This window comes from Lucilia sericata, unplaced genomic scaffold (assembly GCF_015586225.1).
Source record: "Lucilia sericata isolate MDLA Ls3-8-SP2 unplaced genomic scaffold, ASM1558622v1 Contig001627F_arrow, whole genome shotgun sequence".
Lineage (NCBI taxonomy): Eukaryota > Metazoa > Arthropoda > Insecta > Diptera > Calliphoridae > Lucilia > Lucilia sericata.
Genome location: NW_023995542.1, coordinates 3,381 through 75,469, shown reverse-complemented (window position 1 = coordinate 75,469; position 72,089 = coordinate 3,381). Strand labels below are relative to the sequence as shown.

At 29.5% G+C, this 72,089-nt stretch overlaps 1 protein-coding gene and 1 long non-coding RNA gene across 2 annotated transcripts; both read right to left on the bottom strand.

The window, feature by feature from the left end:
• Positions 1-53,124: 53,124 nt before the first annotated feature.
• LOC119612210 (chitinase-like protein Idgf4) lies at positions 53,125-62,078 on the bottom strand. Its single transcript, XM_037967942.1, has 3 exons — positions 61,788-62,078; positions 53,929-54,489; positions 53,125-53,861 (listed from the first exon to the last, which is right to left on the bottom strand). Exons 1-3 carry the CDS (start codon positions 61,903-61,905, stop codon positions 53,212-53,214), a joined length of 1,329 nt encoding a protein of 442 aa, XP_037823870.1. The 5' UTR covers positions 61,906-62,078; the 3' UTR covers positions 53,125-53,211.
• Positions 56,377-57,124, bottom strand: LOC119612212. The gene is made up of 2 exons (XR_005232115.1): positions 56,637-57,124; positions 56,377-56,572 (listed from the first exon to the last, which is right to left on the bottom strand). It is a non-coding gene; the product is annotated as an uncharacterized LOC119612212 (long non-coding RNA).
• Positions 62,079-72,089: the final 10,011 nt, after the last annotated feature.

Genomic DNA, 72,089 nt, shown 5'->3' with positions numbered 1-72,089 from the left:
TCTAGTCTATAGTCTAGTCTATAGTCTAGTCTATAGTCTAGTCTATAGTCTAGTCTATAGTCTAGTCTATAGTCTAGTCTATAGTCTAGTCTATAGTCTAGTCTATAGTCTAGTCTATAGTCTAGTCTATAGTAGTCTATAGTCTAGTCTATAGTCTAGTCTATAGTCTAGTCTATAGTCTAGTCTATAGTCTAGTCTATAGTCTAGTCTATAGTCTAGTCTATAGTCTAGTCTATAGTCTAGTCTATAGTCTAGTCTATAGTCTAGTCTATAGTCTAGTCTATAGTCTAGTCTATAGTCTAGTCTATAGTCTAGTCTATAGTCTAGTCTATATAGTCTAGTCTAGTCTAGAGTCTATAGTCTAGTCTATAGTCTAGTCTATAGTCTAGTCTATAGTCTAGTCATAGTCTAGTCTATAGTCTAGTCTATAGTCTAGTCTATAGTCTAGTCTATAGTCTAGTCTACTACGTCTAGTCTATAGTCTAGTCATAGTCTAGTCTATAGTCTAGCCTATAGTCTAGTCTATAGTTCTAGTCTATAGTCTAGTCTATTAGCCTATAGTCTAGACTATAGTCTAGTCTATAGTCTAGTCTATAGTCTAGACTATAGTCTAGTCTATAGTCTAGTCTATAGTCTTGTCTATAGTCTAGTCTATAGTCTAGTCTATAGTCTAGTCTATAGTCTAGTCTATAGTCTAGTCTAGTCTATAGTCTAGTCTAGTCTATAGTCTAGTCTAGTCTATAGTCTAGTCTAGTCTATAGTCTAGTCTAGTCTATAGTCTAGTCTAGTCTATAGTCTATAGTCTAGTCTAGTCTATAGTCTAGTCTAGTCTATAGTCTAGTCTATAGTCTAGTCTATAGTCTAGTCTATAGTCTAGTCTATAGACAAGACTATAGTCTAGTCTATAGACAAGACTATAGTCTAGTCTATAGTCTAGTCTATAGTCTAGTCTATAGTCTAGTCTGTAGTCTAGTCTATAGTCTAGTCTATAGTCTTGTCTATAGTCTAGTCTATAGTCTAGTCTATAGTCAAGTCTATAGTCTAGTCTATAGTCTAGTCTATAGTCTAGTCTATAGTCTAGTCTATAGTCTAGTTTATAGTCTAGTCTATAGTCTAGTCTATAGGCTAGTCTATAGTCTAGTCTATAGTCTAGTCTATAGTCTAGTCTATAGTCTAGTCTATAGTCTAGTCTATAGTCTAGTCTATAGTCTAGTCTATAGTCTAGTCTATAGTCTAGTCTATAGTCTAGTCTATAGTCTAGTCTATAGTCTAGTCTATAGTCTAGTCTATAGTCTAGTCTATAGTCTAGTCTATAGTCTAGTCTACAGTCTAGTCTATAGTCTAGTCTATAGTCTAGTCTATAGTCTAGTCTATAGTCTAGTCTATAGTCTAGTCATAGTCTAGTCTATAGTCTAGTCTAGTCTATAGTCTAGTCTATAGTCTAGTCTTAGTCTAGTCTAGTCTTCTATGTCCTAGTCTATAGTCTAGTCTATAGTCTAGTTCTATATTCTAGTCTATAGTCTAGTCTGATAGTCTAGTCTATAGTCTAGTCTATAGTCTAGTCTATAGTCTAGTCCTATAGTCTAGTCTATAGTCCTAGTCTATAGTCTAGTCTATAGTCTAGTCCTATAGTACTAGTCTATAGTCTAGCTAGTCTAGTCTACAGTCCTAGTCTACAGTCTAGTCTATAGTCTAGTCTATACGTCTAGTCTCTAGTCTAGTCTATAGTCTAGTCTATAGTCTAGTCTACAGTCTAGTCTATAGTCTAGTCTATAGTCTAGTCTATTCTATAGTAGTAATGTCTGCAGTCCTAGTCTATAGTCTTGCCCAAGTCTGTAGCCAAATAAAAATTTGGCAAATATTTACACAGAAATATAATTCTCCGAGGTTTGTAAAGTTCAAGGAATTCCCTCATTTACTTACAATAATTTTTATTTTAAATTTTTGATCATTTTAATTATAAATCAAACGCTTTGACACTTAAAAAGTTACAACACTTAAAAAGACTACAATTATTTGCAATTTCTTTTTACATTCGTTTAATAACACTTTCATTTTCATTGAAATAAATTTTTAACAATTTTTATTTTACACCATTCTTAAGTGTTTAACTATTTGTATCGTAGTCGTGCTCAATTTAATCATTATCATTTTATTTCTACCCTCCAGTTCTTTTTTCTTATTGAATTTTATACCACTTATAACAATATTTCTCAACTGACTATTCCTACAACTGTCACTTGATGATTATTACTAAGTATTACGACTACTCACTCCATCCTTCCTCCCTACTTAGAAGGAAGACTTAACAATAAACAATAACAACAAAAACAACGAGCAGAAAAGACAAACAACAGTAGCAATAATAACAACAAGTGTTAACATATAAATGACAAGCATAATATCAACATCCTTTTTTTTTGACACTATAATTTTTGTTGTTGCTGTTTTTTTTCTCTTCTTCAAACTTTTAAAGAAACAATGTGTTGAACATCCTTTGCCCCCCAAAAAATATCTTTAGCCTGCTGTTGCAAAGTATAAAAAATTCCTCACGGTTTGTTTAACAATTTTCGAGAGCTGACTGCCTTGGATGGTTGGTTGGTTGCTTGGTTGGCTTTAAATCTAAATCTTTGAAGTTTAAAGACATTGATGATGGTTGAAGAGAAAAACACACAAATTTTTGTTTAAACGCTATAAAAATGAATGTTTTTCGTTAGTATTATTTCTTTTGTTGTTGGTGTCGTATAATAATCGTTTAGAATTGATGTAAATTATTTTATTGTTATAACCGGATATAGATTATTGTTAATATAATGTTAGTGCTGCTTATAAAAATTCTAAATTTTAAATTGAGGGGGATTTGAAATGAATATAAAATGAATTACAAAATTAGAGATAAGTGGCAAAATTAGAGAAGAAATATTGCAGTCTTCATCACGACTAATAAAATAGCATTGTGTTAGAAAAGGTATTGCACCAGGATAAACAAGTTAATGTAAAACTCGAAAATATGTTAGAAATAATACAAGAAAAGATTGTAAATTCTGCAAAAAATAACTGATAGTATTGAATACTAACCAATATGTTATTTCGAGGAAACCCTTTACTACACAGTCTACAATTTATTCATTTACATTTGATTAATCGTAATCAAAATTTTTGTGTAGAAATATAAAAAAATATTGTTGAATCTGAATATTTGAAAAAAATATTTTCCATTCGTAAATATGTTCCAACTCTATGTTAGGTCTAAATAATATTTGCTTAATTGATAAATATTGTATATATTTGGCTAGACATTCATTACTTTAGACAAAATATAAAAATTCATCTCTATATCCAACTGCTGTATTTTGTATTTTCACTGTCTGTATTTAAACAGGTATTTTTGTAAAAGGGTGTCCAATAAAATCGAGTTGATGTTCACCAGAACTGAACTAGAACTGAACTAGAACTGACAGAACTGAACTAGAACTGAACTAGAACTGAACTAGAACTGAACTAGAACTGAACTAGAACTGAACTAGAACTGAACTAGAACTGAACTAGAACTGAACTAGAACTGAACTAGAACTGAACTAGAACAAACTGAACTAGAACTGAACTAGAACTGAACTAGAACTGAACTAGAACTGAACTAGAACTGAACTAGAACTGAACTAGAACTGAACTAGAACTGAACTAGAACTGAACTAGAACTGAACTAGAACTGAACTAGAACTGAACTAGAACTGAAAGAGAACTGAACTAGAACTGAACTAGAACTGAACTAGAACTGAACTGAACTGAAGAACTGAACTAGAACTGAACTAGAACTGAACTAGAACTGAACTAGAACTGAACTAGAACTGAACTAGAACTGAAAGAGAACTGAAGAGAACTGAACTAGAACTGAACTAGAACTGAACTAGAACTGAACTAGAACTGAACTAGAACTGAACTAGAACTGAACTAGAACTGAACTAGAACTGAACTAGAACTGAACTAGAACTGAACTAGAACTGAACTAGAACTGAACTAGAACTGAACTAGAAGAACTGAACTAGAACTGAACTAGAACTGAACTAGAACTGAACTAGAACTGAACTAGAACTGAACTAGAACTGAACTAGAACTGAACTAGAACTGAACTAGAACTGAACTAGAACTGAACTAGAACTGAACTAGAACTGAACTAGAACTGAACTAGAACTGAACTAGAACTGAACTAGAACTGAACTAGAACTGAACTAGAACTGAACTAGAACTGAACTAGAACTGAACTAGAACTGAACTAGAACTGAACTGGAACTGAACTGGAACTGAACTAGAACTGAACTAGAACTGAACTAGAACTGAACTAGAACTGAACTAGAACTGAACTAGAACTGAACTAGAACTGAACTAGAACTGAACTAGAACTGAACTAGAACTGAACTAGAACTGAACTAGAACTGAACTAGAACTGAACTAGAACTGAACTAGAACTGAACTAGAACTGAACTAGAACTGAACTAGAACTGAACTAGAACTGAAACTAGAACTGAACTAGAACTGAACTAGAACGAACGAGAACTGAACTAGAACTGAACTAGAACTGAACTAAAGACTAGAACTGAACTAGAACTGAACTAGAACTGAACTAGAACTGAACTAGAACTGAACTAGAACTGAACTAGAACTGAACTAGAACTGAACTAGAACTGAACTAGAACTGAACTAGAACTGAACTAGAACTGAACTAGAACTGAACTAGAACTGAACTAGAACTGAACTAGAACTGAACTAGAACTGAACTCGAACTGAACTCGAACTGAACTAGAACTGAACTAGAACTGAACTAGAACTGAACTAGAACTGAACTAGAACTGAACTAGAACTGAACTAGAACTGAACTAGAACTGAACTAGAACTGAACTAGAACTGAACTAGAACTGAACTAGAACTGAACTAGAACTGAACTAGAACTGAACTAGAACTGAACTAGAACTGAACTAGAACTGAACTAGAACTGAACTAGAACTGAACTAGAACTGAACTAGAACTGAACTAGAACTGAACTAGAACTGAACTAGAACTGAACTAGAACTGAACTAGAACTGAACTAGAACTGAACTAGAACTGAACTAGAACTGAACTAGAACTGAACTAGAACTGAACTAGAACTGAACTAGAACTGAACTAGAACTGAACTAGAACTGAACAGAACTAACTAGAACTGAACTAGAACTGAACTAGAACTGAACTAGAACTGAACTAGAACTGAACTAGAACTGAACTAGAACTGAACTAGAACTGAACTAGAACTGAACTAGAACTGAACTAGAACTGAACTAGAACTGAACTAGAACTGAACTAGAACTGAACTAGAACTGAACTAGAACTGAACTAGAACTGAACTAGAACTGAACTAGAACTGAACTAGAAACTAGAACTGAACTAGAACTGAACTAGAACTGAACTAGAACTGAACTAGAACTGAACTAGAACTGAACTAGAACTGAACTAGAACTGAACTAGAACTGAACTAGAACTGAACTAGAACTGAACTAGAACTGAACTAGAACTGAACTAGAACTGAACTAGAACTGAACTAGAACTGAACTAGAACTGAACTAGAACTGAACTAGAACTGAACTAGAACTTAACTAGAACTGAACTAGAACTGAACTAGAACTGAACTAGAACTGAACTAGAACTGAACTAGAACTGAACTAGAACTGAACTAGAACTGAACTAGAACTGAACTAGAACTGAACTAGAACTGAACTAGAACTGAACTAGAACTGAACTAGAACTGAACTAGAACTGAACTAGAACTGAACTAGAACTGAACTAGAACTGAACTAGAACTGAACTAGAACTGAACTAGAACTGAACTAGAACTGAACTAGAACTGAACTAGAACTGAACTAGAACTGAACTAGAACTGAACTAGAACTGAACTAGAACTGAACTAGAACTGAACTAGAACTGAACTAGAACTAGAACTGAACTAGAACTGAACTAGAACTGAACTAAACTGAACTAGAACTGAACTAGAACTGAACTAGAACTGAACTAGAACTGAACTAGAACTGAACTAGAACTGAACTAGAACTGAACTAGAACTGAACTAGAACTGAACTAGAACTGAACTAGAACTGAACTAGAACTGAACTAGAACCGAACTAGAACTGAACTAGAACTGAACTAGAACTGAACTAGAATTAAACTAGAATTGAACTAGAACTGAACTAGAACTGAACTAGAACTGAACTAGAACTGAACTAGAACTGAACTAGAACTGAACTAGAACTGAACTAGAACTGAACTAGAACTGAACTAGAACTGAACTAGAACTGAACTAGAACTGAACTAGAACTGAACTAGAACTGAACTAGAACTGAACTAGAACTGAACTAGAACTGAACTAGAACTGAACTAGAACTGAACTAGAACTGAACTAGAACTGAACTAGAACTTAACTAGAACTGAACTAGAACTGAACTAGAACTGAACTAGAACTGAACTAGAACTGAACTAGAACTGAACTAGAACTGAACTAGAACTGAACTAGAACTGAACTAGAACTGAACTAGAACTGAACTAGAACTGAACTAGAACTGAACTAGAACTGAACTAGAACTGAACTAGAACTGAACTAGAACTGAACTAGAACTGAACTAGAACTGAACTAGAACTGAACTAGAACTGAACTAGAACTGAACTAGAACTGAACTAGAACTGAACTAGAACTGAACTAGAACTGAACTAGAACTGAACTAGAACTGAACTAGAACTGAACTAGAACTGAACTAGAACTGAACTAGAACTGAACTAGAACTGAACTAGAACTGAACTAGAACTGAACTAGAACTGAACTAGAACTGAACTAGAACTGAACTAGAACTTAACTAGAACTGAACTAGAACTGAACTAGAACTGAACTAGAACTGAACTAGAACTGAACTAGAACTGAACTAGAACTGAACTAGAAACACAATCTTATTAAATATCCCTTTATTTACTGCAAGGACTATTGACTGTTATAGCATTTACGTATTCAATACTATTCATTAATTGTATTTTATTGTTATTCAAGTTTTTGATAAATATTTTTCCATTGAAATTGCATTAAAAACTATTTTCATTTAATACCAATTGAGTTGTATTAAAAACGTTTGAATTTATACTCAATTATAAACATATGAATGTATGGCATTTTTATGGAATACTATAATAATAAAACAAATTAATAGCAAATTCTAAAACTTGGAAATATTTGAAATGTAGGTTTGGAAAAATGGCAACCACTATAGACCATAAACATTGTGAAAATGAATTGCAAAAGCAAATACTATATCCCTTTATTTAAAAATATTTATATTTATTTTGGGATTTAAGTGAAAACCACATACTTTAGTACCATTAAAAAATGGTAAGTAGAAAATAGTTTAAGGTGCAGTGGAAACGATTATAGTCACATTAATACATTTAAGAGAAATGTTAAGATTAAATATGGGGAAAAAATTAGTTCTATATGGCCTTTTAGCTCTCGCTAAACAATTGCCCCGAACGTGAAATAATGTAGAAAAGTAAAATCTGAAGCAAAGTTATACTACAAGTCAATAAATATTCAAGAAGTCATTAAGATCTGTAATCACTTCAATTCTCTACTCAATAAACCATTTTTTATGTAAAGAACATAAAATCTAAATCATTAAAGCACGATTCCATACGATATTAGTTATCTAAAATTATATTTGTATATAAAATTGAACTTAAAAGTTTCCTTAAAAAATTAATTTTTATATGAAGTTTGGCCTCCTCAATACCATACTAATGTTCTTCGCGCCGTTCAGTGGTCATTGTGTTCCATTTAATACTATTACAAGTGGCATGCTCTAATAAGTGTATCTTGGGTACTTTACTGAACATACGTGCAAATATGTGCCTTAAGACCCATTATAACCAACCATACAACTTGGCCATTCACTTACACATAGTGAATAGTGTTAAAATGTTGGGTATTTATGTTTGTGTTAAATCAATGGTTGAAAGTTTACAATAACAATGGACCAGTAACCACACAACTTGGACACAAATGTATCTGAAACAAGAATCTATGGAAAAACTACACATCCAAACTAAAAAAAACAAACATTCCCATGAAAACATGGCCGCAATTCAGGCGAATTCATACAAACCACTACAACTCTACCACAAAAAACAAATACTAGTCCTGTGAATTGTACGACCAGTGTACAAATACTTACAAATGAAAACACAAACAAACGAACAAACATGTAACAAATGCTAAAGGATTAAAATAATCATGCCTAAGTTAAGACCAATAACACACACACACAAACAAACATACACTAACTTAAAGTGGAGAATTTACAGAATAAATGAATGAAAAAGAAAACTACAAATATAATAAGGAAAATTGTAAATATTATTATGAAAGAATTAAATTAAATACTGAAAAGGAGCGGAAAATTATAACAAAAACAAATTTACCAGCGCTTTAGGATAAACTGAGAGGAAAAATGTAATTTTCTAGAGATAAGACAACAACAACAATTACAAAAACAAAATGCTGGGGAAAATGAGAAAAAAGTCAAGTTGTACTCATGTTTTTTTCTCAACTCGCACTCAGAAAAAAATTGGCACATAACAGATACAAAAGATATAAGGAATGAATAAAATCTAGAATTAAAAAATTGCAACAGCTACAACAGCGCGGCAAATAAAAAAATTTATACAACTGCAGGACATGATGTTTTGAGAGCAAGGAAAGAAAACAAAAAAGACATACAACAAGTAACACAAGGATTTAACTGAAATATGGAGACATACATAAGTGAAACAGTTGTTACATTTTGTTGTTGTTGTATATCCAACAAATATCGGTACTTAGTAACATTTTGGTAAACTTCATTGCCCCGTTTTTCTTCAGCCGTGTTGAGTACTCCAATGACAATCTGACTGACTGACAAGACAAACTATCAACTGCACTACTATACTCTCGTTTACCATACAAAAGATCTGAGAGTAAAATTAAAAGAAATCTCTCTACCATCATTAATTTCTGTCCATGTTTTTTTTCTGCTGCATCTTCTGTGAGGAAACAGAGAATCAAAAGGAAAAAGAACTCGAATGAATTGTGTTGCACACAAAAAAGAATGATGATTTCAACAGCAGGCAGGTTTCAGAGCTTTAGGATTAAAACGAAAAACTCATTAAAATTTTTGTTACAAAATGTATTTAAATACTCGTTTGTTCATACACGTCAACAGAGCAAACGAACGGCAAAGTCAGCGGAGATATTGCACAATGGGTAGATATTTTAATTATTTATAGATAGATAGATAGATAGATAGATAGATAGATAGATAGATAGATAGATAGATAGATAGATAGATAGATAGATAGATAGATAGATAGATAGATAGATAGATAGATAGATAGATAGATAGATAGATAGATAGATAGATAGATAGATAGATAGATAGATAGATAGATAGATAGATAGATAGATAGATAGATAGATAGATAGATAGATAGATAGATAGATAGATAGATAGATAGATAGATAGATAGATAGATAGATAGATAGATAGATAGATAGCTAGATAAGATAGATAGATAGATAGATAGCTCGATAGATAGATAGAGAGCTAGATAGATAGATAGATAGATAGATAGATAGATAGATAGATAGATAGATAGATAGATAGATAGAATAGATAGATAGATAGATAGATAGATAGATAGATAGAATAGATAGATAGATAGATAGATAGTAGATAGATAGATAGATAGATAGATAGATAGATAGATAGATAGATAGATAGATAGATAGATAGATAGATAGATAGATAGATAGATAGATAGATAGATAGTAGATAGATAGATAGATAGATAGATAGATAGATAGATAGATAGATAGATAGATAGATAGATAGATAGATAGATAGATAGATAGCCTAGATAGATATAGATAGATAGATAGATAGATAGATAGATAGATAGATAGATTAGATAGATAGATCTCTATGAACTCAATTTAAGAAATTTTAAAAGCCCATTGTACCAAACCGCCACCCATGCATTCAGCCAGCGTGTCAACCATTCTTCTTCTTGTTTTTATCCCCATACCACTTCCTACAACTAAGAACTTCATACCGCGCTCTACTCACTCACCCACCATTAAACATTCAACGAATTAAACAAGTGATAATGGTCACAACTCTCCCGCTTATATGTACATCTTTTGTAGAGCAGTCATCCATTCTTCTTACCAACTATTTATACGCTTCTTTTACTTCGTCATAGAGTTGTGGTTTTAAATGGGAAAAAATCATAATAAATGCCCGGTAGCTGCAGTACAATTGTATTCGTTGTACTATTTAAAACTACTAGCCCTTAAGTAACCAAAGAGTATGGCTGCTCAAGTGATGAATTTTGTAGTATTGTTGTTTTTTTCATTCGAAAAATATTGTGTGACGACTTTTTTCTTTTCATCAAAAGATAGCAGCAGAAAAAAAAATGTTGGATTTTTTAATTAATTCATAGTATAAAGGAGAAAATAAAATGTCACGAGAGTTTAAAGAAATTTTTAGCTTTTTGTTAAACTATTACACAAATTTGTATTTTAGAATAAAAGTAAGTAAATGGAGCCAAACAAAAGTTTTTTTTTTTGTTAGTTTTTATTTACAGATTATAAAGATGATGGATATTAAAGATGGTGGATTCCAACAAAACAGAGGAGGACTATGCAAAGAATTTTAGGGATTTTTTTGTCGTAGTTTTTTGAAATATAGTTTTGTTTCATTTTTGGAAAATTAGTAGCTGGATGTCAACAGATGTTCGATGATATGTGTATTCTTTTCATTTAGTCAAGAATATGAAGAAAATTATACTGATTTCAATTGGAATATTTTGATATGGTGTTACTATCATTAGTCGAAAATGATTCACTACCTTCTTGAGTTTCATCAGTAGTGTACTGGAACTTATACATCAGATTACTTAATGTTGGACAAATCCACCTTAGGCTATTTATCAGCTATTTTAGCAATCAAAAGAATAAATCAAATAATGTTCTAAATTTTTAAAATATAATGAGAAGCATAATTAACATTTCATTCATAATATAAACCATTTAAACAATTTCCTTAATTAAATTTTAGATTTCTAAACAAAATATATTTTCTTACCTCCCCCTTCTCTGAATGAAAAAGAGAAACAAATCAAAATTATTTAGCTTCAATAGTCAAGGGTCAAATAGAAATTAAACGTGAAAAAAAACATAAAAAGCATTCATTTGTAAATGTTTTAGCAACTTTGTTAAAAACTCTTTGTGACTTTTATCTTTCTTTATGAATGCGGCGGCATGTATTTAGTAATTGTATTGACTGCGAAAATTAAATCAACACAGTAAAATCCATTCCGCGCTATCTACTTTCCAAATTCGTTAAAAAACCAAAGATATTTAAAAAATTCTTGGCCAAAAAACCCAACAAAATAGGAAGGCAGAGGAAGCAAAAAAGTAATAAACATTTACTTAAACTTGGAAATATTTCAATTAATTTTGCATAACAATTTCATTTTATTGCTAACGAATGCGGGAGCTGCCTGCCACCACTTTTAGTAACACAGCATCGTTGTCTTGATGTTTCTAAGAATCAAAATTAAACAAATTTAATTTCGTGGCCAAAAGGATTGAATGGTTTCTGAGGGCAGTGGGAGAAGGTGGAGTTCTTGCTGTCTTTGCCAAGAAAAACCTTAAAAACAATAGCCAGAGTTAAAAAATATTGAAATCATATTGAAAAGTTACAGCCATCTTCACCAAATACCGCAATCACTAAAACTAATAACTTTTTTTTTTTTGATTTTAATTCTTCTTTTTGTTGGTTGTTTGAAAATTTCTGTTTGTGAGATGCTCAGTGGTTGTGGCCGCCAGTTGTTTGTTTTACCTGTCTATTTGTTTATTCATGAGTTTGATTTTCTTTCTGTTATTCATCAAATTGTTCAACTTTTGTAACCATGAAAATTTTGTACATTTTTGAAGGTAAATTATTTTCATTCAATGTGTTTTTATTTCCTTGAATTTATTTAGTTAGTTTGTTTGTATGAAAATAATCATCTTTCTATCTCTTTTTTCTTAAGTATTTGACTTTTGTGGAAGTAAAATTGTTTTGTTGTTTTTCATCAATTGTTGACTTTGGCTACACGGCCAAAATGTTGTAATAAATGAAAAAAAAATCTTCACCACTTTAAATATTTGAAATTCATTGAAGTATTTTTATTTTGAAAACTTTTTTATTCCCTCGCTCATTATTGTATTTGGTGGTTGTGTGTTGTATAAATTTATGATAATTTTCTTTAGATCCATTTTTTGCAACTTACCACTGAACAATTTAGCTGTAAGCCAACATTTATTTGCCGTTTAAGCGAAATTTCAAAGGATTTCTGTCGTGGTTTTGCACGCCTTCTACAGATGAGCGTTTTTAATAACAGATTGTTAAGGAAAATGTGTTGTGTGGAACACAATTAGGTAAAAAAGAATGGTTATAAACTCTTTAGTTTGACTTCTCCGGTAACACCCACTTAGAGGTCACTTAAGAGTCATAGTATTTTTAAAAGAATTGGAATACTAAGGTAAATAAAGGAACGGAAAATTAAAAATTTCAAATAGGTTTTAACTATTTAAGTTGTAAGTCTACAGTCTGGTCTACAGACTATAGACTAGACTATGGACTAGACTATAGACTAGACTATAGACTAGACTATAGGCTAGACTATAGACTAGACTATAGAATAGACTATAGACTAGACTATAGACTAGACTATAGACTAGACTATAGACTAGACTATAGACTAGACTATAGACTAGACTATAGACTAGACTATAGACTAGACTATAGACTAGACTAGACTAGACTATAGACTAGACTATAGACTAGACTATGACTAGCTAGACTAGACTATAGACTAGACTATAGACTAGACTATAGACTAGACTATAGACTAGACTAAACTAGACTAGACTATAACTAGACTATAGACTAGACTAGACTATAGACTAGACTAGACTAGGACTAGACTATACTAGACTAGACTAGACTAGACTAGACTAGACTAGACTAGACTAGATTAGACTAGACTAGACTATAGACTAGACTATAGACTATAGAATAGACTAGACTAGACTAGACTATAGACTAGACTATAGACTAGACTATAGACTAGACTATAGACTAGACTATAGACTAGACTATAGACTAGACTATAGACTAGACTATAGACTAGACTATAGACTAGACTGTAGACTAGACTATAGACTAGACTATAGACTAGACTATAGACTAGACTATAGACTAGACTATAGACTAGACTATAGACTAGACTATAGACTAGACTATAGACTAGACTATAGACTAGACTATAGACTAGACTATAGACTAGACTATAGACTAGACTATAGACTAGACTATAGACTAGACTATAGACTAGACTATAGACTAGACTATAGACTAGACTATAGACTAGACTAGACTAGACTATAGACTAGACTATAGACTAGACTATAGACTAGACTATAGACTAGACTATAGACTAGACTATAGACTAGACTATAGACTAGACTATAGACTAGACTATAGACTAGACTATAGTCTAGACTATAGACTAGACTATAGACTAGACTATAGACTAGACTACACTATAGACTAGACTATAGACTAGACTATAGACTAGACTATAGACTATAGGCTAGACTATAGGCTAGACTATAGACTAGACTATAGACTAGACTATAGACTAGACTATAGACTAGACTATAGACTAGACTATAGACTAGACTATAGACTAGACTATAGACTAGACTATAGACTAGACTATAGACTAGACTATAGACTAGACTATAGACTAGACTATAGACTAGACTATAGACTAGACTATAGACTAGACTATAGACTAGACTATAGACTAGACTATAGACTAGACTATAGACTAGACTATAGACTAGACTATAGACTAGACTATAGACTAGACTATAGACTAGACTATAGACTAGACTATAGACTAGACTATAGACTAGACTATAGACTAGACTATAGACTAGATTATAGACTAGACTATAGACTAGACTATAGACTAGACTATAGACTAGACTATAGACTAGACTATAGACTAGACTACAGATTATACTATAGACTAGACTATAGACTAGACTATAGACTAGACTATAGTCTAGACTATAGACTAGACTATAGACTAGACTATAGACTAGACTATAGACTAGACTATAGACTAGACTATAGACTAGACTAGACTATAGACTAGACTATAGACTAGACTATAGACTAGACTATAGACTAGACTATAGACTAGACTATAGACTAGACTATAGACTAGACTATAGACTAGACTATAGACTAGACTAGACTATAGACTAGACTATAGACTAGACTATAGACTAGACTATAGACTAGACTATAGACTAGACTATAGACTAGACTATGGACTAGACTATACTAGACTATAAACTAGATCATAGGCCAGACTGCAACCTATTTGTGGCACTTCTTTGTGAAGCACTCCTGGTTCACACCGTACTTTGATCGTTTTGAAATCTTGTATTGAAAATGTGATTCGTTGTATCAGATCATATGAGTTCAAATCTGAATGTATTATACTAAATCTAATTTTGCAAACAGTTCAATATGTGTTTTCGATTTCTTAGATTTCTTATTTTGAAATTCACATAGAATAATTGGGAATTATAAATCATCATTAATGGTTATTGCTTTCAAATTACTCGAAACCTCGCACATTTTACATTTATTTTACACCTTTAAAATTACTACAAATATTTAACATGATTAATCCACAAAAACACTCTCACCAACCGCAAATGTTATTATTCAATATTTAATTATGTACGTGAGGCTATATGTGGTTGTAACAGGATCAAGTTAAAAAAAAAAAAACAAATAAATAAAAAAATTAAAAAAGAGAAAAAAATCAAGCACATAACGAATAAAAATAACTAGCAACTTGCAGAGAAATTGACAAGAGAAGCCAAGTCTATGCTGCAGTGCAACATTTAGTGGCAAATATGTATGAGTGTATCCTTACAGCCACAAATGAACATAATCGATTTTCCGTTGTATGAATGAATAAACGGAAATCAGTCAAACACAATATGGCCTTAATACAAAAAAAGAATTAAAATTGCATGAATTCGTATGAGTGTAAAGTAAATATACAAAAATACATTTACATATAGACAGATCAGTCAGCGAATAGCATTGAGGAGCCGAAATAAAAGAAAGCCTCCACTCAGTAGTTCAGTACATCCTGGCAGATTAATGATGAATATATTTGTATGTGTTTTATATGAATATTTTTTTGTCTTTAATAAAGTTACAACAGAATATTCTTCGTTCTTCTGCCAAAATCTCCTCCATCTTATTCATTTCATGGAATTTCTGTTGCATTCTTGTTGGCACATCGAAACCACTAAAGTATACAAATCGATTTTACCGATTTTTTCTGTTTTCTCATGAGAAACCAATTTTTCTTTTAAGCTCATATGTTTGGTAGTTAAATAGTATTCTTCTTTTCTTCTTGCTTGATGACAATATTTAAGAAATATTTTAAATCCCTACAAGTAAATCAAGGATATTTGATCGGATATATAAAATACTCTACCTTTTTTAATAAGAATTTGTTAATGAAGGATTTTACAATGAGTTGTTGCAGTTTAAGAATGAATGGGAAATATTTGAAAGGAAAACATAAACTGCTGTCTTAATGATCCAACCAACTGAATAGGTCTCGGACCTGTATAGATAAAAGCATAAAAAGGGGTTTGTATTCTAAAGTAGATTATTATATACACGAATGTCGAAGTGCTTTACGTGAACACCTGCCATATTGGCCATATTTCACGGAGCTCTTTTTCAACCTCTAGATGAGCTTCTTTGACGACTCCTTTGTGTATCTTACACGCGGTCCATGTACAAACAGGTTGCATGAGTCAAGCTCAATCAAACCCCGACAAAGGAAATACAATGACTGGTTAGAGCCGATAGTAGGGACAGACCCAACATCAGGTTAAAAAACACCCTATTGATGCCATGTCCCTACGAGCATTCTCATCATCTAAAGACTCACCCCAATACATTCATTGACTTCTTAAAGTCGCCCAACCACACTACTGAGATGGCTCTGTTGTTTCGGCAACAGAACCTAGGGACGTAAGCACGGATCCAATTTTAATTGACAAGAGTTATTTCAGCAACCACAAGGACCCAATAGCTGACTGCAAATCGATCATGAATGTGGTAACTCTCCCCAAATTCTATGAATAGAGACTTTACGGACAACTACATCAGCGAGGAAAATATCGCGAGTAACAGTGTCCATTCTAGTCGATATATTGGAATAGCTTATCGCTAGTCCAATGGAGTAGAATTTAGTATCCGATACTTACGTATCGTTTTCGACAAAACTATAATGAGCAACGAAACCAAACTTCTAGATACTTTGTACAGATTCATTTAAAGAGTTTTGGACTTTGACATTTCTTGAAAAGGAGTGAAATTGGTTTCAGTATTCCTATACAGTCTTAAACGGCAGTCTATTTCATTTTATCAACAACGTTTGTAAATTATTCAATTTTCTCTTAAGGAAACCTTCAACAAAGACGGACAGATAGGTATAAGGATTCAGAATATATAAACCAAAACTGTAACTGTGCACAAGCTGTAGGGTATCAATTGGAAATGAACTGCTGACTTATATACATTGTACCCAGGCTGTATAGTTAAAATACTAAAAGTCAATATTAAAAACAAATTTAAACATTTCTTTTAAACAGCAACAGGCATAACAATTTAAATATGTATGGGTATCAATATTTTTCTATACGTGTGGGCAACTCTATAGAGAAGTCAATATAACAGGATGTGATTTTTGTTATTTTTTTTTTTGTTGTTGAAAATGTCACCTGTGTGTTTAATTCGAATTGTGAAAAAAAATCACATTTGGCATGTCTGCAAGTGTTAATTTTAGTAATTGGATGTCTGTAATTTTAATACAGACGACCAAACATACAAATAGCACCAGCAACCATAGGAATTTATAACAAATTAAACTTTCAATATTGTCCAGTGTGGCCAGTCATTCAACTAAAAATTATAAATGCTGTAGAATATTTTAACATTTAAAACCAAAACATCAAATAAACTCCAAATAAACTGCATGTTGTTGTATGCGATGTAGTAAGGGATTATAATTTTAAATAAGTAACAGCCACATCAGACAATATTTATTTATGGTTTCAACTATAAATACCATTTTTAGACAATCATATTTACTACTGACTGTTAGGACTTCAACTAGAGTTTTTTTTGTCACCCATATATTCATAGATTTTTTTTTGGCAATTTTTGAACAGGCATGTACATTAGGGTGGCCCCGTTTGTATGGTGAAAAAAGAAGTTGTCAATGTTCCCGACTAAAATTAATGTTTAATTGATTACAACATAGTGTTTATCAAAATTTTTGTCCTGGGTTCAATATTTGACGAGCTGGGTCAAAGGATAGAAAGGTCCTTTTTTGAGGTTTTTATGATTTTTTTCATATTTCTTCCAAAGAAAGGATATAAAATTTTGGTATCATAAGAAAGGTCCTTGAGAGACGCTATTAATGACATATCAGAAATTTTCGCGTAACAGCAAAAGTAATCGAAATTTTAAATTTTTTATTTTAAATTTTAACATTGAATTGAATATAATTCGTTGAAATTAATGCATAATAATCCTCAATAAAATCTTCCGAAACCGTTTTTTCCGTTTTTAAAAATTCAATCCAGATCGAATTTATATGAATTTATCGGAGGCTATGTACGCTGCCAAAACATTAATATTAGTTAAAATGAAAAATTTGATTTTTAATAGAATGATTATATACCAATGTAAAGCATGATGTAAGTATTATGTACTTTAGGTAAATATAGCTAGCACAATACCGGAGAGATAATAGGGTTTAAAATATTTAAATAAAATACCCCATTCGGAGAAAACCCCATTTCGGAGAAATAGTTAATTACATTAAATAATTCTATGTGAAAAGTTGAAAAATCTAAAACTTTTCCGAAAAATTACAACATTTGTACTAATTTTGGAGTCATATACAAAAATGGTTTTATGTCATTGAAATCGTCTCCCAAAGAACTTTTATATAATACTGAATTTGCATATGGTTAAAAAAGGACCTTTATATGCTTTGATCCAGCTCACCAAATATTGGTGTCAGGACAAAAATTTTGAGAAATTATATCTTAGAATGAACTAAATTGTCATTTTCGGTGGGAACATCAGCAACTTCCATTTTGGAGCACCCTAATATACATATGTGCTATGTTATTTGTTGGTAACATCAGGTGAAGTTTTGTGCAATCCGTTTGAAAACAAAAATCCTATGAATGTCAATGAAATCAGTGGCTCAACGTTAAAATGACAAAAAAGTCAATTATTTTGTCAGCAGATCACACTGTACCCACAATGCCAGAAAATTATTGGCAGAATATCGAAATATTTTGCAGTTTTTTTCCAAAATGCAGTTGTCTTTGGTTTATGAATTCTTTATTGGAATAAATAGGGTTTTTGTTTGGGGCAAATTATTTTTAAAGTTTATTTAATATAAAATTATTTAATTTAATTTCATTTCTATTTTTATATTAATTATAAAAAATGTTCTTAACATCATCTACAAAAATAAACATTCATTACTTCAAACTGTTTCCAAATTCTTATAATTGTCCATTAAAGTTTGTATACTCAAGTTTTTCATAGAAAACGCAACAAATTTACGAAAACAATAAAAAAGTTTCATTAGTCTTGATTTGTTTGTTGATATAAATACATATTTTTGTCTTCTTCAGAAAAAAAAAAAAACAAAAAAAAAGTAATCGACAAAAATAAACTTTTCATTAGGTTGATTTTCATATAAAATACGTACATACATTGAAACATATGCATGTATGTATATAATTTAACGTGGGTAAATTTGGAAGGAATTTAAAAAATTATGATATTTAAAAATTATTATCACAGAAAGTGGGGCCATACATCGACCAAAGCTTTAGAAGTAACCACCATCTACAACAAACAATAGGACCTTATTTTATACATGTATTTATTTGAAATATGTATATGCATTTTCTATTAACTTACTGATAGATTAACCCATTCATCCTTACACTCACATAAATGAGCTAAACTTTCCATTCTACATACTTCTAACAAAACTTAAGTGAAACAAATGAAAAAGTACTTTAATGAATACAAATGAACAACAACTACAATGCTAAGGACATAAAGATCACAAAGTACAACAAATACTAAACATATGTATGTGAAAATTTAGCAGAAAACAAAAACAAATCTTTTTATACTAGATATTAACAGCTTTAACTAAAATTAAATACAAAAGAATGTTGAAAGCATAACAAATGAAGAAGAGAATGAATATGAATAAACTAGCGGAAGGGAAGAGGTGAACTACAACAACTGGTCGGTCAGAAACTTGATGGAAAATCAAGTGAAGTCAAAGTGAAATGAAATACATGTCAGGAAGAATAAAGTTCAAAATTAGTTGTTGGTTGTCCAGCTTAAATTGCTAAACTAAAACAAAACTACAAACAGCAACGAAATCTTGCCTTTTTCTATTTAAGTTTCAACGAAATTGGCTGGTAGTTTAGAAGAAGTGAGTTAAACAAAGTTTTAGTGGTTGTTATTGTTTTTTTCACAACAAAAAAAAAAAAAAAAACTTTTATTTAGGGATAGATGTCATTCATACGTTAAACTGTAATTCATCAAAATCAAATACTAATAGAACCAAAGGAAAAAATACTTGTTATATATAAAAACCGTATAAAAAAATCTCTACTTTTCAAAGAATAAACAAAAATCACATAAAAATTCATTACTCACATACAAGATTAATGATTTTATGTGTTTTCAGTGAGTTTGTGTAAGTATCAAAATGTGTGTGTGCGTGCGTTTTTATTTGGCTTTAATCCTACAGATTGTTGTTTATTAAAACAGGTCTAAAAATCCTTAAGGCATGAAAAAAAGTATGTAGTAAAATCCTGAAAAAGCCAATAAAGCATTAGAATATTAGACCATAATACAATATTCATTAACAGCAGTCAACAGCATTCTACTCCCACCATCATCAACATTATTATCATCGTCCTATCATTATTATGCTCATAATGTTGGTTAAAATTATGTTGAAATTATTTAAACGAGTAAATTAAATTTCATTTTAAGAGCCGCTCTATTAAAATGTAATTATTCACCTTTTTAGTGTTTATAACAAAACAGTTCAGTTTAGCCAGCCAGTCAGACAACAATATTTTGTTACTTTATAATAGTCATTCACCCTTACAGCGATACAGTGGAACAAAAGTAACTACAAATAGTTTAGATAGATAGATAGATAGATAGATAGATAGATAGTTAGATAGATAGATAGATAGATAGATAGATAGATAGATAGATAGATAGATAGATAGATAGATAGATAGATAGATAGATAGATAGATAGATAGATAGATAGATAGATAGATAGATAGATAGATAGATAGATAGATAGATAGATAGATAGATAGATAGATAGATAGATAGATAGATAGATAGATAGATAGATAGATAGATAGATAGATAGATAGATAGATAGATAGATAGATAGATAGATAGATAGATAGATAGATAGATAGATAGATAGATAGATAGATAGATAGATAGATAGATAGATAGATAGATAGATAGATAGATAGATAGATAGATAGATAGATAGATAGATAGATAGATAGATAGATAGATAGATAGATAGATAGATAGATAGATAGATAGATAGATAGATAGATAGATAGATAGATAGATAGATAGATGAAGTTCGAGAATCCGTAATTTCGGAAACCTACATTATGCTGAACTAATTGTTTGCCTACATTCCCACTGTAACAATGTTTGTTTGAAACAATGAAATAATATTTATTATACAAATAGTGAAGGTTGCTTTCAGGCTGGCAGTATTTTAACATACAAAATCCTTAAAATGTTTATAATTATATAGAGTTGTTTTTTAATTATGTGCCATTGTTTGTGTGTGTTGGAATTCGTTGTTAACAGACGACAGCAAACCCATAAACAATCATGTTATAATGTTGTTGTAGTTATGTATATTTTTTTGTTGTTGCTGCTGCTACTACTATTATATGTTGTTGTAGGGGTTCCTTTTTAGTGTAATAAATTTTGAAAACCACAAAAAATCGTTTATATTTTCTACATTTACAATTTAACATGTTTTACACGTATTTAGTATAGCAACAAAAATAAACACAAACAACTACACTTGCACAGTAGCATCGATTCTTTTGAAGGGGATGGAGAGGGAAGCTTTATATTGTTATTAGAAAAATATTCTTTCCCCAGTCTAGATTTTCCGTATTTTAGATTGAGTTGAAAAATACAGTATACATATATATTTGTGTGTTTTAAGGCGTGAGAGTGTTTTAAATAAAGTTTTATTTTTTGGGGTTTCGTCGTCGTTTATTAGCTGCTAACAAACCAAAATAAAGAAAAAAAAAAACTGGATAAAATAAATGTTTGTTAGTAAATACCCACTCATTAAATTAAATGATGTGAAAATAATGTTACAGTCAATGTAAAACCATTGTTATTCTTACACAGAAAAAAATGGAATTCAAAATCAAACAAAAAATTCATAAAGCCAAGTATTTTTTTTACCAAAATAGGACCTATCACGAAATTCGTAAAATCAAGTACTCAAATTCGTAAATTCTTTATTGAAAAAATTTCAGGATTTTTCTTATTAAAATAATATACTATTTACGAAAAACATTAATAAATAATCGCAACATTTCCAAACAATTATTTTACTGAAACAATAACACAAGTTATTAGTATTTGTACTGAAATTCAAGCAAATATGTTATCTGAAACAGTTAAATTATTTATTGTATTTTGGCAATAATAATAAGAAAATTTTTTATTGAATCTATAAAAATTTTGTTAAAAAATATATACTAAATTTGAACAAAAATTTTACAAAAAATATTTAAAACTAAAAGTAGTAAAAAAATTACATATATACTTACAACATTTTTAAGAAAACGTTTCTAGTTCTAGAAACTATTATTTTGTACTGCGAAAACTGAAACACTTATACATTAAATGTTATAAACCAAATAAGAATTATATCAATTCATTTTAGTACATTCCAAAACTGGTTTTATTGTTGTATTCCATATGCTGACATAAAAATAAAACTCAAACAAAAACATTTATTTAATCAGTAAAAATATTTACTGAAAGTTAAATTTATTTCAATAAAGTGTTTGTTAGAAAATATTTTCCTTCTGTGTGAACATCAAACAAATTCGTTATAAACCCAAATAAAAATATTTATAAAAATCGAAATTAAATTTAAGCAAACGATTGTTAAGAAAAAATTGTGCATATTTTTTTCTGTGTAGTTTTGATACTGTTGTATTACATTGTTTCTTTTTTGTACATTTTTATTGTTTTTATTTATTTCGCTTTTTTATTTATATTTGAATACATGTCTGGCATGGGCTGGCTAAAGCTGTTTCAATTTCAATGATATTTTTTAAGAAACCTTATATATTACAGTGTTTTCCATCTTACAAGATTGCTGCAATTGTGCTTTTTCGTTGACCCTGGTTTATTGTAAAGTATGTTGGTCACCTTTTCGAGGTGTAAAGAAACCATGAAAGTTTCTGTTATGAAATTTTCTATTTGTTTTGTGCCCCTTGTTGTTAGAAGGTTGCATATTTCTGCGTCTGTTGGTTTTTTTTCCTAAAAACTGTGTGAGAATTTTTCAGATCGTTTACAAACAAATAAATGTTATAAATCTTTTCCTAACAATTCACATTTAAGTAAGCTTAACACCAACATAAATGTGTTGAACATAAGTACGAGTATTTGTTTAATTTATTTTTTTTGTCGCTATTTCTATTACTAAATTTAAATAAACTCTCTGAGGAATTTTTCACAAAACAAACGAAGATAAAAAGTTGCAAAGCTTTTATCCTTGTGGTGGCTTCTATTAAGAAGGAAAGATAATTCTATAAGAAATGCACATTGTAGTACTTGAAGAAATTAGCCGCTATTTAAGGGCATTTTGCCGATTTTATTCATTGTTTTCTATGTCTGTCTGTCCGTCCGTCTGTCCGTCCGTCCGTCCGTCTGTCTGTCTGTCTGTCCGTCCATGTAAACCTTGTAAACAATTAGCTACATGATCTTCTATGGTACCAGAGGCGAAGCCTATTAAAAATATTTAACATCGGTCCATTATTTTACCTAGCCCCCATACAACTGAACCCTCCAAATGGGGCTCTTAAGTTCATAATTATGTTAAATATACTCGTATCTCTGCAAACCCAAGTTCTATACTAGCCTTGATGACCTTCATGAATTTTATAATTATAGGGTCTCATTTGACCATAGCCCCTACACTTGTTTCTGGGGTTACTCAGCAGTCTTATAAAAATTTTCATAAAATTTTCAATTAATTAATTATTTTACATTCCTTCAGACATACAGCCACTTTCATAATTTTCAATTAAAATTCATAAGTTTTCATTATCTACTACATTTTCAATTATTTATTCAATATTTACAACACTTCCCTTAAAATTATTATAAATATTGAATCTAAACAATATTTAAACATAATTTACATAAGTTTTCTAAACACTTCCATTTGCTTAAACTAAATTCTCCTTCCTTCGTACCTGTTAAATGTTACACTAATTTTCATATTTTTCCTGTAAATCTTCTTAATATTCTGAACATATTTTCAACATTGTTTTTTTTTCGGCTTTTTATTTGATAAAAACAATTTTCTTTTATTTTGTAGGTCGGTCGTTCGTTTGCTCCCACTTCCCATCTATTAAGCACTTTACAAATAAATTATTTAAATTATAATATCAACACCATTTCGTAAATAAAATATTCACAGACTGACACACGTATACTAAGAACATTTATACAGCTGGTAAGGTAAAAGCAAAGACAAAGTGAACTTAAACCTACACATAAGTTAGGAAAGCAGAATGAAAAGTTATTTGAAAGATTTTAACAAACACAAATTTAACTTATAGTTTCAGTATTATTTTCCAAATTTTAACAAAATTTTCAGTTGTTACTACTTACTCAACATACCTTACGCTCATACAATTGTATTTACATTTTCCTTTACTTTTACCCAATATATTCGTTCATTTTCTTCATAAATGGCCTTTTTTGTCTTCATTTTATTTTATTTTTCTGTTAACCGTAATACATGTAAATAACAAGGTAAATTTAAGTCTTAAATCATCATGGCATTATGCCTAGACTAAACTAAACTAATTTTATTTGTGACGTTGCATATATGTATGTGTATGTGTGTGTGCTAGTGAATATATTAGAGATTGTTTTATATATCTAAAGGATCTTTGGTTCTACAATGTATAAACTTGTGCTTTTGTATTACATAACTTCAACTACGACAATATACCACATACAGTTGTATGTATGTCATTAGGGTCAATTCAAGTTGTTCTAGTAGTAGAGTGGTAAATTCTGTTTGAGCAACATGTTTAAGAACAATACCTAATATTGTCGAAATATGTTTGTATGTATGTATGTGTATTAAGTGTAAGTAATTTTGTATTTAGGGTGTTAAAATATAAATTCACAGAATTTGTCAAGATTTTATGAGGTACGAATATTACGGTAAAGGTGTTTAAAAGACCATTAAATTAATCTTAAGTAGACCGTAGTTTTGCGTATAATTGAATTTGTGGTTTAAATGTTTTTGGGGAAACAACATTGAAGTAGTAATTTAATAACGTGTTAGAATGACTAGATAAATTAAAAAATTACTTAAACTGAAATTCTCTTAACTTTCGCGAATTATATATTGGATTTTCCTCTTTAAGTCTTTAATATAATAAAAAACAATTTTTATAAAATTTCATATGAAAATGTAATATTTAAATTGATTTTTAATAGAAAATTGGAATGATCGTAGAATTTCACTTTTTTCTCAATTTGAGAGCTACTTAACGATCTGCAGGTGATTTTATAAAATTTGTGATCTTAGATTTTCGGAATACAATTTGAGGAATCATCTAACTAACTAACTAACTAACTAACTACTAACTACTAACTAACTAACTAACTAACTAACTAACTAACTAACTAACTAACTAACTAACTAACTAACTAACTACTAACTAACTAACTAACTAACTAACTAACTAACTAACTAACTAACTAACTAACTAACTACTAACTAAACTAACTAACTAACTAACTAACTAACTAACTAACTACTAACTAACTAACTAACTAACTACTAACTAACTAACTAACTAACTAACTAACTAACTAACTAACTAACTAACTAACTAACTAACTAACTAACTACTAACTAACTAACTAACTACTAACTAACTAACTAACTTAACTAACTACTAACTAACTAACTAACTAACTAACTAACCTAACTAACTACTAACTAACTAACTAACTAACTAACTAACTAACTAACTAACTACCTAACTAACTAACTAAAATAACTAAACTACGAACTAACTAACTAACTAACTAACTAACTAACTAACTAACTAACTAACTAACTAACTAACTAACTAACTAACTAACTACTAACTAAGTACTAACTAACTAACTAACTAACTAACTAACTAACTAACTAACTAACTAAGTAACTAACTACCTAACTGAACTAACTAACTAACTACTAACTAACTAACTAACTAACTAACTAACTAACTCACTAACTACTAACTAACTAACTAAAAACTAACTACTAACTAACTAACTAACGAACTAACGAACAACTACTACTAACTAACTAACTAACTACAACTAACTACTAACTAACTACTAACTAACTAACTAACTAACTAACTAACTAACTAACTAACTAACTACTAACTAACTAACTAACTAACTAACTAACTAACTAACTACTAACTAACTAACTACTAACTAACTAACTAACTACTAACTAACTAACTAACTAACTACTAACTAACTACTAACTAACTAACTAACTAACTAACTAACTAACTAACTAACTACTACTACTAACTAACTACTAACTAACTACTAACTAACTAACTAACTAACTAACTAACTAACTAACTAACTAACTAACTACTACTAACTAACTAACTAACTAACTAACTAACTAACTAACTAACTAACTACTAACTAACTAACTAACTAACTAACTAACTAACTAACTAACTAACTAACTAACTAACTAACTAACTACTACTAACTAATGCTGATAAAAACGACTTCAGCTTTTTACAATTGGAACAGTTAGGATGTAGCAGTTAGCACTTCTTTTTTAAATTCTAAATAAATATTGAGTATTTTGTTATTTACTTTAAGATAGTTCGGAAAATAACTTATAAAACCCTTACTTATAGTATTAAATTATTGAAACTTAGACAAACTTTACAGATTTCCAACTAAATGATATATCATTATAGCTTAATTATAAATAAAGACATTTACGTGTCTGCAACATAAATAAATACAACAAATGTCCACCATATTTGCCAATATTTCACAAAAAAGACATTCACTACGAATTGATATTATGACTGCGTATACGCAACATTTATTTTATGAGATTATTTGAAGAAAAGAAAAATTCAGCTTAAACTTTGGCTACAAACAAACACCAAATTGATGTCCTCTTTTTTTGGAACGTTTTTATATTTGTTTTTTGCTCTTCGTTTCAATCTTATTATTGTTATAAAAACCAATGAAGCATAACAATTGATTGGTTAGAATATTCTGAAGGCGAAAAAAAGTGGATACGGATACATTTATATGTACATGTGTATGTATGTATATATACTAACTATGAAATGTATTGTGGAAGAGAGTATAAAGTGTTGCTTAACTATTCGTATGATTTTGAAAACACAATAACTTAACATATGCTTGAATGACCTTTTTTCTTTTAACTTGTCAGTTAGTCATTTAGTCAGCCTGTTTGACAAACTTAACTTCAATCAAATGGTCCGCTTGACTGTCTGTCATTGACAATAATAATTGAGTAGTTGTCGTTGACTAGTTGTAGTGAATTTGTTTGTATTTTCCCCCAGCTTCTCAGTTTATGTATTTACGACGAACTTTCATAATAAACTTTAAATGTGCCCAGCAGTTTGCGGTGTCCGTTGATTCCCTAGAAACACTAAAGTGATGAATGAATTGCTCTTGGAATTGCAAACTTAGCAAACGTTTCAAAAAAATAACAAAAATCGAGTAAGATATGTGTTTAAAGTACTGTCTAAAAAGAAGACGGTGACTTCTCCTAAGACTGTTGGGTATTGATGATTACATTGACAACATATTGTCTGTATATTGAGCAGTTGTATGACAGTAGCAGCGTAAGAGTGACATCGCCTATGGATGATAATGTGTCACCATGCTTTCGAAATATAATTCAATGAATTTTTATTGGCAAATTATGTTAAAGAACGAACTATAGGAAAAAAAAAAACAGATTTTATTTGATATTTATGACTTGAGTGTATATTGAATCATTTTATTATTGTAAACTGTTGAGTTCGTTTTTTCTGCTCCTCCGCCTCTAGGTGTATGGATACAGGTGTTTTAGTGTTATTTTTATGAATTTAAGTCTTAGTCTTATGGCGGTGTCAGTATGTACATATACATATGTAGTTTTTATTGTATTTCAATAAATATTGTCATTATAATCACCATCATCATGTTTATGTGAGCCTTCTTTTATTATAACTTTTTACTCATATTTGAGAATGATGTCCTCATTCTTTAAATGTTATTTTTGCTTCATACATATATGGACTGAGTTATATTGGTTCATTTTCTATTATTGCATGTTCGTTTAAAATGTGTTAAGGCTCTGTATTCAAATTTACATTCAATCTTGTCTTGTCAATTTTCTATAATTTACATATATTAATAATATGTAGTTGTTAGTGGCAGCTGTTGTTCTAAATAAGACTATTTTGCATATAAACAGCATTTTATCTTAAGATTATATATTGAGTAACCTTGGTGAATGTGGGTTGCTGAAAATGGATTCACTTATTTTCTTGTAGAAATTTTAATGTCATTTACTATGTGTCAAAATTGTAGCTAAATAATAAATAATTATATTGAAAACAATATATTGTATGTTTGCGGTTGGTCAGATTTGGAGGTCGTTCGTTTGATTCTCACCAGAGGCGCTGGAAAGGGTTAAACAACAGATACGAAGGAGGCCTTCTTTCAATCTAACTAGCAAAATCGATTTTTTGAGTTAAGTCACTGACATGAAATAGCCCATATATATATATTTATGCATATAGATAAGTACAAAAACTGATGTCTGTATAACAACAGTAGAAGTTATCGTTGCGTACATGAATATCGAAATTTCAAATATTTTAAAGCAAAAGAAATTTGCAATTGCAGCTACTACAATCCTCAACCTACTTTTCATTTTTCTAGTAGCTCCCTAATAAAAAACATTTATGGTCTTAATTAAAATAACAAATATTTCATAACCACGACTTTGTTTTATGTAATTCGTACAGAATGTAGACTTAAAAATAGTTTAAAATCCACAGATTAAATAAACTCACACAAAGAACCGAACACAAAGAATAAACTACAAACTACGCTAATCTTGTGCAGGTCAGTGATGCCCATAATAAACACAAGCTATGGTATATTAACAGCAACAACAAATGAAAAAAAAAAAAAAAAAAAAAACGTTTATATACATATAAAATCGGAATCTGAAATAAATCTGAAAACCTACATACAAAATAATGAAACAAAAAACTATTACGGTAACAAATGCTGGTTGAAAGAGGTTGCCTTGGTAATAAACCCCGTGTAGTCTAGTAAATAATATAGGAAAATTAACAACAAAAACAACAACAGCAATGTCTGTACAGCACAATGACATGTAACATTGTGGCAAGCAGTATGTTGCTACAATTTCTATGGTTGTTGTTGTTGTATGTAGTCATTGTTGTTGCTACAATAGTATACTTGATGTTATTCCTGTTGGTGGTGCATGCAGTTTTATTTTTACTATTCCTATTGCAATATACAATATTCTATGGGTATTTACTTCTAGTTGAACGCATATTATCCAGAAACCATAAAATTGAAAAATTTTTCAAATAAACATAAAATACATGTATGTTTTTTTTTTCATACACATACAAACATGTGTATACAAATGCATACATATGTATATCTACTCTGATATTTATATCATCAGAGATATTTTTATGTGCAAGTGCTTGTGAGCATAAGCTTATGAGAAATATAGGTTTAAACACAACAACCAACCTTAATATAAAAACAAATAAGAAAATATAGTCGGACATGTCCGGCCATATGATGTATTACATTAGCAGCTTGGAGTATAATTTAAGTGATTTTCCAAAGTTGGTCCAATAAAGCGTTTTGTTTTACTTATGAAACAAATTTCAGTGAGTTTTTGTTTCATAAGTTTTCCAATTTGCACAATGGAATATTAGTTAGTTAGTTAGTTAGTTAGTTAGTTAGTTAGTTAGTTAGTTGTTAGTTAGTTAGTTAGTTAGTTAGTTAGTTAGTTAGTTAGTTAGTTAGTTAGTTTAGTTAGTTAGTTAGTTAGTTAGTTAGTTAGTTCGTTAGTTGTAGTTAGTTAGTTATTAGTTAGTTAGTTAGTTAGTTAGTTAGTTAGTTAGTTAGTTCGTTAGTGTTTTAGTTAGTTAGTTCGTAGTTAGTTAGTTAGTTTTTCGTTCGTTGTTGGTTAGTTAGTTTCGTTAGTTCGTTTGTTCGTTATTTAGTTAGTTAGTTAGTAGTTCGTTAGTTCGTTCGTTTTGTTAGTTTTAGTTAGTCTTTTCGTTCGTCGTTCGTTAGTTAGTTCGTTCGTTCGTTCGTTAGTTCGTTCGTTCGTTCGTTTCGTTCGTTTTCGTTTTCGTTCGTTCGTTCGTTCTTTTCGTTCGTTCGTTCGTTCGTTCGTTCGTTCGTTCGTTCGTTCGTTCGTTCGTTAGTGTTCTTCGTTTCGTTTTCGTTTCGTTCGTTCGTTCGTTCGTTCTTCGTTCGTTTCGTTCGTTTCGTTCGTTCGTTCGTTCGTTTCGTTCGTTCGTTCGTTCTTTCGTTCGTTCTTTCGTTCGTTCGTTCGTTTCGTTCGTTCGTTCGTTCGTTCGTTCGTTTGTTCGTTCGTTCGTTCGTTCGTTCGTTCGTTCGTTCGTTCGTTCGTTCGTTCGTTCTTCGTTCGTTCGTTCGTTTCGTTCGTTCGTTCGTTTCGTTCGTTCGTTCGTTCGTTCGTTCGTTCGTTCGTTCTTCGTTCGTTCGTTCGTTCGTTCGTTCGTTCGTTCGTTCGTTCGTTCGTTCGTTCGTTCGTTCGTTCGTTCGTTCGTTCGTTCGTTCGTTCGTTAATTTCGCATCGCTAATCCGAACCTCGCCTCAGAATTCCTGTATTAGATTCCGGATTTAGACAAAGCTGTACTTTGAGCTCAGGGTTAAAACATTTCTTGGTCTTTGTAATTTATTGAATTCTTCCATTATCCGATTCAGTTAAAGTTTAGTTTATAAATAAGACCGAATAAATTTAGACCTCGCCATAGCCCCATTTTCCTATCCAAGAGCGAAGCATACGACAGAGCAGCACAGATCTTCAACGGCCTTTGCCGATCTGGTTATTTAAGTTATTTAAAGCTTTCCCTATTTTTTTATGTTACATATATCATCCTAAGCGCAAAATACCCTTTCCACTGTAGTGTTGTATATAGAAAAATATTTTTATTTCAACTCAGATTAGACCAATATGACCATAGTATTATGGCTATTATAAATAATTCTAAAAGGTATTTAAGATGAACAAGAAATGACCTAATTTTTCTGTAAAATAACTAATTCTCAAAAGGATTTTAAATAGTCTTTAAAACTTAAAAGTACATTTCGCATTCAAAGCTCATTTTCGAACACTCAACATTTTGAAGTTTCAAATGCTGAAATATTTTAACACGAAAATTGGTACCAACAAATGCTTAGTAGGTTAATTATTGGAAACCTAATAGGATTTTAAACTCAATCGTTTCGCCGAAAGGTTGTACAATAGTGTGTTCTGAAAAATGATAAACCTATACACAACAAATACACCAAAATAAAAGAAGAAATAGAAAACGAACTGTTGAAAACCACACAAAAGTTATTTGACCATATGTTCGCGAGTTGTGTGTTATTTTTATTTTGCCTCTAAATTTGTACACATGTATTGTTGTAGTTGTAGTTGCGTGTGTGTTAGTTTGTGTGTCTATTTCCTGTTCGCCACAATTCAAATATTTTGCTAGACACTCATACCACTACAAAAGAACTAGGAAAAAAACTTTTACAATAAACGAACGAACGAACTAACAAACAAACATGCAACCGACTGAGTGAGTGAATGGATGATTCACAAAAATGGAATAAACTTTAGTTCTAGAAACTAGATGCATATAGCTTGCCTGAGTATAAAACCATGCAATTTTGGACTAGTATCCCGATTTTCCTTATCATTTATAGCAACTGATTTAAGGCTACAAAATTTGCGATATAATTAGTTATTTCAACAAGACTTTTTCCAGGAAGAAGAGTTAGAATTTTGAGAAAATATTGAGTAATACGCATAGATAGAATCCTAATAGAAATACTGGGTAGAAACACAGTCATACAAATCTACACTCCCATCTATTTGCTGTTGTTGTTTGCATGTTACTGTCAGTTATTTAGTCTAAAAACAGACAGACACTTTTCCTCTATATAAGAAAACAAGAAAACTGCAAATAAAAAAAAAAAAACATTTTCTACTCAAAGATATATTCTAAAATTTTTACTACATTTTGACTTTTATTGTTGAAATTTTTATTTCAGTTCAACCAACACAATTTCGTATGAGTTCTCTGTACTATATTATTTTTTTCATAATATTCTATTAGTGTGTTTTGTAATAACTTTTTTCATATTTTTCTAGTATTACAGTTTAAAATATTTTGTTTCCTCTTTTATTTTTTTATATATTTGCTGATGTTGTTATGAACAAAGGAAAAAAAGAAATATGTATAAAAAACTGCAACATTTATGAACTCATTAATTTACTGCTGGCTTGTTCAAGTCGAGGTATAATTGCACTCTTTCACTCACTGACTCACCAACTTGTCCGTGGTTGAAAATTGTAATTGAAGAAGAGTTGAAAGTGAATTTGTATTTATGTACTACATACATACATACAAACATATGTATGTATATTAGGCTAGATCAATTTGAGAGTATTAATCATCATCCGTTACCGACTTATCGTTTTTAATATCATATTTATGGAAACATTTAAAAGTACCTAACAAAATGTCCTTCCTCGTTCTTGTTTATACTAGCAAGTTATCTCTTACAGAACTGAACTAGAACTGAACTAGAACTGAACTAGAACTGAACTAGAACTGAACTAGAACTGAACTAGAACTGAACTAGAACTGAACTAGAACTGAACTAGAACTGAACTAGAACTGAACTAGAACTGAACTAGAACTGAACTAGAACTGAACTAGAACTGAACTAGAACTGAACTAGAACTGAACTAGAACTGAACTAGAACTGAACTAGAACTGAACTAGAACTGAACTAGAACTGAACTAGAACTGAACTAGAACTGAACTAGAACTGAACTAGAACTGAACTAGAACTGAACTAGAACTGAACTAGAACTGAACTAGAACTGAACTAGAACTGAACTAGAACTGAACTAGAACTGAACTAGAACTGAACTAGAACTGAACTAGAACTGAACTAGAACTGAACTAGAACTGATCTAGAACTGAACTAGAACTGAACTGTTCCATATTTGTTTTCGTGGGCATGTTAATGTTCTTACATATTTCATATGAAAGTACTTTACTTTTAACTGGTATGTAAAATAACAAAACTAAAAATAAATTAACAAAACTATTTTAATTACTTGAAGTGAATAAATATGCTTTACAATTAACGGCGAAAGAGTACCAGTTATAGTCATTTGAGGCAATATACTTGATTATTAATGATGAAACTTTTAAAAGAATTTTTTGGCTAAAACAATAGAGTATTTTAATATTTAAATTGAAATTCATCTAGCATTTTGCAATACTGCTTTAAATCTGATATATGCGAATTTTTCAAACTATATCAGTTATAAATATTTTATATAAACATTTTTAAAACCAGCCATAAATATGTATGCATAAATATATTTTAAAAATTTAATACTTATTATCCTTTTCACTCTATCTCTATTTTCAGGTATGTATATTTTCCTATCAAATCATTAATCTAAGGGTAAGCTTAACATTCTTACAAACACTCTTCAAATTATACTGTTAACATGGTTTACTTACAATAAATAAAGGACATATTTCCCACAATAAAAAAATCCTATTGTAATTCAAATTACAATATGCTAACATGCTTTTACATTAATAGACCCCAAAAACCAGATAATTTATATGGTAAATAACAAACAACATGTGCCTTGTTAACAACACAAAAACCAATTGACCCAAACATTTTAACCCGAACTGTCAACATAAACAGCTAAACAGACTTAATATGATTTTCAGGCAACCTTAACTTATCACTCACCAAAAAACCATTAATAAATCCTCGAGTGATACAAATCAAAATCTTGCGTTAACCACATCAAAAACCTCCGCCTCCTCCTGCTTGGCCAAATGCCCCCTTTCAACAAAAATCAAATCACAGTGTTAAACTATATATTGGCAAATAGATTGATAGTATAAAGTCTGTCAGTCTTTGAAATCTACTTTAACCTCCCACTACCAGCATTATCAATTCATCCATTTATCCTGTGAATCCAAAAAGAAAACTGTTTGGCAGTATTAGAATAATAAAGTAAAGAATATAAAAAATTGACAGATTCCACAAGATGACAAATTTGTCGTCATGACATGATAAATGTTGAAACTGTTTAAGAAAAATTTACCTTCTTTAGCTTTGGCCTTTTGGGGATGAAGGAAATCATAATATTATGTTTAAAAGATATAGACCGGATGGGCGATATTGTAATGGTAATGATGATGATGATGGGGGTGTGTATTTATGGTGAACATTGAGAAGTAAAGAAGAAAAAATAAAATAAAATGATAAATATTGATAACCTAACCTGCTGTGAGTCTATGTCTGCCACAAATGATGAAGGTGGCAAAGTCAAGTAAATTTTTATCCGTTACAGTAAAAGATTTGCAAGCGTTGTAATGTTTAAGTAATTTAGCATCCTTTAGCAGCAGTAAGAGAAATAAATGTTTCATAATTTTATAAATATTAAAAAAAATATCTGGAACATTTAGGGAATTCAAATAACACCAACACTTAAACAACTTTTTTCTTCGCTTAGCATAGAAACGAGCAGGTGTCTATATGATTTTGCACTAACACTATCATGTCATGGAAATATGAAAAAAAATGTTTTATTTTGTTCTAATCATAAAAAATCACTTGATATTATGCCAAGCGAAATTTTGTAAAGTCTAATCAAATCACAGGCGTATTAAATAATTGAAATAAGTGGGGAAAATAATTTTAAAAACATAAATTTGTTGTACTCGCTTTTAAGAGTATATTAATTTGTCATTCCTTTTGTTACACTTCAAAATATTGGAAAATTTCTTATCACAAGGGCAATGTATTTTATTTACTAGAACTGAACTAGAACTGAACTAGAACTGAACTAGAACTGAACTAGAACTGAACTAGAACTGAACTAGAACTGAACTAGAACTGAACTAGAACTGAACTAGAACTGAACTAGAACTGAACTAGAACTGAACTAGAACTGAACTAGAACTGAACTAGAACTGAACTAGAACTGAACTAGAACTGAACTAGAACTGAACTAGAACTGAACTAGAACTGAACTAGAACTGAACTAGAACTGAACTAGAACTGAACTAGAACTGAACTAGAACTGAACTAGAACTGAACTAGAACTGAACTAGAACTGAACTAGAACTGAACTAGAACTGAACTAGAACTGAACTAGAACTGAACTAGAACTAGAACTGAACTAGAACTGAACTAGAACTGAACTAGAACTGAACTAGAACTGAACTAGAACTGAACTAGAAACTGAACTAGAACTGAACTAGAACTAAACTAGAACTAAACTACAACGGAATTACAACAGATCTAGGTCGGAACTAGATATTTTTCGCTCGATGAAACCCATATTGATAAGATCAAATACGCTCCTGTTATAATAAGGGCAGTTTATATAAGTTCTTGAAATCTTCCAAGATATCACTAGCACATGGCATGCAAACAACAAAATCTAAAGTACATAATATGTATGGAAGTATGAATAAAGATTCACCAACCATATGGCATGTCTAACACTTGGCAGTCACTATCAATCTCTAGAGTAACACAATCAGTTGTACATGAAAAATGCACTCATTGTTTTCCATGTGGTATAAGAAAATTTTACCAGTAAATCCATGTAAGTGGAAGGTGTCTTCTTGGCATTTAGATGATTTTTTCGTCTTATTTTTATTTTTACTTGCATGCAATTGTAGTTTATCTTGTGGTTTAAGTGAATATTTAGAAGTGTGTCTGTTTTCAGTTGCCAAAAAATACAGAAAAAGAAGACAAAAACATATTACACATATTAGACGATGAGATCTGATGTCATTTAGGAATGCCTTGAAGTAAAAATAAAAAAACTGCTTTAAATTTCAATTTATTTTGCATAAAAAATATATTTTCTCCCCTCTACTGCTTACATAATTTAGTATTTTATTGCAAACATCATCAATTTGTGGCCGAAATGATAGTGTTTTTGATATGATTTGCCAAAAAAAAAAATCCAAAATGAAACCAAATAATTTTCTAAATCAAACAGCTTTGTGGTAAATATGCAGCATAAATAGAGTAGTGCTGCTTTTCTTATATTTACTGGTAATTCGAATTTAAACATGTTGTTTCAATCCCATATTCCCTTAATCGATTATGGAAGGTGCTCTATCTTTTGCTTTAGAGTTTTAAAGTTTTTACTGTGCAAGCAAATTCATCAATTTATTGTTTATTTATTTGAGATTTTATTTTTACTTATGTTTGTGCCACATTTAACTAGTCTCTGGTTGCTTGTTTACAAAAATTTATGTTTTCTTTAAATCCTTTAGCCGCTTGCATTGTGTTGCCCTTTAGCTGGGATTTTTCATATATTTTTTCTATATTTGTTTGTTTGCCAAAGGCTGCAAAGTTTTTGTGGACATTTTTATTGAAGTTTGTGGTTTGTTATGTTGAATTGTTGCTGTTGTTACTGTTGTTTTGTATTTAGTTAGTGTTGTCTTTAGTAATCTATAGAAAAAGTATGTATATAAGAAATATTGCAGTATTTTTGCTTTATAAATTTTGTATTTGAAAAGTGATTTGAAGCATATATCAAATTGATCGATTACTTTGACAATAAATTTCAAATGTTCTTAATGTATGTTAAAGTAAAACACTTAGAGAAATCTTTATGTATGCGACTACTAATGTAAGTAATAGAAAAAGTTCATTGCACGGCAATTGGCAAAAGAGCTTTCAGTTTAATCAACAAAATTTTTTTAATATTTAAAGATTTTCTCCACAAAAACTCGAATTTCCGATCCTCGATGGCCGATGAGTATTGATTGATTGGCATTGATATGACAATTTAAACAAGATTTTTGTTATCTATAGAAAACTTTTGAATGATAAGTTTTCTTTAAAATACTTTTTTCACGATCGGGTTTTACACATAACAAGTATCCAATTAGTTTTCTAAAGAAATCTTTTGTACGTTCAGTTTTCTTTAGAAATCTTTGTATCGCGTTTCTATAGAAAACATTTACATGATCACTTCTTCATAGAAACTTTTGTCTGATTACTTTTCTGTAAAAACTTTTTGTATGATCAGTTTTCTATAGATAATATTTTCTATGATTAGTTTTTTATAAAAAAAAACTTTTGGTATGATCAGTTCTCTTTCAAATACTTTTGTACGATCGGTTTTCTATAGAATGTGTATTGAATGTTCAGTATTATATAGAATACCTCTGAATGATCAGTTTTCTTTAAAAAGCATACAATAAAAATAATATTTTTGCGATCAGTTTTCTTTAAAAGTCTTTTATAAGATCAGTTCTCTTTTCTACAATCAGTTTTGTTTTAAATACTTTTGTACCATCGGTTTTCTGTATAAAACTTTTGTATGATCAGTTTAATATAAAAAACTTTTCTATGATCAGTTTTCTATCTACTTATGTACGATCAGTTTTCTATAGATAACTTTTGTACGATCAGTTTTTTATAGAAAACTTTTGTGCGATCAGTTTCTATGGAAAACTTTTGTACGATCAGTTTTCTATAGAAAACTATTGTACGATCAGCTTTCTATAAACAAACGATCAGTTTTCTTAGAAAATATTTGTACGATCAGTTTTTTAATAAAGTTTTTTTTAACGTTCAGTTTTCTTTAAAAATCTTTTATACGATCTACATAAAACTTTTCTATGAAAGGTTCTCTTTAAAATACATTTCGCGATCAGTTTTGTATTTGGTAAACAGACTGCTTCTAATTTACTTCTTGAAGTTCGAAATTCTATACTATAAATCAATATTATTTTTCTTTCAGTGTAAAAATCAATATGTTTGTATGTATAAACTACTATACATAAATTACATTACAACAAACATAACTTTTAATACAAATTTTCTGTTTTTTTTCACCACTCGCCCCGTTCAATTTCATTTTCGACTCCAACGAACTACGAAGAATGTGTCACGTTAAGGGAATTTCATTATTTTTCTACTTTGCTCTGAAATAAATGATCGTTGCCACAAAATCTGGCATAGACCAATAGTTACAAAAAACAAAATAGAACTCAATTCCAAAAAGGATGTTAAAGAGTTTGAGTGAGGACATGAGTATTTATTTATTTCTCTATAGAAAATACGCCAACCAACATCCAACGTGTTTTAAAATCAGTGTGTCTACGAGAACGTAGCAAAAGATGAAAACTTGTCCTGATGCGTGACCAAGATAAATGTTTGCAATGAACTTGAAAATGAGTTATGAGTACGCCTGACTTGTTCTTTTTTTTTTCCTTTTTTAATATATATTTACCAAATTGATGAACTATGGAAAAAATATCAACCTATTAAACTTTACTTTAACATGTCTGTGCACAAGGTGGCAAGGATGCGTATGATGAATAGTTCGTTCATTTCTACCATACTAATTTTTTATTTTTCTTTATTGAAGCATTAGAAGAACTAGTACCAGTACCTTCCAAATATAAAACTAATCTGCTCTTGAAAACGCACTTGTCAATAAGTTCACAGGATTTTATTTGCTATTTTTGGTTTAATTTTCACAAGGAGGACATGGCATGGGAGCTTTGCATGAGTGCTTCCAAAAAAAATCATGATAAAGTTTGTTTATATATATATTTTTCGTTTTCTGTTAAATTTCCGTTGCCACAGGAACATATTTTCATATTTTTACTCAACATGAGAATCGAAGGTATTAATTCCTTTAAAACGTTATGTTTTTTTAATATTAAACAAATTCTGAGATCAAATTTCTATAGAAAACTTTTATAAGATCAGTTATCCATTAAAAATTTTGTAAGATCAATTTTTTATAGAAAATTTTTGAAAGATCAGTTTTTTATAGAAAATTGTGTAAGATCAGTTTTTTATGGTTTTCTATAGTTTTCTATAGACATCTTTTGTAGGATTGTTTTTTTATGGAAAATTTTTGTAAGATCAGTTGTCTATATAAAAAACGTATTTTTGTACGATCAGTGTTTTAGAAAATATTTGTATGATTAATTCTCTTTACACTATAAAACATTTTTGCGATCAGTTCTCTTTTGTATGATCGGTATGATAGTTCCCTTTTGTATGATCGATTCACTTTTGTACAATCAGTTTTCTTTTAAATACTTTTTTCGGATTTCTATAGAAATTTTGGATATACACAGTTTTCCGTAGAAAACTTTTGTATGATCAGTTTAATATAGAAAACTTTTGTAAAATCAGTTTTCTATAGAAAGCTTTTGTAAGATCAATTTTCTATAGAAAACTTTTGTAAGATTAGTTTTCTATAGAAAACTTTTGTAAGATCAGTTTTCTATAGAAAACTTTTGTAAGATCAGTTTTCTATAGAAAACTTTTGTAAGATCAGTTTTCTATAGAAAACTTTTGTAAGATTAGTTTTCTATAGAAAACTTTTGTAAGATCAGTTTTCTATAGAAAACTTTTGTAAGATCAGTTTTCTATAGAAAACTTTTGTAAGATTAGTTTTCTATAGAAAACTTTTGTAGGATCAGTTTTCCACAGAAAACTTTTGTAAGATCAGTTTTCAATTGAAAACTTTTGTAAGATCAGTTTTCTATAGAAAATGTTTGTGAAATCAATTTTCTAAAGAAATCTTTTGTAAGATCAACTTTTTACAGAAAACTTTTATAATATCAGTTTTCAATAGAATACTTTTCTATGAAAAACGTTGGTACGATCATTTTTTAAGAGATAACTTTAGTTCGATTTGCACTATCGTAGAAAAGTTTTGAATAGAAAAACTTTTTTTCTATTAGTTTTGTACATAATACATTTCTACGATCAGTTTTCTTTAGAATGTCAATGATCAGTTTTATATAGAAAATTTTTGTAAGATTAGTTGTTAATTGAAAACTTTGTCATGAAAAACTTTGGTACGATCAGTTTTTCACAGATAACTTTAGATAACTTTTTATAGAAAAGTTTTGTAAGATCAGTTTTCAATAAAATACTTTTCTATGAAAAACTTTGGTACGATCAGTTTTTTTACAGATAATTTTAGTTCGATTTCCACTATTGTAGAAAAGTTTTAAATAGAAAATCTTTTTACGATTAGTTTTATAATGTCAAAATGTCAAGAAAACTTTTGAACTATTAGTTTTTATGAAAAAATTTTCTATGTTTTTTATGATTATTTTTTAAAGAAAATAATTGTACGATCGATTATCTATAGGAAACGTTTCGACGATCAGTGTCCTATAGAAAACATTTATATGATCACTAGCTATACCCAGTGTGATTTGCTAACCTAAAATATCCAGACATACGATTTTTTCTACTTATTTCATATGGGAGGTACCAACACATGAAAGGTGCCATGCCCACTATAGCCATTCCGCCCATTGTATCCAAAAATATTCTTAGGATGTCGAAGTTGTCCATACAAAAGACTCCAACTCTTGCAGTTTCTGAGATATGCGGCTTTTAATACTTATTTTGAATGTAGGCGTGGCACGTCGACCACTTGAAATTTTGAAGTTAAAACTAGCCTATATTTCCTTCCAGATATACAGGAAGACACTGTGAAAATTTCAGAAAAATCGGTCCAGCCGTTTAGCTATCTATAAAGTCCAAACAAACAAACAAAAAGACAAACATACAAACACACACTCATTTTTATATATATAGATGGAGGGTGCCACGCCCCCTATTGCTAGTCCTCCAATTTTTCCTCCTTCATATGCATGTCAAAATTGTCCATAAAAAATTTGAGAACTCTAGTTGTACCATGTTAAGAGATATTCGACTTTTGAAGAAGTGGGCGTGGCACCCCTCCCACTTGCATGTTCATAATAAAAAGTAGCCTTTAGTTCCTTCCGGATATAGGGGAACATACACAGATTTCAAGAAGATCGTTTCAGTGGTTTAGCATCCTATAAGATACAAACAAATAAACAAACATACATTGATTTATATATATGTATATATAGATAGATAGATTTAACTATAGAAAATTTTTCGACGATTATTTTCATATAGAACTTTACTACGATGAGCTATATACCATCAGTTTTGTAAAGATCGGTTATATAAAGAATAGTACCATCAGTTGAAATATTTTTTAAAGATCAGTATAAAAAAATATTTTTGAAAGAAATTACTCTTTGCTAGCATATTTGAAATTCATAGAACCTTGTAATATATTTTATTCTTCTTTCCTGCACTTGTGTACTTTTGCCAGAGAAGAGTACTAAAAGTTGTTATATATATATTTTTTTGTTTGTTCAAAAGTATGAATGAGACAATTCAAGCAATAAATACGGAAGTTTTGTTTTTGATTTTCTATGCTTCTCTAATTTAGCAATGGTTTCTAAACAATCTGCTACTATTTGTTTCTTAGTTGTTCGGTTGCATTTTATCATTTTGAGAAATTTTCTATTGAAATATTATTTTGAAGAGATTTTTCCTGCATACAGAGAAAGAAGTATTTATTATTATTATGGTAAGGTACTTAAACTGTAGAGTTTGGTTAAAATGAAAGGAGTCGAGGCAAAAGGTAAATTTTTACACTTATAACCAAAAATTTTCAGTCAAGTTCTGGTTATCAGAATTTGTATAAAAAGTTAGATAAAATAAAAATATAAATAAACTTTTAGTGGTAAATTTCGTTTTTCATAAAATTATAAAATATCCTACCTCTTGTTTTATTCGACAATTTCAAAAATTTTTATTTTTTAAATTCTTGATTATTCCTGCTGTTTTCATTGCAAATCCATGCAATAATTTTCAACAATTCTTTATACAGCTGCATTTTTGTATGTATGTGCGTATGCTCTAGAATTGGAAAATTGTATGCTGCTGCTGCTCCTGCTCCTTTAATTCATATTTTTTTGTTGTTTTTCATTTGCCTGCAATCGTTACAAAAACCAATTATGAAGTGATAAACAGATCTGTCTATAACGCATTGTATTCTTGTATTGAGCATTTTCGAGTACGAGTATTTTACCAAACCATTCAATATTTTATAAGTACTCTACTACGTGTATATTTGTCTGTGCATTTTACTTGCTTAAGTATAGATTGGTGGTGAGTGGGAGACGATGTTTGAGGGAGTGGGTAAGGGTGTGCTGGTGAACCAGAAATTTCTGTGTTTATTAATGCATTTTGTGTTGGTTACATCAATTGAAAAGTTTGTTGCTATTGAATGTATTTTCTAAAGTTTAGAGCGGAGAATAAATTTGTTGTTGAATTTGAAACTCAGAGTTTGCGATGAGTTATCTAAATGAATTATAGTTAACTTCTACTGGATCTGTTAACTATAGAATACTTTTCCGCTATATTTTTTGTGATGAAAACTTCCAATTTGTTTTAGATACAAATTTTCTTTCTTCATTTTTTTTATCGGTTATTTATATAAAACTTTTTCATGATCAGTTTTCTATAGAAAAAGTTTCCTCGATCAATTTTCTATAGAAGGTACATTCTAGATCATTTTTTATTGAAAATTTTCTGTAGAAAAACATTTTCTCGATCCATTTTATATAGAAAGCATTTTCTCGATCAGTTTTCAATGAAAGACTTTTTCTTGACCAGTTCAATTTTCTATAGAAGGCATTTTCTAGATAATTTTTTATTGAAAATTTTCTGTAGAAAAAATTTTCACGATCCGTTTTATATAGAAAGCATTTTCTCGATCAGTTTTCAATGAAAGGCTTTTTCTTGACCAGTTTTCCATTTAACACTTATTTTCGATAGCAAACATTACCACAATCTGTTTATCTTAGAAATCTTTTTCTCAATCAGTTTTTATACAAAACTTTTTCGCGATCAGTTTTCTATAGAAACATTTTTCACGATCAGTTTTCTATATAAATTTTTATCTATGGAAATCTTTTTCTAGAACATTTTTGTATAGAAAACTTTTTCTCGATCAGTTTTCCATGGAACACATATTATTGATCAGTTTTGTGTAGCAAACATCACTTCGATAAGTTTTCTTATTAAAACTATTGCTCGATCAATATTCTATAAGAAACTTCTGGATCAGTTTTCTATAGAAAAAGTTTCCTCTAGATAACTTTTTATAGAAAATTTTCTGGAGAAAAACATTTTCTCGATCAGTTTTATATAGACAGCTTTTTCTAGATCAGGTTTTTATTGAAAGCATTTTCTCGATCAGTTTTCCATGAAAAACTTTTTCTTGATCAGTTTTACATTTAACACTTATTCTCGATAGCAAACATTACCTCGATCTGTTTATCTTAGAAATCTTTTTCTCAATCAGTACAAAACTTTTACTCGATCAGTTTTCTATAGAAAACGTTTTATTGATCAGTTTCCTATAGAAATCTTTTTCGCGATCAGTTTTCTATAGAAACATTTTTCACGATCAGTTTTCTATAGAAATCATTATCTATGGAAATCTTTTTCTAGATCAGTTTTTTATAGAAAACTTTTTTTCGATCAGTTTTCCATGGAACACCTATTATCGATCAGTTTTGTGTTTTTTATAGAAAATTTTCCAGAAAAAACATTTTCTCGATAAGTATTATATAGAAAGCTTTTTCTAGATCAGGTTTTTATAGAAAGCATTTTCTCGATCAGTTTTCCATAAAAACTTTTTCTTAATCAGTTTTCCATGGAACATTTGTTGTTCGATCAGTTTTCTATGGTATTTTTTTTCTCGATCAGTTTTTTAAAAAATACTTTTTTTCGATTATTTTCCTATAGAAAACTTTTTCGCGATCAGTTTTTTATAGAAAACTTTTTCTCTACAAGTTTTCTTTAGAAATCTTTATCTATGGAAATCTTTTTCTAGATCAGTTTTTATAGAAAACCTTTTCTCGGTCAGTTTTCCATTGAGCACATATTCTCGATCTGTTTTGTGTAGCGATCGGTTTTCTTTTTAAAAATATTACTCGATCAATTTTCTATAAGAAACATCTTGATCAGTTTTCGATTTTCTATAAAAAAATGTGGCTTTTCTGAAGAAACATTTTTTCCGGCAATTTCCTAAATTTCTAATTTTACTTGATCAGCTTTTTTCTGGAAATTTTCTATAGAAATCGTTTTCTTGGTCAATTCCGTTCATAGGAGTTTTTCTCTATAAAAAACTTTTTCTCTTTTTTTTATAGAAAACTTTTTCGATCATATTTCTTTAAATCATTTCTTAAGGATCAGTTTTACACAACTTTTATGCATAAAATTGTTTTTCTCGATCGAAAATTGTGAGATCTTAATTTAATATTTGTTGAAGGCAGAAAGTAGTGTGCTTGCAAATATGCCTCCTCCATCACTAATTGTTCTTACACAAACTATTGTCTTCTTGTTGGTTTTTGTGGTAGTTGTTTCTCTAATGTTATTTGGGCATAAATGTGTGTGTGTGTTCTGCTTTATCCTTGCACTTTATCCATAAACACTACAAGGGTTTTGTGAAGTGTTTTTGTTAGTATTGAATGTTAACTTCGATTTTAGTTTGTATAACTGATTTTTGCAATATGCTAAATAAATGCAGTACAGTGGGACAGAATTATGAAAAACCGAATTAAAATACCTCTATTTAAAAAGTAATATTTTATAGCCCAATTTATCACAACTTTAAACCACTGTTCTTTACCTAAACAACTTTGCAAGTTATTCTGCAAATCCTGTTTGTTGTTTCTATCCTTGTAAACCAAACAACATAACACAAAATCTCCTTGTCGATTAGTGTGATTGTGTTGCTGCACTGCATGCATTTAATTCCGAACACTTGACTAAGGGAGGAGGGCGGTATAAAGATAAAAGTTCCAGAGCAAAAGTTTATTTTACTAAACAAGTAAGATGAATTTGCATTGTATGTTTTGTGGGATTGATAACTTATTTGTTTAGGTCCAGGATGTTACTCTTCAACTTAAGTTGAAAGAATATAAGCAAAAAATAAGCAATAACAACAAAAGTAAGAAAAAATATAGAAAATATAAATAAGATTTGTTTTCTAGCCAGAAGTAGTAAAAATGTACAGAAAAAAGTGGTTGTGGTTATTTTAAAGAAGTCTACAAATATAAACAAGAAATGAGAAGAACAAAAAAAAAAAAAAAAAAAAAATTTTAAGAAAACAAATTTATACAAAGTAAAGAAAATTGCAGGATTTAGCATTGGCATAGAACAGATGTTAAGCTTAGGAAATCTTTGTGTGTATTATTAACATTTCATTTTAGTTTTGCTAACATTAAAGAAATTGTAATAAATTTGAAATGAAGAAATAAATGTTAATTTAAAAAAAATTAACAAAAAATATATATTTTTCAAGTCTAGTTTGGAATTCAGATTTTTTTTGAAAAGATAATAGTAGAAAGTTTTCCATTTGAACAGTTTTCAATAGAAAACTTTTTTTCGGTAGATCAGTTTTCTTTAGAAAAGTTTACGATAGATCTGTTTATTATAGAAAACTTTGCGATAGATCAGTTTTCTATAGAAAACTTTTCGATAAATCAGTTTTCTTTAGAAAACTTTGCGAATGATCAGTTTTCTATAGATCAGCTTTCTATAAAAAACTTTTCGATAGATCAGTTTTCTATAGAAAACTTTCCGTTAGATCAGTTTTCTATAGAAAACTTTCCGTTAGATCAGTTTTCTATAGAAAACTTTGCGATAGATCAGTTTTCAATAGATCAGCTTTCTATAAAAAACTTTTCGATAGATCAGTTTTCTATAAAAACTTTCCGATAGATTAGTTTTCTATAGAAAACTTTGCGATAGATCAGTTTTCTATAGATCAGCTTTCTATAAAAACTTTTCTATAGATCAGTTTTATGTAGAAAACTTTTCGATAGATATGTTTTCTATATAAAACTTTGCGATAGATCAGTTTTCTGCGACATTGCGACAGATCAGTTTTCTATAGAAAACTTTTCGATAGATTAGTTTTCTACAGAAAACTTTGCGATAGATCAGTTTTCTACAGACAATTTTGCGATAGATGACTGTTTATAGAAAACTTTGCGATAGATCAGTTTTCTATAGAAAGCTTTTTCGTTAGATCAGTTTTCTATAGAAAACTTTTTTGATAAATCAGTTTGCTATAGAAACATTTTTCGATATATCAGTTTTCTATAGAAAACTTTTTTGATAGGTCAGTTTTCTATAGAAAACTTTTCCGATAGATAGTTTCTATAGAAAACTTTTCGATAGATCAGTCTGCTTTATAAAACTTTTCGATAGATCAATTTTCTATAGAAAACTTTTCGATAGATCAATTTTCTATAGAAAACTTTTCTATAGATCAGTTTTCTATAGAACACTTTTCGATAGATCAGTTTTGATGGATCAGTTTTCTGTTGAAAACTTTTCGATAGATCAGTTTTCTGTTGAAAACTTTTCGATAAATCAGTTTTCTTTAGAAAACTTTTTGATAGATCAGTTTTCTTTAAGAAACTTTTCGATAGATCAATATTCTATAGAAAGCTTTGCGAAAGATCAGTTTTCTATAGAAAACGTTTCGATAGATCAGTTTTCTTTAGAAAACTTTTCGATAGATCGGTTTGATTTAGAAAACTTTTCGATAGATCGATTCTATAGAAAACTTTGCGAATTATCAGCTTTTTAGAAAACTTTTTGAGAGATTATTTTCTTTAGAAAACTTTTTAATTGATTAGTTCAGTTTTATAGAGAATTCTCTCCGGTAGATCAGTTTTCTAAAGAGAATATTTTTCCATGATCAGATCAGTGAAACCTTTTCATGATCAGTTTTCTATACAAAGTGTTTACTTTTTACTTAAAACTTTAAGACGATCAGTTTACTGCTTTCAATTTGACATATTAATAATGTTTAATTAAAAAGGTTTGCTTTCGAAAACTTTTCGATAGATCAGCTTTCTTTATAAAACTTTTCTATAGATCAGTTTTCTACGGAAAACTTTGCGAAAGATCAGTTTTCTATGGAATTTTTTTTATATATGAGATCTTTAGAAAACATTTCGATAGATCGGTTTGCTTTAGAAAACTTTTCAATAGATCAATATTCTATAGAAAGCTTTGCGAAAGATCAGTTTTCTTTAGAAAACTTTTCGATAGATCGGTTTGATTTAGAAAACTTTTCGATAGATCGATTCTATAGAAAACTTTGCGAATGATCAGCTTTTTAGAAAACTTTTTAATTGATTAGTTCAGTTTTATAGAGAATTCTTTCCGGTAGATACGTTTTCTAAAGAAAATATTTTTCCATGATAAGATCAGTGAAACCTTTTCATGGCCAGTTTTCTATAGAAAGTGTTTACTTTTTACTTAAAACTTTAAGACGATCAGTTTACTGCTTTCAATTTGACATATTAATAATGTTTAATTAAAGAGAAAATACAAAGTGAAACTTCTTTTAAAACGTTTCTATGTATTTATGAATTTTTATTAAAAGACGTTGCTACGTGATGTACAAAATATTCTTATTTATTTAAACATAAACATTTTTCTCATCATATGTATGAAAAATATGAAAAGAAAAAAATTTTTTATGGGGAAACTTACTTGAAGTCTTCTTTAAAATTACTAACCATTGCAGTTAAAGTTAAAGGTAACTCAACTAGCAATGGTGGCGGTAAGAATGTTACAATTTTTTTTTCTGCAGCAAATATTTGTAGCTTGATAGACAGACAGACATACTATGGCAGGAGTTGAAGGAAATAACTCCACTTGTGCAATTTTTTGCTAAAATAATTGTTTGTTGCTGTTGAAGTTGTATCAGTTCGTTTTTTTTTTTTTTTGCTTGCAACGTGCATTGCATTCCCAAATATTTACAAATTGTTGTGTTGATTTCAACTTGTCATTTTATTTATGATATTATTTTGCTGCTGCTCTCGTTCCTGTTTCAATTTTGTTGTTGATTCTTTCGTTTTTTTCACTGTTTCCTTCTTTTCAGAGTGTAATTTTTCATATTTTTCGTTACGGTTTTATGTTTTAAATTTGTATTGTAAACTAGATATACATACATATGCATGTATGTATGTGTGTTAGTGTGATTGTGTATTTGTTCAAGCATGTGTATGTTATTTAGTTTTCATATTTTATACTGGCATTTTTATTTTTCATAGTTTTTCCTTTCTTATTTTGTATTTGTACCCATATCCATACAACTTTAGTTTCCCAAAGGAGTTTTTGTTATTGAAGTGGCATGTTGCCATTGTTCTACTGTTGTAGTTGCTGTTGCTTTGTTTTTGTCTTACTGTGTTGTTACATGTTGTTGCACGTGTTGAGTTATTATTTATTTTTGCAGCTTTTGTTTTATTCCAGTTGAATTTATGTTGACATCATTGCACCGAGTCGATTTTTGTTTGTTTGCTTTTTTTGGGAATTTTTTGTGAATTTATAACTAGTATTTTTGTGTTTTTCATATTATATCTTTTGCTGCTTGTTCCAATTGAACTTCATTCTCTTTAAATTTTGTTGCAATGGTAAAATATTGAAGTTTAAATTTCTATATGTTTAATTTGGATTACCTTTAATTAACCACTCCTAGTGACAATTGATATATTGGATAAATAATAATTAATGTTTATGAATTAAATCACAATAATCATTCTTACACACACACAACCTAAAGTTCATGCAACAATATTAACTGGTTGATCATCATCAACCATTCAAACCTTAAATGTTTGTACAAATGAAATTATATTTAGATTTGAGTACAATGCCACCATTTCCAGTAAATTATAGTTCACAGAAAAACGCACACATTTACGCAACAATGGTTACTTACATAAACATGTGCAACGCCAACATACACACGCATTCTCTTCCCGGCTTATATGTGGCTGTAATGACATGTAACAAATCCTTTTATATAACATTACAAATAACAGAAATTTGTTTTTGTTGGCGGGATTGGAAAGGATATTTACTCTACCCCTGCTTGCAACACACATTCATACGTAACAGCAACGTAACAACAACACCCAGCTAACAAAAATAATGAACGCAACAGCAAATAACAACGACAACAACAACAACAGAAATGAAAACGACAAAGTCATTCTTTATCTCCCATCAAAAACAAAGCGACAAGCTGTACAAATGGCAACATAATGAAGGCGTGTGCAGATTAAGTGTTGCATCTACATAGAACCCTACACCCCTCCCCACACACACACATGCACATTTGCTTAGTTGCATATAGTTTATGAACATACTAAAGCAGACAAATGCTCAGTTATAGACACGAAAAGGACACTCCATCACATGACTGGCAACCAAAACAAATGACAGAACAGTTAAATTAACGCCAATGTATTAAAGATTTATACATAAAGTGCGAGAGTGTGTATTTATTTACTAATCAGGAATTTCGTTAAGAAATGTTATTTAATTCAATATGTTGAAAAAAATTCTATGAACAGAAAATTTTGCAAAAACACTTGGGCAGATTTTTCTATTTCTAGAAGTCTTGGACATTATTCTATAAAAAAACATTTCAATAGTTTGTTATAGAACTTCTAGACAGATCAATTTTAATTTTTTGTAGAAAAATTTTCGACAGAATTCTCTTGTAAAGAAACGTTTTCGATAGATCAATATTTTAAAGATAACTTAAAAAACTTTTCGGCGGATAAATTTTCTATAGAAAACTTTCAAGTATTAGTTTTCGAACGCTCTTCTGTTGATAACTTTTCTATAGAAAACTTTTTGAAAGATAATTTTCTACATAAAATCTTTCAACAGATCAGTTTGCTATTGAAAACCTTTTTTAAAGAAAACTTTTAGAATCAATTTTCTACACAAAATGCTATGATATATCAGTGTTTCGTAGTTTTTCGTAAATTAAAAATAATTGAATGTATTCTTTAAAATATTTTTTTAAAAATAAAATTTATCGAAAGTTTTCTTTAAAAAAGAAAACTTATAGAATATTTTCATTAAAAAAGAGAATGTATTGAAAGTGGAGAATTTTCTTTATAAAAAGAAAAATTATCGAAATTCTCTATAAAAAGAAAAATTATCGATATTTCTCTATAAAAAGAAAAATTATCGAAATTTTTCGAAAATTTTCAATAACAAGAAAATTTATCGAAAATTAACTATAAAAAGAAAATGTATCGAAAATTAACTATAAAATGAAAATTTATCGAAAATTTATATTTATCAATTTATATTTATCGAAAATTAATTATAAAAAGAAAATTTATCGAAAATTAACTATAAAAAGAAAATTTATCGAAAATTTTCTATAAGAAAAAAATTTATCGAAAATTTTCTTAAGAAAAAAATTTATCGAAAATTTTCTATAAGAAAAAAATGTATCGAAAATTTTCTTAAGAAAAAAATTTATCGAAAATTTTCTTAAGAAAAAAATTTATCGAAAATTTTCTTAAGAAAAAAATTTATCGAAAATTTTCTTAAGAAAAAAATTTATCGAAAATTTTCTATAAGAAAAAATTTATCGAAAATTTTCTATAAGAAAAAAATTTAGTGAAAATTTTCGATATTTTCTATAAGAATAATTTATCGAAAATTAACTATAAAACTATAAAAAGAAAACTAATCGAAAATTTTCTATAAAAAGAAAATTTACCAAAATTTTCGATAATTTTCTATAAGAAGAAAATTTACCGAAATTTTCGATAATTTTCTATAAGAAGAAAATTTACCGAAATTTTCGATAATTTTCTATTAGAAGAAAATTTACCGAAATTTTCGATAATTTTCTATTAGAAGAAAATTTACCGAAAATTTTCTATAAAAATAATATTTATTGTGAATTTTCTATTTAAAGAAAAAAAATTTATCGTGAATTTTCTACATAAAAGAAAATTTATCGTAAATTTTCTATAAAAAAGAAAATTTATCGTAAATTTTTTATAAAAAAGAAAATTTATTGAAATTTTCTATAAAAAAGAAAATTTATCATGAATTTTCTATAAAAAGGAATAAAATTTATCGAAAATTTTCTTTAAAAAAGAAAGTTTATTTAAAATTATCTACCAAAAGAAAATTCATAGAAAATTTTCTATAAGAAGAAAATATATCGAAAATTTTCTATAAGAAGAAAATTTATCGAAAATTTTCTATAAGAAGAAAATTTATCGAAAATTAACTAGAAAAAGAAAATTTATCCCGAATTTTATATAAAAAGAAAATTTATCGAAAATTTTCTTTAAAAACAAAATTTTTTATAAAAAGGAAATTTATTGAAAATTTTCTATAAAAAGAAAATTAATCACGAATTCTCTACAAAAATAAAATTTATCGTAATTTTATATAAAAATAAAATTTATCGTGAATTTTATGTAAAAATTAAATTTATCGTGAATTTTATATAAAAATAAAATTTATCGAAAATTTTTTATAAAAAGAAAATTTATCGAAAATTTTCTATAAAAACAAAATGTATCTAAAATTTCTGATAAAAACTAAATTTATCGAAAATGTTATGTATTTTATTTTTTATAAAAACAAAATTTATCAAAAATGTTTTGCATATAAAATATTTAACTTAAACTTTCAATAGATCGAAAATTATCCCGCCTCTAAATGTCATCGCCTGCTGTAACTCCCTGTTAGACTTTTAACTAAATCTGCATACTTATTATTACGCACATGAACACATACATAATTTGTAATATTTATCTATGTCAAATAATGCATAGTTGAAATTTTAAACTTCAAATATGAGCCGTCACGGCTTTTATTCAGCTGCAGTTCATTCTTTGCAACTTTTGAATATAAAGGATGAAGACCACTTAGTTGACTATTATTTATGCAAAGTTTAAATAATGGACTTTATGCGTACTGTTTAACAAAATTTAAGATCATTATTAACCAAAACAACAGCTCACCATCGTCATCATCATCATCAGTTGGATTATTATCCCATATCATTATCACTTAAGTTATCAGTGTTTCACACTATCATGATGTTAGTAATGTGGGTGGGAAGCTGGTTGATAAAGGATGACAATGAGAATGTCATTCATTCATTGTTAATGATGATGACAAACAATAAATGCGTGTATGTATGGAAAATTGCATACAATCAAACATTCATACTAAAAATTGTCAGGATAATAATGTTGTTGTTGATACGCACTGAATAGGGCAGTGTTTAAAAGAATTTCGTCGTGATCGGTCCTTAGCCGATCTGAGTGGTCATTCTATCAAAATTCCATTAAAAGCTATAAATAGTGTATAGCGACTGTAGGGCCTTCCGATATTCAATGATTTTGAACACTTTTTTGAAATAGATTTTAAATCTATAATAAAATAACTTAACTCCTTTTAACTCCTGTTCCAAAAACTGACTAGCCTGGGAAATGAAAGTATGGATGGCATGATTGCCATTAAATGCCAGTGGCTACTTCATGTTTGTGTGTATTTTTGTGCGTACATTTGTTTGGCGAGACTGAGGAGTAGAGAAAATTTAGGATTCATGTAATATTGTTATGCCTACGATTTGCAAAAAAAGGAGTATAAAATGTTTACCATGTTTCCATGACCAACTTCATTACAATTCATTTTTCTGGGTGGCCAAGGGAGATAATGAAAAAAGAATCTATGAATGTGTAGTTTTTTTCGTTCTGCCACACAACTCTCTTATTCGTTTAGTAATAGACTGGAAGTCACATGTATGCATGCATGCCAACATGTGGTTGCTTTGGCAATTTTGAAATCATACCAAACAGGAAGAAAACAAAATGTGGACAGAAGAAGGACAAAAAAAAAAACAAAAAGACTCTTAAAAATCAAAGAATCGTGTATAATCTAGGCAATGAAAATAAAATTCAAAAAGTATAGAGTCATCAGTGCAACCGCATCACAAACATACACATAACAAAATTGTAAGTGCATGTGTGTGTGTGTGTTAGAGTGTGGGAGTAGAATCATCAGTTACCAGTTGTTTCATACGAAAGTCTTGTCACCCATAAAACAATTGCTAAGTGACCTCAATGTGACACTGCAACGGATGTTGTGCATATACATACATAATTATTTGTACATGTGTGTTTGTCCATGGAATCCTTTAGGCATGCATGTCTTTGTGGTGCTTTGGAAACTATTTATTTCATGATTTTATCATACTTCCCTTTTCTTCAATTCTATTCTCACTCGTAACAAATGAGCATGAAGTCATTTGTTGGTGGACCTCAATTTCTGTGGAGTTAATAATGCCGTATGTGAATGAAGTCTTTACTTTAAAGCTGTTTAAGATTTGTTAAGATTCTTCAAGGATTTTTTCTTTTTGTTAAATTTATTGGAAAAAAAATACATTTAAAAAACAACTTCACTTTTCTTAAAACAAAACAAGGATAATAACTTATTGCAATTTGTATTTGATGGCACGTAGAATGGGATATTTATCACCAGTGCAGGCACCACGGAAATCATCAAAAGACAAATCGACCAAAGCAACACCGCCCAAGCCCTTGGTTTTAACATAAGCAGCCTTGTTGGCAGCAGTATCGGGATCTTCATAGCCGACCCACATGCCATTTTCGTTATTGTCATCGGCGGAACGGTAAGCATAGTTGCCAAAACGTTTAGTAGGATCACCTACTTTACGTAGAGGAGCATCAGCTCCCTTCAAGTGTTGGTTGGCAGGGTTGGGCAATTTAGCACAGACCTCAGGCCAGCTTAAAAGGCCTTCAATTTGGGTTTGTATACCAGCGGGGGCAGCCTTATCGGTATCGGGTACTGGTGGCAAACCGGTAAGACCGGAGTCCTTAGTCATTTTCCAGGCACGGCCATAAGCGGCAATACCAACATTGATCTTGGTGGCAGGGCAATGATTGTTCAACCAGTATTGCACTTGATAGTTGACATTGAATTCGGGATTACGTTCATTCAATTCATAAATAGGGGCAGGGTAATCAGCCACCTCGGGATTGCGATCAGGAGTTTGGAAATCATAGGCCATAAGGTTGACATAATCCAAATTGTTGACAATGGCGGGAACATCATAGAACACTAAAAAAAATTAATAATTATTAAAATATAAATAGATTTTAATGTGCATCAAAAATATCAAACTTACATGAAGAGTTAACATTAGGCAATACGGAAACACCCAACAAGTAGCCATCGGGACGCAAAGCATTCTTCAATTCTCTGATCAAAGCAGTAAATTGTTCCTTATGTTCCTCAGCCTTCTCATCAACAACATGATCACCGGTAAAGATTTTCTTAAAGCCCTTCCAGAATTTACCCACACTGTTGTGCACCTTCTTGGGTTTGTTCTTGGGGAATTGCCAGGCAATATCGAGACCATCAAAACCATAAGTCTTAACCAAAGAATGAGCACTGTTGATGAAGGGAATACGAGCATTGCTGGATTCCAAGAGAGTCAAGTATTTGTTGTCATCCTTATCAACCTCATCCTTATCACCACCAACACTCAATAATACCTTCAAGCTGGGGTATTTCTTCTTCAAACCGGTAATGGTACGATACAAACCGGTACCAACATCCAAATCAAGTTTCTCATTTTTGGCCACCAATTTGTTGGAGGTGGGGTTAATGCTGGCGTAACCATAAACCAAGTGGGTACAGAATTGTAAAGCGGGTTCCAAATCGACTAGAGTTAGCTTAGCAAGACCTAGAAATATTTAAAAAAAAAGTAAAAAGTTGTTAATTATAAATCAAATAACAGCAGTTGACGTCATTTAATATATGTTGTAAACAAATTAAGTGTGTTATTTAAAATCTGAGAAAATTCACATATACTTTTTAAAACCTTAATTGGACACTTAACTTGAATGACCCAAAATTATAATTTAAATAAGTGTGAAAAACTTTTATTTATTATGCACAAAATTTTTTTCTTAATTTAAAATAAAAAAGTTGAACGATTGATTCATCATCGAACTGTCGAAAATATGGAGATACATATATTTGAAATTTCCATTATTTACGGATATCTACGATGGAGAAAAACATATTTCTTAAAACTATTTTATCTATCTATCTATCTATCTATCTATCTATCTATCTATCTATCTATCTATCTATCTATCTATCTATCTATCTATCTATCTATCTATCTATCTATCTATCTATCTATCTATCTATCTATCTATCTATCTATCTATCTATCTATCTATCTATCTATCTATCTATCTATCTATCTATCTATCTATCTATCTATCTATCTATCTATCTATCTATCTATCTATCTATCTATCTATCTATCTATCTATCTATCTATCTATCTATCTATCTATCTATCTATCTATCTATCTATCTATCTATCTATCTATCTATCTATCTATCTATCTATCTATCTATCTATCTATCTATCTATCTATCTATCTATCTATCTATCTATCTATCTATCTATCTATCTATCTATCTATCTATCTATCTATCTATCTATCTATCTATCTATCTATCTATCTATCTATCTATCTATCTATCTATCTATCTATCTATCTATCTATCTATCTATCTATCTATCTATCTATCTATCTATCTATCTATCTATATCTATCTATCTATCTATCTATCAATGTACTGAAACTATTATCGTTCCACAACCACTTTTCAAATTATTCACAACTATTTTATTCTAACCACTATACGGAAACTATAAATATACCTAAATAATACATTTTAAACTTAATTGATTGCAATACAATCACAATCTAATTGCATTTAATTTTGCTAAAAAAAATAGCAAAAAGTTTAAAAAAATTACCAAAACAAAATCAATATTCAATTTAAGCACAAAATATTAGTCATAATTTAATTGTTTCAATACACTCATATCAATCATCAAAATACAAATTTGTCAGTAATTTTAAATTGAAAATAAAATTCATAACACGTTCTCGAAAAAAGTCAAGTAAGTGTACTATGAAACACATTTAGAATGTAAAGTAGTAGATAATAATTACAAATGCGATCATAAGATCACAATTGTGTAAAATTAAACAATTCTATTTAAAAGTGAGAAAAAAAAACCGCAAACAAGTTTGAAATTCATGGAAGTAGAACTAATATAAAGCTTAATGGACAGACATACGGACTGATAATGGGTTCAGTTGAAATTAGTTTGTTCTTAATAATATGTAGAAAGCTATATAGTAGTAGAACTACTGTCAACAATATTATGTCATACTTTGCAGTGATTAGTGTAGATTAAACGTACAGTACATGTTAAATTATAAATTGTCTGCTATATTTAATTGAAACAGATTAACTTATAAATTAGTATTCACAACAGAAATTAATATGTATTTATTAAAAAAAGCATTTATATTAGGGAAATTAAAAAATATACCAAATTTGTTTTGTTATGTCGATTTTTGTTTCATTTTTGAAAGAAACAAATTGCGTTGATCAGAAATGCTAAAAAGATGCAAAATCCTACTTCAGAAATCCGAACTTGATAAAAAAGAAATTATATATCATATAATCGGAAACAAACAACGCGTTCAGTTTTATAAGTGTGAACACAATTTCAATTTTACAAAAAATACGGAAATAAATGTCAATCAAGTTTTTTTATTTTAAATTGTTGTATAAATTTTAAAATGTTCTGCCTTGAAACAATAATGCAATTGCTTTATTTACACATGTTTAAATAAAATTAAAATAAAATTATTTAATCGTGATAGTTCTTCTATATCGTAACTTTATTTTTAGAATACTTTAAAATTGTTGATGATAACTCAGCTCACCTAACAAAATAATTAAATTGAAATTAAAATTTAAATAAATCTTTCATTTAACACAATAACTTACCTAGTTTTTACCCCCTATACGGATTTAGACTAGTGATATCAAAATGCTGTTTCGTAGCTTCTAATACACATTTTCCATTATGATCTAAATTTTCACAATTTGGTGGTATATATTTAATAACAGGTTCTATGAGTTTTACACCGACAATTGAATGCACTATTTGATACAAAACCAATATTAATGTTACCAGTATTAATATAAAATTATTTGTAAACATTTTATAATAAATGATTTGTAAATCTCCGTCGTTCTTGTAAAATATAATTTATTCCTTTGACCGTTTAGCTACAACTACTATAGTGTTTTTGATTAAAGCTATCAAATGATAAATGTCTTTTTATATGTGATCATATGACTCATTTTTACGACTGACCACTAAACAGTTGGATTTTTAATTGATTTACTTATAAGAAGAAATTCCGATCATTTGGTCGGTCAATGACTGGCGTTATTGAGATTTGCTGATGTTTTCCGAATAACGTATAAAAGACTTAGTTAGTCTAGTGTATAGTATAGTCTAGTCTATAGTCTAGTCTATAGTCTAGTCTATAGTCTAGTCTATAGTCTAGTCTATAGTCTAGTCTATAGTCTAGTCTATAGTCTAGTCTATAGTCTAGTCTATAGTCTAGTCTATAGTCTAGTCTATAGTCTAGTCTATAGTCTAGTCTATAGTCTAGTCTATAGTCTAGTCTATAGTCTAGTCTATAGTCTAGTCTATAGTCTAGTCTATAGTCTAGTCTATAGTCTAGTCTATAGTCTAGTCTATAGTCTAGTCTATAGTCTAGTCTATAGTCTAGTCTATAGTCTAGTCTATAGTCTAGTCTATAGTCTAGTCTATAGTCTAGTCTATAGTCTAGTCTATAGTCTAGTCTATAGTCTAGTCTATAGTCTAGTCTATAGTCTAGTCTATGGTCTAGTCTATAGTCTAGTCTATAGTCTAGTCTATAGTCTAGTCTATAGTCTAGTCTATAGTCTAGTCTATAGTCTAGTCTATAGTCTAGTCTATAGTCTAGTCTATAGTCTAGTCTATAGTCTAGTCTATAGTCTAGTCTATAGTCTAGTCTATAGTCTAGTCTATAGTCTAGTCTATAGTCTAGTCTATAGTCTAGTCTATAGTCTAGTCTATAGTCTAGTCTATAGTCTAGTCTATAGTCTAGTCTATAGTCTATTCTATAGTCTAGTCTATAGTCTAGTCTATAGTCTATTCTATAGTCTAGTCTATAGTCTAGTCTATAGTCTAGTCTATAGTCTAGTCTATAGTCTAGTCTATAGTCTAGTCTATAGTCTAGTCTATAGTCTAGTCTATAGTCTAGTCTATAGTCTAGTCTATAGTCTAGTCTATAGTCTAGCCTATAGTCTAGCCTATAGTCTAGCCTATAGTCTAGTCTATAGTCTAGTCTATAGTCAAGTCTATAGTCTAGTCTATAGTCTAGTCTATAGTCTAGTCTATAGTCTAGTCTATAGTCTAGTCTATAGTCTAGTCTATAGTCTAGTCTATAGTCTAGTCTATAGTCTAGTCTATAGTCTAGTCTATAGTCTAGTCTATAGTCTAGTCTATAGTCTAGTCTATAGTCTATTCTATAGTCTAGTCTATAGTCTAGTCTATAGTCTAGTCTATAGTCTAGTCTATAGTCTAGTCTATAGTCTAGTCTATAGTCTAGTCTATAGTCTAGTCTATAGTCTAGTCTATAGTCTAGCTATAGTCTAGCCTATAGTCTAGCCTATAGTCTAGTCTATAGTCTAGTAGTCTATAGTCTAGTCTATAGTCTAGTCTATAGTCTCTAGTCTATAGTCTAGTCTATAGTCTAGTCTATAGTCTAGTCTATAGTCTAGTCTATAGTCTAGTCTATAGTCTAGTCTATAGTCTAGTCTATAGTCTAGTCTATAGTCTAGTCTATAGTCTAGTCTATAGTCTAGTCTATAGTCTAGTCTATAGTCTAGTCTAAGTATTATTAAAAGTACGTGCGTAAATATTTAACTTTGACTGTCAGCTTAGGCTATAGTTTCTATATATTTTCTTCTTAAAATTGGTTGAAGATTAAAAAGGTGTTTAATCTTATAAACAAGAATAAAAAATTCCCCATAGCTTCGACATGTCCAATCGATTGCCGGCTATGAAATAGCTCTTTTAGGACTAATAATAAATTAAGGTTTAAGTTACAAACTTTGATTTCCCTATAAAGCTCTTCCTTCATAACTTATTTAAAAAAAATTTATTTAGATATATAAAAATAAAAACGATTTTTTAATTCGAAAAACCACCATTATTTTAACGTTATTAACTGATACTTATGCATGTGTATATAAAGACGTCACAAACGATTGGTCATAGGTATGAGAGTCCATCTATATGTATAATAAAAGATATTGAGCTTTAAATAATTAAATCATTAAGCGATCTAAGTTGTAGTTAAACAGATTATTTAATATTATTTATTTATTAAAATGTTAAAATTAAATTTATCATTACTATTGATAACGTTTGCAATAGTTCAAGTGCAAACGATAAAAAGTAATTCTGGTATAAATGCTGGCAAACAATTTACGAATATTGCCTATAGAAAGACAAATGTCAATTGTGATCATGTTACTCATACTGGAGATTGTATAACTGGAACTATAGCTAAAGTAACAATTGGTCAAATATTAAACTCAAAACCATATAGAGTAAAGTATAATGTTATGAAATTATTAGTTAAATCAATTAACATTATGTATTTTTCAGAATCCTGCGAATATTTCAAGTACTAAAAAACCATGGTATTGTGTTTTTAATTTTTGTTAAATTTTTTAAAAATTGTAAAAATTAATTTTAGGAGCCGAATAAAACAAGTTTTAAACATTTTATGAAATTTTCAAAACTTATATACAATTTCTTCCCTCTAAAGTCCTCATGTTTTCAATGTGAGCAAAATATTTTGATGAAAAATTATATTATAATCACAACTAATTCTAAACTGAACTTGTTGTATTTTGTTGTAGAAACAAATGATTTTTGTTTGAAATTGTCACCCTGGGAACTGTTTTTGTCTCAGATAGAATGTCTTGGTCAAGCGGAACTTTAGAGCAAATACCAGTAGGAATTCGTTGCTACACGGATGGCTAAGTTAGGGGGACTAAGTTGGCCTGGGTTTTTATAGAAATATATCACCCTTTATCTAATCACAACACTAGCTTCCAGGCAGAAGTCCGAGCAATAACGGAATGCGTAAATTGGATTAGTATAAATATGGTGCCCACAGGGCTTAACATATTTACCGACAGCCAGAAGGTAATTAGGGCGATATCAGGTGATAGAATTAAATCTAAGACCGTATTGGATTGTAAGAAAGCTCTAACCGAATACTTTCCCAGAGGTAATGTTGACATCATATGGGAAGAAGCCACTCGGGAGTAGTCGGCAATGAAAGAACGATTGTAATAGCTTTAAAGGGAAGGGAACTCGAGGTAGTTAACCTGACGAACGCAAAACCCTTTGACGCAACGAGGGCAGAATTAAAATTATGGGTGAGAGAAACCCATAAGGCCTCCTGGAATAATAAAAGCGTGGGTAGAACCACAAAGATCCTATGGGGTGGTCCTAATGAGAGCAGGACGAGAAGCCTCCTCAAAATGAACAAGTTTGAGGTTAGTATGATGGTATGTATTCTGAGTGGATACACAGGATTATGGGCATCTACGTATACAAAATTGGACGTGCACTTTCTTTGCCATTGTCAGGCTTTCGCCGAAATATCTTGAAAGTGATATTATTCCTTCACGAACACTGATTGGAAAATTCTTAGGAATTACGTCCAGGAAACTGAGTTTCTGAACATCGGACGATAATACATCTAGTGAATACTATATAAGGTTTTTGTTTTTACCAACAAAAATTTTCCAAGAAAAGGTGCGCACAACTGGCCCGATAGTGGCCTTGGTGTATTTGATGTAGACACATTCTCCTATCAACCTAGCCCTAACAATTTAAAAAGTATTTTTATTGAAAAATTATAACAAATTTTGACACATGTATAAGTTTTCATACGATATAGGCGAAATGAAGTAAAAAATAAATTTTTTGTAAATTTACGGTTGTTCCAAGCTTTAGGTAAAGATATCTCAAATAGGAAGAAAATATAACAGAGCTTAAAACTTTATTTTAAAGTCCATAGATTTGACTTTTAGACAACACAACAAATTTTATAAATTAAGGTTTCTTCGCGCTATTATAGCGTCTCAAATATGGCCAAAAGCGGGGTTTTTAACAAACTTTATCGATACACGATATCTGGAAAACTTGATGTAAATTCTGAAGCCAGACTTGGATTCAGTGCTGCTCAATCCGTAAAGAAAGTATATCTTGGACTCTGTGTTAAAAATTTGTTGACCTATGTTATCATAAACTGCTAAATGAAAAATTTAATAATTTTCAATATTCCCGGAATTTCAATAATTAATCATTTTCTTTCATTTAATGTTTCCTAGATTATATGACCCAAATAATCAGCAATCAAGTATAGTCGATCATCTGTTTCTAAACAAGTTTTGCCCTTACAACCGGCTTAAAGTTTAAAAAAAACTAGTATTTTGTTTTAAAATATTATTTCTTAAATACAAAAATAAATAAATATTATTTTTATAGTTTGCTCTTAAAACACAATCGACAACACAATTTGATAATTAAATTAACATATGCAAAATAAACACACACCGAAAAAAAAAACAAACAAATAATTTCTTGGAATTTAAAACAGAAATTAAAAAAAGTACCAAGTTTTAAAGCGTACGATGATTATAAGTATTTTTGTATTATTTGTTTTTACTCTCACTGCAAACACAAGACAAATGATAACCTTTTTAACATCTTCCTGGTACAGAGGGAGCGAAACACATTTATTTTAATATAAAATTAAACTGAAATTTGAAATGAAATGATTCTAGAATAATTTCAATGAACACGTCACCATAAATTAACCAAATTGTTTTGTATTTTTAAACTCAATCCAAAAATAAATATAATCCTTCACTTGTTGTTTGTTAAACAATGAATTCCAATCAATTTAATATGCAAAAAACCTTGTTTTGCAATTAAATTTAATAATAAACGAGTAAACGAGTAGTTTTATTCTAATTTCAAAAAAAATAAAACCAAACAAACCATTATTTTACCTTCTCGAATGAATGAACTGCCATCATAATAGCAGACCAAATGTGTGTTACCCACAGCCGAGGTCTGTTGAATTGTTATGGCACCCACTAGGGCACACAATAAAATCAAAAATTTCATTTTGATTTTCAATTAAATAACAATTAATTTAAAATTTATTTAAGTTTTTTTATTTTTCACAACCAACTAACTTTATATAGTCGCGATCTGTACGCACCGAGACTTAAACAATAACTAAAGCCAACGATCAAAACAACGTCTTAAGTAAAGTCTCTGTGAAGTCTAGAAATGCAAAGAAATATGAAAAGTAAAATAACAACAAAATTTAAAAAATAAAAATAAATTAAGTAACAACAAAAGTAAGAAAACAAAAATCACACAATTTTTTTTAGCATTAAACCCGTGTTTGTGTATAATTTACAAAAAAAAAAAAAAAAAAATATTTAAAATTGAAACTGAAATGCGGCTTAAAATATAACAACAACTATAATACAATAACAATAATGAGTAATAATCTTGATTTTATTTTCTAAAAGATAACGTTTGTATTTTTTATTGTTGTTTTTTGTTTATGTTTTTTTTTTTTTTTTTAATATTTCTGTTATTATGTATATTTACTCTTTATTATTGTATTTACTCTTAAAACAATGTTTTTATTTGTTGTTATTGCGTATCAAGGGTGCCAGATATGTTTGTTGTAAAAATCGGTAATTTTTTTGAAAAACAAAAAATTTTACTTATCTAGCATCAACAAATATTTATTTTATCATTCCCGAGTGTAACACATCGAAATCTCAACAAACAAGTTTTATAAGAACTAAAATCTCCCTAGAAAATCTAGATTCATAATTGACCCTAACACCCTCTTGGAAAAAAATCAATTTACTGTAAATAAATCTTTCAAAAATGAATGGACTTAAGATAAAAATTCACAAAAAATACCTTTTGGAAGATAAAATTCACTAATACAAATTCTGTAGAAGTCGGTGCATTCAATATGGGAACACCATTCGAAATTAACTTCAATATGGGAACACCTTTCGAAATTAATTATAAAAGTATTATATAATTGTGCTGATTTGTGTAATACACAAAATTATTGGTTCCACTCTCATCTTAAACAACCATACCCCCTGAATAGGGCTTTTAAGCTCATAATTATGTTAAATGTTCCAGTATGCACAAAAATCGGCAAAATTTAGTTTTATAGAAGTTTTTTGTAATGGCCGCGCCTTATTTGACCCTATCTCCCATTGAATTGAATTGATTGGATCTTTTGTGCAGCCCGTTGGTTCACCATACAAGTTTTATTTCACGCATGAAGGTAACTATTGGTTTAGTAGGTGAGAGGTTGATGATGTCTTTCGGGGTTAGTAAGGCAGCACCCAAGATCTTAGCTCTGCAAAGACCCTAATGTTGGGCAGTTACATAAGATATGTTCTGAGATTTCCACTTGTAAGCCACAGAATCTGCATAGATTCGTTGAAGAGTTGCCAAGAAAGAATTGATGGTATCAGTGCTAGCAGCTTTTGGGATTTTCCCTTTGACAGTGTAATGAAACGTTTTGTCTGTCTGAGACCTGGTATTGCTTCCTAATGGCGAGTAAATTCAGATTTCACCCAAGAGTAACATTGGCGTATCCTCCATACAAACTCCCCTTCCGAAAATCACTTGAAGGTCAAAATTCACTTATAAACACTAATAATACGATGAAATTCTACATAAATAACTTTGATGTAGACGTAAATTCCTCCACCAACATTAATAAGGAAAATCCCATATTTACCCTCCCCCCATATGAGCCCTCTTGTAGAAAATCTCTTTTTTGTCAACAATAAGTAAAAATATACCGGAATTAAGGTAAAAATCAAATTAAATGCTTTATTATTTAAAAAATAATCAAAATTTTTGTAAAAATTAAAAAAAGTGGTAAAAATTCTTGTTATCCGATTGGACGATTAAACAATATAAGGCTAACCAAAGAAATATGTTCTTTTTCATGGGTCGAACTAATAAACTTGCTTGCAAATTATAAAAAAGCGTCAAGGTTGGGAGATTTCCTGAGAAAATATAGAGTCTTGAATGGAAAATGTGTGTAATATACCTAAAATAAACGATAAACATCTTTATACGTTGTGGTATGTAATAAACTTTCGATTTCTATCACATACCGACACATGTATATCTTAATTTTTTCGCCTGCATCTTGTCGCCTTAATTGTAACTGTAAAGAATAATAATTTATTTATGTTTCAAGCTTAGATTGATTTTAATGTAATATAGAATATTATCTCTATTCTTTAGTTCTTTTGTTTCTTTTGATTTTAGTTTTGTAAACAGTGGATTTTTCTTTTTTCAAAAAGTTTTTTTTTTAATCTCTTTTGTTCAGTAATAATTGTAGTTATTGTACTTTTTGCTGTGTATATATAATTTAAATAAATAAAAGTAAAATTAATTTCTTATCAATGTATGCTATAGGTCATCAATTGGTCGCTGCTCTTATTTGTAAAACTGACAACTGCGAGTACTTAGTTTAAAAAAATTAATTATAATGCATAAATTAAAAAAAAAAAAACATCTGAAAAGACAAATCGAAATGTTAGTAACTGGGAGTCGAACAAAGTATTTAAGAGTGAGTTTTTTAAAAGATTTATTTAAGTCGAAGTGATTTTCGGAAGTAAGGCTGATTTTTATACAAAAAAAAGTTATTTAAAGTAAAGTTATATCCGATTCTTAAGAAATTTGAAAGACTTATTTGAATACCCTGCACCACAATAGTGGTGAGGGTATTATGCGTTTGTGCTGATGTTTGTAGCACGCAAAAATATTGGTCCTACCTTAAAGTATACCAATCGACTCAGAATCACTTTCTGAGTCAATTTAGCTATGTCCGTCCATCCGTCCGTCCGTCTGTGTGTCCATATAAACCTTGTGCGCACTCTACAGTTTGCAATTTCATTCTATAGTTCGCAATTTACGAAAAATGAAATTTGGCACATACTCTTCTTTTGACCCAAGGACGAAACCTATTGAAAATTGTTAAAATCGGTCCATTATTTCGTATAGCCCCCATAGAATCGTACTTCTCGAATAGGGCTTTACAGTTCATATATATTTTATATGTTCTTGTATAACTTAAAAAATCGGCAAAACTTTCTTTTATATAAGTCTTAAAGATACTGCTGATTTTCGTAACGATCGGGCCTCTTTTGACCCTATCCCCCATTCAAAGTCTTCTTCTCAAAATGACTTGATGGTCAAAATTCACTTATAACACTAATATCATGATGATATTCTGTATATATAACTAACGTAGACATAAATCCCTCTACGAAAATTTATAAGGATATGACCATATTAACCCTCTGCCCCATATAGCCCCTTATTTAGAAAATCTCTTTTTTGTCAACAAATTGTTAAAATATTTCTGAATTAAGGTAAAAATGTAATTAAATACTTTATTATTAAAAATATAATCAACATTTTTAACATAACCATTGGTGTAGGGTATCATATGATCGGCCATGTCGACTATAAATTTTTACTTGTTTATTTTTTTGTTTGCTTGGGGCCAAAACAACTTTGAATTCTATAAAACTATTATTACGGTACGTTACACACTTCAGCACAAACCTAGTATATTCTCCCCACTACGTTAATGTAGGGTATAATTAGGGAGTTTTGCGTTGTTAATTGTCATTTCAGTTTAACAAAATTATTTTATTTTTATTATAAATAATATTTTTTATGAAGAGCATTTTTTTGGGTTAGGCTTTTTAGTGTATGACGTTTCCTTGGCATAAGCTTAAGTTTGAGACTTTTTTAATAACCCAGTTAGAGATGACATGATTTATTTAAGTGATTTTTGTTGTATTTTTTTAAACGTGTTGTTTGTGTCTCCAGATTGCTGGAGAAGATAAAACTAGGGTTTGTAACAATATACAGTGGAGCATTAGGTTTATAAAATCAAAATAATATTATTACCATTTTCGTTTATATTGACTCGAATATAATTGAATTCTTGTAAAAATTACCTTAGTCTTTAAATAGTTTAATTATCATTTCTTGTACAATTACATATTGTAAAATAAATTTACTCATTCTAATTTTATTTATTTTTTTTTCTATTGTATTACATATTTAAGGTCATTTTATAAATAAAAAACAATAACAATGAATTATTTAAAAAACCCTTTGGGGTCCATAAATAAATCTAATTTAAACTCAATCCCTTTAGGGTACCTTATTTGCATTTGTCCTTCATTATGTTTCATATTATTTATTTGCTGTGAATTTACTTTAATATATGTGGCCTATTTAGTTTAATAAATATTTACTTTTACTCATGCCAAATTTTTCTAAAAAACATTAATTATTATTTAAATAACAATTGATTTATATGTATAAAAAAAAACAAATTAGCAAATTTTTATTTAAATGAAATTTCGACAAAAACTCTATAATAAACATCGACAAAAAACGCTTTTTGTAAATAAATCATTTAGTATTATAGGAAAATTAGTAATTTTGCGAATTAAAAAGAGTAATAAAATATTAATGACTTATTTAAAAACACATGATGCAAATGACTCATACATTGAATATATCGCTTATTTAAAGTAATTGAGTCTATAGTTTATATAGATAGTTTTGAAAAACATAATTGCTCTAACTATACCCCGTAAATTATATACATTCCGATTCCTTATAATTATACCCTATACCACCCATCGGCTCAGAATCACTTTCTGAGTCGATTAAGCTTTGTCCGTCCCTCCGTCCGTCTGTGTGTCCATGTAAACTTAGTGCCTATTCGCAATTTTCAAGATAATTTGATGAAATTTGGCACAAATTCTTCTTTTAGGACAAATCTTATTGAAAATGGTTAAAATCGGTCCACTATTTCGTATAGCCCCCATACAACCATACCCCTCGAACAGGGCTTTTGAGCTCATAAATATGTTAAATGTTCTTGTATCACTTCAAATATCAGCAAAAAGTTTTGTATAAGTCTTAATAATACTGCTGATTTTCATACAGATCGGGCCGCATTTGACCCCATCCCCCATACAAAGTCCTCTTCAGAAAATGACTTGATTACCAAAATCCACTTATAAACACTAATATCACGATGATATTCTGCATAATTAACTGATGTAGACGTAAATCCCTCTACCAAAATTAATAAGGATAGGACCTTATTAACCCCCTGCCCCCATATAACCCCTGTTTTAGAAAATCGGAAATAACAGAGGTTAAGTTTTTGTTCCAAATATCGGTCTTTCAGATGGTATAAAAAAGTTTTATAAAAAAGTGTTATAAATTTTTGAATCAATATTTCATGAAAATCATCGTTTCTATATACTAACTTCTATTGCGGAAAATCTGTTTAATTATGATGAGTCTTTTGAAAGCCAAGTTATAAAAATAAAATTCTTTGTTCTAAGAAGTGAACTACACACTACCAAATTGACACCAAACTGTTTATAATTTTACAATAACATCCGTTGTCAAAGTATATACATACGTACGACAACACTATGTAATGTTGACAACATTGCAATAATTCGTTGTCAAAATCTAAATTTTATACACATCCGTTGTCTAAACGTTAACAAACGTTGAGTTGTCAACATTACATAGTGTGTTCGTCCATATATATAATTTGACACCGGATGTTATTGAAAAATTATAAACACTTCGATGTCAATTTGTTACCAGGCGTGTATATTTATTTCACCCTCTGTGTACGCTCTTAAATTCTGTTGATATCGATCCAAAGGTGACACAGGCCTCTATCAAAGGCCATCTTCTACAAATCACGATGATAAATTTTTAAAAACTTGAAAATTGCTACCTGTAGTGTGCGCACAAGGTTTACATGAACACACAGTCGGACAGATGGACGAACGGACGGACATAGCTAAATCGACTCAGAAAGTGATTGTGAGCTGAGTTAGATAATTTAAGGTGGGACCAATGTATTTAGGCATTACAAAAATCAGATTAAACGTAAAAAACGTAAAAAATAATTACATATTCTAACATTAAATATACTTACACCTAAATTACATTCAATTAATGTGAAATCAGATGGATTGATAACGCTAAATCAGCTAAGCATCTTTTTTTAAATCCTTTTTATCAAGTTATTTAAAACAAAATCCAATCAATTTAATAGCAAAAATTAATTGTTGCATATAAAATCAACAACACAACAGCAACAAAGGATTGCAAAAAAAAACAACAAGACAAATATTTATATCCAACTGCAGCAGACAAATATAAAAATCAAACTATTGATTTTAATTACATTTTTATTTTATTTTATAATCAATTGAAAATAAATTAAGTGTAATCTAAATACACAATATTGAAAAGTATGTTGTACATATAGCCGTTGTATGAGTCCACATAATGATGCAACAAATACTCATACTGATGCATAACAATTACGCCGAAAGGATGCAGAAATAGCAAAGTATGGGAAAGATAATGATGGGATGTCATGTCATTACTGTTTGCAATGTGAATATATAGTAATTATATAACGAACAATATGATAATGATTGCATGTGCAATGAGAATTGTAAAATTTACAAATTAACAATTATTGACATAAGTATTTCTACATGTGAGTAAAGAGAGAGAGAGAAAGGAATTCAAGTAAAAGCTGTATTTGCTTACTAGTGTTTAGTCTGAAAATGTTTTCGTTCTGTCGTAAGGGAAATGTTAAAGAACTTTCGACAAATTAACCTCATATACAAAGCAAGGTTAAATTTGGATGACATGTCATAATTAGGGTTCTATAGTTGAAAGTCGACTTTTCGACATTTTATGAAAAGTCGATTTTTTGACTTTTTTCATTTAATTAAAAGTCGACTTTTAGACTTTTCGACTTTTAGTATTTTATAAATAGTAGACTTTTCGACTTTTTGACTATTTTCGACTATTTTTTGACTTTTTTCGAGTTTTTCCGACTATTTTAGAGTTTTTTACTTTTTTAAACTTTTTTAAAATTTTCGATTATTTTTAATTTTTTCTACTATTTTCGAGTTTTCAACTTTTTCCGACTTTTTTCGACTTTTTCCAACATTTTTCGACTTTTTTCTACTTTTCGACTTTTTACGACTTTTCGACTTTTTACGACTTTTTTCGACTTATCGACTTTCCAACTTTTTTTGACTTTTATTTACAAGTCGACTTTTTTAGAACAAAATAGTCGACTTCGACTTTTTTCGACAAAAAGTCGATTGTTCGATTATTCGAAAGTCGAAGAACCACAGTCATAATGTCCAAAAAATATCACAATGCCCATGAGCATACAGACAAAAACACAATGGGTTACATACATATAGGAAACATATTTAATTTCACGAAGCCGGTGTTTGAAATACCCCAGATTTGAAGACCCCTGACTCCGACCGAAAGCCGACTATAAACTATACTATTTTTCCAGGGAATTCAAATTGTAACATACTAAAAATCAAGGAGTTATTAGGAGCTATACATTCTTGTATAAAATTTGTCATAGTGTCCATGGACATTAGACACTCCTAAAAAAGTAAAAAACCGACTTTATAGCTACTTCTCAATATTTTAGCCGATAATTTGAAACTCGTCTTTAAGAACCCTATCAGTTGTTTGTTATACCCTACACCACCATAGTGGGGAGGGTATTATACGTTTGTGCTGATGCTTGTGACGTATATATTGGTCCTACACCCACCTTAAAGTATACCGATCGACTCAGAAAGTCCGTCCGTCTGGATGGCTGTCCATGTAAACCTTGTGCGCAAGGTACAGGTCGCAATTTTCAGGATATTTTGATGAAATTTGGACCATATGTATTTTTCGGCAAAACTTAGTTCTACATACGTCTTAATAATACTGCCGATTTTCGTAATTATCGGACTTTATTTGACCCTACAAAGTCCCCTTCAGAAAATGACTTGAATGTCAATAATTCACTTATAAACACTGGTATCACAATGAAATCCAGCATACGTAACTTTAATGTAAACGTAAAGCCATGTACCAAAATTTATAAGGATAGGCCCATACCCTTACCCCCATATAACCTCTCTTTAAGAAAATCACTTTTTTCAACAAATTATTAAAATATTTCGGAATTAAGGTAAACAACTTATATGCTTTATTATTAAAAATAATCCACATATGGTCGAGCATTCCCGACTATACTTTCCTACTTGTTTTTTAAACTATTTTTAGATGGGCCTAAATGTATGCAATTAATTTCGGTACAACATTTTTGGTAACAGGGAACAATTTGTCCCCCTTTTGAATTACCATCAATAAAGCTTAAGTAAATCTTTCATCATTCAACACTTTTTACTATTTAATTATAACTTTTTTTAAAATATTTTATTTTTTAAAAATTCCCTCAAGGCATATGTATGTATGTATTACATTCATTGCACGCAATATCACTTTAGTTATTAAGTGTTTTTCTTTTTAACGCAACTGCGAAATTTCGTAATAAATTTTCAGGGTTTTAAAACTTTTTTCCCCTTATTTCTTCACCTTCGACTTGAAGTGAAATGTTGCCAACTAAAAATAAATTGGCTCTATAATATTGAAAAAAAAAAAAACTTTCAAGCGTAAGCAAAACAATAATAAAAAATATAAAACAAATCTCAAATAAAACTTTTCTCTATTTTTTTTTTTTTTTTTCAAAAATAAACATTCACTCATTGACAGGATAATTCCACACAAAAGTATTAAAATAACACCCAAAACAACAAAAAAAAACTCTAAAACAACAATGAAAACCTTTATTTTGTAATTTGCACCTATCGATGTTATAAAAGTTTTTTTTGTTTATTATGTTGTTGTTATTGTTGTATTTTATTGTGGTACTTTTTGGTACTTTTTAAATGCCATTACTCTATTACGTGAAACTAACAACACAAAAAAAAAAAAAAAAAATAAACAGTCATAAAACTTTTTTAATGAAGAAAAAAATTCTCAATAGAATGAATGTTTGGTTAACAGACAATGATGAAGTTTATTAAAAGAACCAAAAAAAAAATCGAAAAACGTGTTAATTTTTTCCGTTTTCGAACGGTATATTTTTTCAAGATCGATAATATAACTATTGTATCTAAGTAATAAATATCGAATAAAAAATCCAAATTAGTAAATGTGTTATTAAGGTGTGATTTTTTTACTTTTTTAAATGCATGGGCATTTCGTTAGCTCAAAATTACTTGCTGAGATTATGAGGTCATGATTTTGATCAATCCTATATTCATTTCATGAATTTTGAAATAAAATTGCATTTTTAAAATTTAGTTTTCCTACAAATTTTGAAAATAAAATTTTCATTCGAGGTATTGAAATTTGAAAATGATGCAAAGATATACCCTTATGTTAATAAAAGAGAATGAGTTAAGAATTTTGGTGTTTTAATGAGTAAAAATAGACAGATGTCCTAAAGAATAGATTCAGTATCAATTTAGAAATCTCGGAATTTTTCGGGTCAGATATAGAGATTTTTTTAAAATCACAAATATAAAGTTTGATTTTATGTAAAATTTTAACGCATAAAGATATCGGAACAAAATTTTAGATTTATATAGACGAATATGGTGTGGCCAGTTTCTTCATTTTCTGTATACAAATACCGAAATTTTTAAAGCGGGGAAAATGTGTTACAAAAACTGAGTTTTTCATAAAAGTGCCCACTGTGGTGTTATTTACCGTATGATAGTAAAAATACTTTTTATATTATTAAGGAATACATATGTGGCTATATAAATATGGGACCGATATGAGGATCGGTGCTTTGCGTTTTAAGAATTTTTTATTCAAATTAATATTTTTTTTCAAAATTGATCAAGATTGGACAATTCTGACAGTGCCCGCCAAATTTAGCCAGATTTTATTTTACATAATTCCCCATTATGTTCTCTTCTCGAATCATGTATAAATTGTATATAGTACCGCAGAAAATTGTTTAAAATAAAGGGTATTGGGACGGTTTTCGGAAAAAAATCGAAAATACGGCTATAAAATTTTACTTGTTTTATTCAGAATTTTATCAGGAAAACAGCAGATATTTTAAAAAAAATGTTCCGAAATTTGAGGGGTTATCTCACGGATGGTGATTTCGCCTACGATCTTCTATAACTGTTTATCAACTTGAACAGCTCTAACCATGTAAAATTTCGATATTTACTGAGATACCGAATTACACATTCCCAAAAATACAATTTTCTAAACCACTATCCAGTTGTACAATATAAATTTATTCCGGCAACTTAGGGATTCTGCATCAAAAG

Excerpts from the sequence above, each read along its gene's own strand:
- LOC119612210 (XM_037967942.1), bottom strand. The coding sequence starts at position 61,905 with ATGAAATTTTTGATTTTATTGTGTGCCCTAGTGGGTGCCATAACAATT. Across the intron at positions 54,490-61,787 it reads CAGTTCATTCATTCGAGAAG|GTCTTGCTAAGCTAACTCTA; the intron begins GTAAAATAATGG and ends AAATATTTCTAG. Across the intron at positions 53,862-53,928 it reads GCCTAATGTTAACTCTTCAT|TGTTCTATGATGTTCCCGCC; the intron begins GTAAGTTTGATA and ends AATTTTTTTTAG.